The 60948-nt window shown below is 44.0% G+C and overlaps 5 protein-coding genes across 11 annotated transcripts; 4 read left to right on the top strand and 1 right to left on the bottom strand.

Annotated features, from left to right (window-relative positions):
- Window positions 1–3970: 3970 nt before the first annotated feature.
- Window positions 3971–16093, top strand: LOC106595779 (Fc receptor-like protein 5). 2 transcript variants are annotated; one of them, XM_082958658.1, is made up of 10 exons: window positions 3971–4157; window positions 4363–4389; window positions 4739–5020; window positions 5287–5598; window positions 6174–6446; window positions 7498–7794; window positions 8030–8140; window positions 8264–8309; window positions 8731–8799; window positions 9746–16093. In XM_082958658.1, the coding sequence occupies exons 1-10, from the start codon at window positions 4118–4120 to the stop codon at window positions 9831–9833; spliced, it is 1545 nt and encodes a 514-aa protein (XP_082814784.1). In that variant the 5' UTR covers window positions 3971–4117; the 3' UTR covers window positions 9834–16093. The 2 variants fall into 2 exon arrangements, with proteins under 2 accessions (XP_082814784.1, XP_082814785.1); XM_082958659.1 differs by having other exon boundaries at window positions 3972–4157; window positions 8731–8854.
- Window positions 16094–19608: 3515 nt separating this feature from the next.
- LOC106564359 (Fc receptor-like protein 5) lies at window positions 19609–31639 on the top strand. 6 transcript variants are annotated; one of them, XM_045690895.2, is made up of 12 exons: window positions 19609–19938; window positions 20134–20305; window positions 21077–21252; window positions 23477–23660; window positions 23896–24002; window positions 27876–28148; window positions 28530–28826; window positions 29375–29476; window positions 29918–29948; window positions 30069–30177; window positions 30416–30481; window positions 30644–31639. In XM_045690895.2, the coding sequence occupies exons 1-12, from the start codon at window positions 19830–19832 to the stop codon at window positions 30731–30733; spliced, it is 1716 nt and encodes a 571-aa protein (XP_045546851.2). In that variant the 5' UTR covers window positions 19609–19829; the 3' UTR covers window positions 30734–31639. The 6 variants fall into 6 exon arrangements, with proteins under 6 accessions (XP_045546851.2, XP_045546854.2, XP_045546849.2 ...); XM_045690898.2 differs by having other exon boundaries at window positions 19613–19938; window positions 20102–20305; window positions 28524–28826; XM_045690893.2 differs by having other exon boundaries at window positions 19613–19938; window positions 28524–28826.
- Window positions 31640–33126: 1487 nt separating this feature from the next.
- LOC106564351 (synaptogyrin-2) lies at window positions 33127–47857 on the top strand. Its single transcript, XM_014130411.3, has 5 exons — window positions 33127–33406; window positions 42183–42315; window positions 42876–42980; window positions 43262–43398; window positions 43571–47857. Exons 1-5 carry the CDS (start codon window positions 33287–33289, stop codon window positions 43820–43822), a joined length of 747 nt encoding a protein of 248 aa, XP_013985886.1. The 5' UTR covers window positions 33127–33286; the 3' UTR covers window positions 43823–47857.
- A 717-nt stretch (window positions 47858–48574) lies between these two features.
- LOC106564352 (thymidine kinase, cytosolic) lies at window positions 48575–52075 on the bottom strand. The gene is made up of 7 exons (XM_082958436.1): window positions 51901–52075; window positions 51671–51712; window positions 51174–51280; window positions 50530–50623; window positions 49989–50078; window positions 49629–49748; window positions 48575–49250 (listed from the first exon to the last, which is right to left on the bottom strand). Exons 1-7 carry the CDS (start codon window positions 51994–51996, stop codon window positions 49065–49067), a joined length of 735 nt encoding a protein of 244 aa, XP_082814562.1. The 5' UTR covers window positions 51997–52075; the 3' UTR covers window positions 48575–49064.
- A 1502-nt stretch (window positions 52076–53577) lies between these two features.
- On the top strand, window positions 53578–59122 carry LOC106564332 (kynurenine formamidase-like; the record flags this gene model as incomplete). The annotated part of the gene is made up of 6 exons (XM_082958437.1): window positions 53578–53671; window positions 53992–54107; window positions 54322–54602; window positions 58069–58204; window positions 58504–58611; window positions 58947–59122. Coding segments are annotated over 6 exons (765 nt in total), but the record flags the coding sequence as incomplete, so codon positions are not given.
- Between the last annotated feature and the right edge of the window lie 1826 nt (window positions 59123–60948).

The raw sequence follows: 60948 nt of genomic DNA on the forward strand, positions 1-60948 counted from the left end.
TAGTTGTAGTTGTAGTAGGTTAGTAGTCATAGTGTGTTGTCTAGTTAGACAGTATAGTTGTAGTAGGTTAGTAGTCATAGTGTGTTGTCTAGATAGACAGTATAGTTGTATTAGTTGTAGTCATAGTGTGTTGTCTAGATAGACAGTATAGTTGTAGTAGGTTAGTAGTCATAGTGTGTTGTCTAGATGGACAGTATAGTTGTAGTAGGTTAGTAGTCATAGTGTGTTGTCTAGATAGACAGTATAGTTGTAGTTGTAGTAGGTTAGTAGTCATAGTGTGTTGTCTAGATAGACAGTATAGTTGTAGTAGGTTAGTAGTCATAGTGTGTTGTCTAGATAGACAGTATAGTTGTATTAGTTGTAGTCATAGTGTGTTGTCTAGATAGACAGTATAGCTGTAGTAGGTTAGTAGTCATAGTGTGTTGTCTAGATGGACAGTATAGTTGTAGTAGGTTAGTAGTCATAGTGTGTTGTCTAGATAGACAGTATAGTTGTAGTTGTAGTAGGTTAGTAGTCATAGTGTGTTGTCTAGATAGACAGTATAGTTGTAGTTGTAGTAGGTTAGTAGTCATAGTGTGTTGTCTAGATGGACAGTATAGTTGTAGTAGGTTAGTAGTCACAGTGTGTTGTCTAGATAGACAGTATAGTTGTAGTAGGTTAGTAGTCATAGTGTGTTGTCTAGATAGACAGTATAGTTGTAGTTGTAGTAGGTTAGTAGTCACAGTGTGTTGTCTAGATGGACAGTATAGTTGTAGTAGGTTAGTAGTCATAGTGTGTTGTCTAGATGGACAGTATAGTTGTAGTAGGTTAGTAGTCATAGTGTGTTGTCTAGATGGACAGTATAGTTGTAGTAGGTTAGTAGTCATAGTGTGTTGTCTAGATAGACAGTATAGTTGTAGTAGGTTAGTAGTCATAGTGTGTTGTCTAGATGGACAGTATAGTTGTAGTAGGTTAGTAGTCATAGTGTGTTGTCAAGATGGACAGTATAGTTGTAGTAGGTTAGTAGTCATAGTGTGTTGTCTAGATGGACAGTATAGTTGTAGTAGGTTAGTAGTCATAGTGTGTTGTCTAGATAGAGAGTATAGTTGTAGTTGTAGTAGGTTAGTAGCCATAGTGTGTTGTCTAGATACACAGTATAGTTGTAGTAGGTTAGTAGTCATAGTGTGTTGTCTAGATAGACAGTATAGTTGTAGTTGTAGTAGGTTAGTAGTCATAGTGTGTTGTCTAGATGGACAGTATAGTTGTAGTAGGTTAGTAGTCATAGTGTGTTGTCTAGATGGACAGTATAGTTGTAGTAGGTTAGTAGTCATAGTGTGTTGTCTAGATAGACAGTATAGTTGTAGTAGGTTAGTAGTCATAGTGTGTTGTCTAGATAGACAGTATAGTTGTAGTTGTAGTAGGTTAGTAGTCATAGTGTGTTGTCTAGATAGACAGTATAGTTGTAGTTGTAGTAGGTTAGTAGTCATAGTGTGTTGTCTAGATAGACAGTATAGTTGTAGTAGGTTAGTAGTCATAGTGTGTTGTCTAGATAGACAGTATAGTTGTAGTTGTAGTAGGTTAGTAGTCATAGTGTGTTGTCTAGATAGACAGTATAGTTGTAGTAGGTTAGTAGTCATAGTGTGTTGTCTAGATGGACAGTATAGTTGTATTAGTTGTAGTCATAGTGTGTTGTCTAGATAGACATTATAGTTGTAGTAGGTTAGTAGTCATAGTGTGTATCTAGATGGACAGTATAGTTGTAGTAGGTTAGTAGTCATAGTGTGTTGTCTAGATGGACAGTATAGTTGTAGTTGTAGTAGGTTAGTAGTCACAGTGTGTTGTCTAGATGGACAGTATAGTTGTAGCAGGTTAGTAGTCATAGTGTGTTGTCTAGATGGACAGTATAGTTGTAGTAGGTTAGTAGTCATAGTGTGTTGTCTAGATAGACAGTATAGTTGTAGTTGTAGTAGGTTAGTAGTCATAGTGTGTTGTCTAGATAGACAGTATAGTTGTAGTAGGGTAGTAGTCATAGTGTGTTGTCTAGATGGACAGTATAGTTGTAGTAGGTTAGTAGTCATAGTGTGTTGTCTAGATGGACAGTATAGTTGTAGTAGGTTAGTAGTCATAGTGTGTTGTCTAGATGGACAGTATAGTTGTAGTAGGTTAGTAGTCATAGTGTGTTGTCTAGATGGACAGTATAGTTGTAGTAGGTTAGTAGTCATAGTGTGTTGTCTAGATAGACAGTATAGTTGTAGTTGTAGTAGGTTAGTAGTCATAGTGTGTTGTCTAGATAGACAGTATAGTTGTAGTAGGTTAGTAGTCATAGTGTGTTGTCTAGATGGACAGTATAGTTGTAGTAGGTTAGTAGTCATAGTGTGTTGTCTAGATGGACAGTATAGTTGTAGTAGGTTAGTAGTCATAGTGTGTTGTCTAGATGGACAGTATAGTTGTAGTAGGTTAGTAGTCATAGTGTGTTGTCTAGATGGACAGTATAGTTGTAGTAGGTTAGTAGTCATAGTGTGTTGTCTAGATGGACAGTATAGTTGTAGTAGGTTAGTAGTCATAGTGTGTTGTCTAGATAGACAGTATAGTTGTAGTTGTAGTAGGTTAGTAGTCATAGTGTGTTGTCTAGATGGACAGTATAGTTGTAGTAGGTTAGTAGTCATAGTGTGTTGTCTAGATAGACAGTATAGTTGTAGTTGTAGTAGGTTAGTAGTCAGTGTGTTGTCTAGATAGACAGTATAGTTGTAGTTGTAGTAGGTTAGTAGTCATAGTGTGTTGTCTAGATAGACAGTATAGTTGTAGTTGTAGTAGGTTAGTAGTCATAGTGTGTTGTCTAGATAGACAGTATAGTTGTAGTAGGTTAGTAGTCATAGTGTGTTGTCTAGATAGACAGTATAGTTGTAGTTGTAGTAGGTTAGTAGTCATAGTGTGTTGTCTAGATAGACAGTATAGTTGTAGTAGGTTAGTAGTCATAGTGTGTTGTCTAGATAGACAGTATAGTTGTAGTTGTAGTAGGTTAGTAGTCATAGTGTGTTGTCTAGATAGACAGTATAGTTGTAGTAGGTTAGTAGTCATAGTCTGTTGTCTAGATGGACAGTATAGTTGTAGTAGGTTACTAGTCATAGTGTGTTGTCTAGATGGACAGTATAGTTGTAGTTGTAGTAGGTTAGTAGTCATAGTGTGTTGTCTAGATGGACAGTATAGTTGTAGTAGGTTAGTAGTCATAGTGTGTTGTCTAGATAGACAGTATAGTTGTAGTTGTAGTAGGTTAGTAGTCACAGTGTGTTGTCTAGATGGACAGTATAGTTGTAGTAGGTTAGTAGTCATAGTGTGTTGTCTAGATGGACAGTATAGTTGTAGTAGATTAGTAGTCATAGTGTGTTGTCTAGATGGACAGTATAGTTGTAGTTATAGTAGGTTAGTAGTCATAGTGTGTTGTCTAGATAGACAGTATAGTTGTATTAGTTGTAGTCATAGTGTGTTGTCTAGATGGACAGTATAGTTGTAGTAGGTTAGTAGTCATAGTGTGTTGTCTAGATAGACAGTATAGTTGTAGTAGGTTAGTAGTCATAGTGTGTTGTCTAGATGGACAGTATAGTTGTAGTAGGTTAGTAGTCACAGTGTGTTGTCTAGATAGACAGTATAGTTGTAGTAGGTTAGTAGTCATAGTGTGTTGTCTAGATGGACAGTATAGTTGTAGTAGGTTAGTAGTCATAGTGTGTTGTCTAGATGGACAGTATAGTTGTAGTAGGTTAGTAGTCATAGTGTGTTGTCTAGATAGACAGTATAGTTGTAGTTGTAGTAGGTTAGTAGTCATAGTGTGTTGTCTAGATGGACAGTATAGTTGTAGTAGGTTAGTAGTCATAGTGTGTTGTCTAGATGGACAGTATAGTTGTAGTAGGTTAGTAGTCATAGTGTGTTGTCTAGATAGACAGTATAGTTGTAGTTGTAGTAGGTTAGTAGTCATAGTGTGTTGTCTAGACAGTGTAGTTGAAACTTTTTGATGAGAGACGCACATACTCACGTTATCTCTCTCTAGCATGTGGTGGACCGTGCAACACCCTGAAACACACACACACACACACACATGACACGTATACAGACTACATGCTTCGGATGAAGACCGAACTTGGGTATGAAGAAAAAACAAGAATTATGTTTATTGCCTGTTTTAGGTGAGTCAGTGAAACAATTTTGTATTCATTTTTTAAAGAAAGTTATACCCTGGCCCTAGATCTGCTTGTGGCTCTTACCGACTCCATTGCTGTTACTGTCAAGCCAAACATGGCAATGCCATAAGGAGACTAGGACCCAGGCTAACATAGTACAGTTGACAAGTGTCCAGTACTAAAGTATTTCTGTTGGTTTGTTCTCTTCCAGTTGTGGACTGTCTAGTGTCCATAATGGGTATGTATTCAAATTGTTCCATTTTTCTGTTTTCCAATTACATTCAATTAAAAGTTGTATCTCACATATGACTCTTTTCACAGTCTATTATATTCCTCCATATGATTCAATGAGTTTCACATCCATACTAAACTCTCCAACTGCTTGACAGCACCGTTCTAAAGAACCTAAACAAATCTAAAACCATGTTTCTGAGCTCTGTGGCCCACTTCCTAGCTCCGGGCTGAAGTTTCCTCTAGGTACAGATCTAGGATCTGCTTCCCCAACCCTAACCTTAGCCATTAAGGAAATGCAAAACTGACCCGAGATCAGCATCTTGAGGCTACTTCAACCTACTCCCTCTCTGCAGGTGGTTCACCTCTCCCTAGCCCTATTCTGATTGGTCCAGACAAGGCCTACCTAAACTCCAAGGTAGTGTTCCAATGTAGGTCACCTGGGTCTCCTCCACCAAACACATACGAGCTCCTGAAGGACGGTAACCACCTGGTTGCCACGAGCAACGGCCTCCAAGACGACCAATCGGCTACGTTCTTCCTGAAGATCTCTGTGACGTCAGAAGGATCGTACCACTGCAGGGTGACAGCAGGTGGAAACATGGGCCTCAGTGGAACAGTCCGCCTGCAAGTAGTTAGTGAGTAGAAGGGTGTGTGTGTGTGTGTGTGTGTGTGTGTGTGTGTGTGTGTGTGTGTGTGTGTGTGTGTGTGTGTGTGTGTGTGTGTGTGTGTAAAGAGGGGGATGGACTGTGTGTGTGTTAACTAGACTTGTGTGTGCTTACAAGTAAGTGGTAGAGCTGTTTCAGTGGAATCGATAATTTCACAGCTAAATGCTTTCACCCATCCCCATCCTCCTGTCCTCCATCCCCTCTCCTCTATCCCCCTCTCCTCCACCCCACCTCAGTCCCTGTCTCAGGCACTATGGTGACCTCTGACCCCGATCCTCCCATTCTCTACGAGGGGTTGCGGCTCACTCTCACCTGTGATGTCACCAAGGGCTCCCACCTATCCTACACCTGGTTCTACAACAGACAGGAAGTGCCATCATCTCCAACCTCACCTTTGACCCCGCTTCTGCTCTGGCCGGTGGGGAACACGCTGGTGGTGGAGAGGGTCACAACAAAGCATGCTGGGAATTATTCGTGCATTGCCGGGACCAGGATGCAGACCAACAGCAGGTTCTCCAGCAGCAGAGAGGTCACGGTCAGGGTCAAAGGTACAACTGCAGAGTTTAAAAGTCGAAAGTTAATGTCACAACCACAACCATACTGGACCTGGGGAATGGCGATCACAGAGACTATTTACACAGAGAACATATAAAATGTTAACCGTGTCAAACGTTTTGCTCTCTTTTATCTCTCTCTCTTCCTTTCCCTTTCTCGCCCTCCTTTCTCTCCCCCCTTTTTCTGTCCCCCTCTGTCTCTTTCCTCCTTTCTCTCTGCCCTCCTATCTCTCTCTCTCTCTCTCTCTCTCTCTCTCTCGATCTCTCTCTTTATCTCTCTCTCTTCCTTTCCCTTTCTCACCCTCCTTTCTCTCCCCCCTATTTATGTCCCCCTCTGTCTCTCTCTTCCTTTCTCTCTGCCCTACTATCTCTCTCTCTCTCTCTCTCAATCTATCTCTCTCTATCTCTCTCTCTCTTCCTTTCTCACCCTCCTTTCTCTCCCCCCTATTTCTGCCCCCCTCTGTCTCTCTCTTCCTTTCTCTCTGCCCTACTATCTCTCTCTCTCTCTCTCTCGCTCTCTCTCTCTCTCTCTCTCTCGATCTCTCTCTTTATCTCTCTCTCTCCCTCAGCCTACCTCTCCGTACCCCAAATATCCTTCACCATCTCCAAAGAGGGTTCGAGTTACCACGGCAATGTGACCTGCAGGTCGTCAAGGGGAACCCCTCCCGTGACCTTCTACCTCTTCCTTGACGACAAGGAGGTGGGTTCCGACGTGGCAACGGAGTCGCTGGTTGCCTGGTTCCCCATTGCCATGGTTCCCGGGCGTGACATGGGCGCGGTGCGGTGTACAGTGGAGAGTGATGCACAGAGACTGACCAGCAGACCCCTGACTCTGGTAGTGGGTACGGGCTAAACCTATGTGTGTGTGTGTGTGTGTGTGTGTGTGTGTATTGTAGTATTCCATGTGTTTCCTGCATGTGTTTATGTCATGATAGCTGTATGAGTATTGACTGTGTTTATGTCATGGTAGCTGATTGAATGTTGACTGTTTTTATGTCATGATAGCTGTATGAGTATTGACTGTGTTTATGTCATGGTAGCTGTATGAATGTTGACTGTTTTTATGTCATGATAGCTGTATGAGTGTCGACTGTGGCCATCGCTCCCTCGCTCTCCCCCTTCCCATCCCTTCCTCCTTCTCATTCCTTCCTTCCGCCCTCCCTCCCCCTCTCCCCCTTCCCATCCCTTCCTCCTTCCTATCCCTCCCTCCCTCCTTCTCCTTCCCATCCCTCCCTTCCCTTCCCATCACTTCCTCCTTCTCCTCCCTCCCTCCCTCCCTCCCTCCCTCCCTCCCTCCCTCCCTCCCTCCCTCCCTCCCTCCCTCCCTCCTCCCTCCCTCCCTCCCTCCCTCCCTCCCTCCCTTCCTCCCTCCCTCCCTCCCTCCCTCCCTCCCTCCCTCCCTCCCTTCCTCCCTCCCTCCCTCCCTCCTTCTCCTCCCTCCCTCCCTCCCTCCCTCTCTCTCTCCCTCCCTCCCTCCCTCCCTTCCTCCCTTCCTCCCTCCCTTCCTTCCTCCCTCCCTCCCTCCCTCCCTCCCTCCCTCCCTCCCTCCCTCCCCTCCCTCCCTCCCTCCCTCCCTCCCTCCCTCCCTTCCTCCCTCCCTCCCTCCCTCCCTCCCTCCCTCCCTCCCTCCCTTCCTCCCTCCCTCCCTCCCTCCCTCCCTCCCTCCCTCCCTCCCTCCCTCCCTCCCTCCCTCCCTCCCTCCCTCCCTCCCTTCCTTCCTCCCTCCCTCCCTCCCTCCCTCCCTCCCTCCCTCCCTCCCTCCCTCCCTCCCTCCCTCCCTCCCTTCCTTCCTTCCTCCCTCCCTCCCTCCCTCCCCCCTCCCTCCCCCCTCCCTCCCTCCCTCCCTCCCTCCCTCCCTCCCTCCCTCCTCCCTCCCTCCCTCCCTCCCTCCAGTCCCAGTAGGAGGCTCACCAAAGGTGGATGTGGAGTACCTTTACAGGGTTGATTCCAAGATGGTCGCCGCTCGTCTTCAATGCCTCCTGAGCCTCGGGACATTCCCTTTCTTCTCCTGGTCCCTCAACGGCTCCCTCCTCCTTCACGCCTCTCACGCCCTGGCGGATGGAGGGCGCACCCTATTCCTCACCGAGATCACTCTAGAGGACTCTGGGTATTATCGGTGCAGGGCAAGGGACAGTTATGACGTAACGTCCGCCTGGGTGGAAAGCCAACCTGTCCTTGTGCAGGTCACAGGTGAGTTAGGATGTGTCCCAAATGAGGAAGAATTAGTCACCCATAGGCCATAGTCAAAAGTAGTGCACCAAATGGGGAATAGGGTTCCATTTGGGAAGCACCCTAAATGACAACAATTTATTTAACTGTATTAACTTTATGCATGTTGGCGAGTTGACAGGTGAGTTAGGTTGAAACTTTACAGGTGAATTGGTTGTGGTGACCTCTCTCTCCCCTCTCATCTCTGTCCATACAGAAGTTGCCACGACAACCATAGAGGTCATGGCCATAGTGTTCTGCTGTTTCCTCATGCTGACCCTGGCAGGGGGTGTGGCCTGTGTGATGAGGATGCTCAACCGCCAACGAGGTGTGTGTGTGTGTTCAGAATATGGTCACTGTTCTTAAATGTGTCACTCTCAGTCTTTCGTTCTCTCTCTCTCTCTCTCTCTCTCTCTCTCTCTCTTTCTCTCTTCCTCCCCCTCTCTCTCAGACATTGTTGCAAGCAGCGAGCAGAGAGCGAGAGCGAGAGCGGCAAAGTGAGTCCTGTATTTCTTTAAGTCAATTGTAGGCCTACAGTGTTTTGAAACTATCCAGTTTAATTCAACCCAACTATGATCCCTTCCAAAACCTCCTTGTACTGTCTCAGATTAGTGTCATTGCCCTTACAAACATCTCCCTCTCTCTCTCTTTCTCTCTCTTTATCTGTCTGTCTGTCTCCGTCTTTCTGTCTTTCTCTCTCTCTCTCTCTCTCTCTTTTTCTGTTTGTCTCTGTCTTTCTGTCTGTCTGTCTGTCTGTCTGTCTGTCTGTCTGTCTGTCTGTCTGTCTGTCTGTCTGTCTGTCTGTCTGTCTGTCTGTCTGTCTGTCTGTCTGTCTGTCTGTCTGTCTGTCTGTCTGTCTGTCTGTCTGTCTGTCTCTCTCTCTCTCGCTCTCTGTCTCTTTAATGTCTCTCCCTTCAGTGAAAGACGATTCAGCGAACATTTCTGCATCATTCCAGATCCACTTCCTCTGTCTGACATCACTACCAGGTCAGGGGTCAAGCAAGTGGACACTTCCTGTGTTGACAGTGATGTTGAGAATCAGGTAGAGTTGATGACGCATTTAAAACAACTGAGAGCTCGGAACTCAGAACTCGGGAATCTCCAACTTCCGACTTCATTGCATTCAAAACAACTGGGAACTCGGAAGAAAACGAGCTCCGACTGGGAAAAGTCCATTTTATTTATTTATTTATTTTTATTTCACCTTTATTTCACCAGATAGGCAAGTTGAGAACAAGTTCTCATTTACAATTGCGACCTGGCCAAGATAAAGCAAAGCAGTTCAACACATACAACAACACAGAGTTACACATGGAGTAAAACAAACATACAGTCAATAATACAGTAGAAAAATAAGTCTATATACAATGTGAGCAAATGAGGTGAGATAAGGGAGGTAAAGGCAAAAAAGGCCATGGTGGCAAAGTAAATACAATATAGCAAGTAAAACACTGGAATGGTAGATTTGTAGTGGAAGAAAGTGCAAAGTAGAAATAGAAATAATGGGGTGCAAAGGAGCAAAATAAATAAATCAATAAATAAAGTAGGGGAAGAGGTAGTTGTTTGGGCTAAATTATAGATGGGCTATGTACAGGTGCAGTGATCATTTTGAAAGGTCATCCAACACGAAATTCCATCTTGGGAACTCTGGCCTCTTTCTTGAGCTCCAACTTTCTGACCTGAAGATCACTGATGTCATGATTTGACCTTGTATTTTTCAGGGTTCCCAGTTGTTTTGAACGCAGCAATAGTACAGCCAATATACCACTGATATTAGCTGCATGATTTTGAATCTAGACTCCAGAATAATCCAATGTACAAAAAGGAGATTTTAATGTTGCACCTACAAATGTCCATAGAGTATATCACTTTTTTATGATATATATTTTGGGAAAATACAACCTTTTATCATAACTGTTCTTTCTCTTTTCAGACCCTTGAGATCACAATATAACCGACGTGATGAAATAAAACCCAACTTTAGACCGACGGGTTCCTCACAAAATAATCCTTCAATGTAATTTTATCCAACAAACTATTATAACCTTTTTTTTCAAACACTTCAGCCCATTTTTCAGATTGAAGTGTTATATTTTCAAAACTCTTACAACAAAACTCAGAACACTTGTAATGTCCCCTGTCTTATGTTCAGAACCTTTGTTTTAACATTCATTTGTGCTGAACACATCTTTCACCCGAGTCATACCATGACAACACTTTGTTTAGTTACCAATCAATCAGATAACGACAGGCTCACCAGTTAGTCATTTTAACTACCGTTTAATCCAATAGCAAAAAATACAAGATACATACAAACTGTCCTTTTTGAAGTGCTGAATAGATAGAAGAGTATATGGTAAATATCATTTTCCGTACAGTATTGGGCCATAACTTGACATGCACAATTGTTTTTGAAAACCCTATTTTGTTGTATCCAATTGTGAGCATGTTGAGACGTATGTCAGTCTTACAGTTTCATCATCCTTACGATAATGAACTGACGAAATTCAAGCAAGGGTTGCCTTCCAGAAATACACCAGAGATTGTAACATTCTCTGTTTCACGGAAACATGGCTCTCTTGGGATATGTTGTCGGAATTGGTTCAGCCACCGGGCTTCTTCATGCATCGCGCCGACAGAAAAACTCCTCTCTGGGAAGAGGAAGGGCGGGGGTGTATGCTTCATGATTAACAACTCATGATGTAATCATAACAACATACAGCAACTCAAGTCCTTCTGCTCACCTGACCTACAATTCCTTACAATCAAATGCCGGCCATATTACCTCCCAAGAGAATTCTCGTCAGTTATCATCACAGCTGTGTACATTCCCCCTCAAGCAGACACTACGACGGCCCTCAAGGAACTTCACTGGACTGGAAACTGGAAACCATATATCCTGATGCTGCATTTATTTTAGCTGGGGATTTTAACAAAGCAAATTTGACAACAAGCTACCTAAATTCTTCCAGCATATTGATTGCAGTACTCGCGGGGGTAATACACTCGACCACTGCTACTCTAACTTCCGCGATGCACACAAAGCCCTACCCCGCCATCCCTTCGGCAAATCCGACCACGACGCCATCTTGCAACTACCGTCTTATAGGTAGAAACTCAAACAGGATGTACCAGTGACTAGAACCATTCAACGCTGGTCTGACCAATCGGAATCCATGCTTCAAGATTGTTTGATCACGCGGACTAGGATATGTTCCGGTCAGCCTCAGAGAACAACATCGATCTATACGCTGACTTTGTGAGTGAGTTTATAAGGAAGTGCATTGGAGATGTTGTACCCACTGTGACTATTAAAATCTACCCTAACCAGAAACCGTGGATGGATGGCGGCATTCGTGCAAAACTGAAAGCGTGAACCACCGCCTTTAACCTCTCTGGGCTAGGTGGGACGTTAGCGTTCCACTCTATTCAACAGCCAGTGGAATCGCGTGGCGCAAAATGCAAATACCTCAAAAATGCTATAACTTCAATTTCTCAAACATATGACTATTTTACACCATTTGAAAGATAAGACTCTCGTTAATCCAACCACGTTGTCCGATTTCAAAAAGGCTTTACAGCGAAAGCAAAACATTAGATTATGTCAGGAGAGTACCCAGCCAAAAATAATCCCACAGCCATTTTCAAAGCAAGCATATATGTCACAAAAACCCAAACCACAGCTAAATGCAGCACTAACCTTTGATGATCTTCATCAGATGACACTTCTAGGACATTATGTTATACAATACATGCATGTTTTGTTCAATCAAGTTCATATTTATATCAAAAACCAGCTTTTTACATTAGCATGTGATGTTCAGAACTAGCATACCCACCGAAAACCTCTGGTGAATTTACAAAATTACTCATGATAAACGTTGACAAAATACATAACAATTCTTTTAAGAATTATAGATACAGAACTCCTTTATGCAAACGCTATGTCAGATTTTAAAATAGCTTTTCGGCGAAAGCACATTTTGCAATATTCTGAGTACATAACTCAGCCATCACGGCTAGCTAATTTGACACCCACCAAGTTTGGGGCAACCTAAACTCAGAATTACTACTAGAAAAATTGGATTACCTTTGCTGTTCTTCGTCAGAATGCACTCCCAGGACTTCTACTTCAACAACAAATGTTGTTTTGGTTCCAAATAATCCATAGTTATATCCAAATACCGCCGTTTTGTTTGGGTAACGCGCGAGCGCATTTTGTGACAAAAAATGTCAAAATATTCCATTACCGTACTTGTTTAAAATTAATTTTTAATGCTATTTTTCTCGTAAAATAACGATAATATTCCAACCGGACAACGTTGTATTCATTCAAAGCGGAAAAGAAAAAAATGATGAGGTCTCGTGAACGTGCATCTCCAGTCTCACTGTCCCCAGGCAGTCCACTTACAAACTCTGCTGCTGTACTTTGCCCAGAGACAGGAGACGCGTCATTCCGCTTTCTGAAGGCTTTAGAGAGCCAATGGAAGCCTTAGAAAGTGTCACGTAACAGCACAGATGCTGTAATTTCGATAGAGATGCAACAGAAGGACTACAAATTGTCAGACAGGCCACTTCCTGCATGGAATCTTCTCAGGTTTTTGCCTGCCATATGAGTTCTGTTATACTCACAGACACCATTCAAACAGTTTTAGAAACTTTAGAGTGTTTTCTATCCAAATCTACTAATTATATGCATATTCTAGTTTCTGGGCAAGAGTAGTAACCAGATTAAATCGGGTACGTTTTTTATCTGGCCGTGAAAATACTGCCCCCTATCCCAGACAGGTTAACCATAGAAAGAGGTCTGTGAATATGGCTGAATATAAACAGTGTAGTTATTCCCTCCGCAAGGCAATCAAACAAGCGAAATGCCAGTACAGGGACAAAGTTGAGTTGCAATTCAACGGCTCAGACATAAGACGTATGTGGCAGGGTCTACAGGAAATCATGGACTACAAAAAGAAAACCAGCCACGTCACGGACACCGACGTCACACTTCCAGACAAACTAAACACCTTCTTTGCCCGCTTTGAGGATATACAGTGCCACCGTTGAGGCCCGCTATCAAGGACAGTGCCCCCCCTTTCCTTTTAAGTGGCCGACGTGAGTAAAACATTTAAACGTGTTAACCCTCGCAAGGCTGCTGGCCCAGACGGCATCCTTAGCCACGTCCTCAGAGCATGCGCAGACCAGCTGGCTGGTGTGTTTACGGACATATTCAATTGCTCCCTGTCCCAGTCTGCTGTCCCCACATGCTTCAAGATGGCCACCATTGTTCCTGTACCCAAGAAGGCAAAGATAACTGAACAAAATGACTACTGCCACATAGCACTCAATTCTGTCATCATGACGTGCTGAGAGACTAGTCAAGGATCATATCACCTCCACCTTACCGGCCACCCTAGACCCAATTCAGTTTCCATACCGCCCCAACAGGTCCACAGACAATGCAATTGCCATCACACTGCACACTGCCCTATCCCATCTGAACAAGGGGAATACCTATGAAAGAATGCTGTTCACTTACTACAGCTCAGCATTCAACACCATAGTACCCTCCAAGCTCATCATCAAGCTGGAGGCCCTGGGTCTCAACCCCTGTGCAATTGGGTCCTGGACTTTCTGACGGGCCGCCCCCAGGTAGTGAAGGTAGGAAACAACATCTCCACTTCGCTGACCGTCAACACTGGGGCCCCACAAGGGTGTTTGCTCAGCCCTCTCCTGTACTCCCTGTTCACCCATGACTGCGTGGCTATGCACGCATCCAACTCAATCATCAAGTTTGCAGATGACACAACCGTCGTGGGCTTGATTACCAACAACAATGAGACGGCCTACAGGGAGGGGGTGAGGGCACTCGGAGTGTAGTGTCAGGAAAACAACTTCTCACTCAACATCAACAAAACAAACGAGATGATCATGGGCTTCAGGAAACAGCAGAGGGAGCATCCCCCAATCCACATCGAAAGGACAGCAGTGGAGAAGGTGGAAAGTTTTAAGTTCCTCGGTGTACACATCACAGACAAACTGAAATGGTCCACCCACACAGACAGTGTGGTGAAAAAGGTGCAACAGCGCCTCTTCAACCTCAGGAGGCTGAAGAAATTTGACTTGTCATCCAACACCCTGACAAACTTTTACAGATGCACAATCGAGAGCATCCTGTCGGGCTGTATCACATCCTGGTACAGCAACTGCGCCGCCCTCAACCGCAAGGCTCTCCAGAGGGTGTACAACTCATCACCGGGGCAAACTACCTGCCCTCCATGACACCTACAGCATTCGATGTCACAGGAAAGCCAAAAAGATCATCAAGGACATCAACCACCTGAGCCACTGCCTGTTCACACTGCTACCATCCAGAAGGTGAGGTCAGCACAGGTGCATCAAAGCTGGGACCGAGAGACTGAAAAACAGCTTCTATCTCAAGGCCATCAGACTGCTAAACAGCAATCACTAACTCAGAGAGGCTGCTGCCTACATTGAGACCCAATCACTGGCCACTTTAACAATGGTTCACTAGTCACTTTAAACAATGCCACTTTAAATAATGCCAGTTTAATAATGTTTACATATCTTACATTACTCATATAATATGTGTCATGACGTTGGCCTGTGGGTAAGGTTTATGACCCCCCCCCCATAAATACCTTTTACCACTTCCCCTCTCTGAATCTACTGAAGGACTTGAATAGCCTGTGTTAAATATAGAGAGTATGGGAACATCAAACAAATGGGGAAAGGTACCACATATTTTGTTAATAAAACCAGTTGGAAATATGCTTGGGAACGTAATGAGTATGTATGTCAGTTCGGTTGTCATCTGAGACATTATGACTGATGACAGGACGACATAAACTGTATCTGAGAAAGTATTCGCTCTCTAGTTATCAGAGTCACATGGAATTGTTATGCAATTGAAATGTTTGATATTGAAAATGTTTGTTAGGAGATGAAATGTAATTTTAGCTTCTGAATGAGAGATTTGGGTTTTCATAAGGAAAGTGCCCTGCTCGATCAGTGGCCCAACCCTGTGAAGAGACAGGGGTTATAAACGATGAAACACCTCCCTCCCCCTCTCCACTATATAATCCTTTGACGAAAAGATAACCACGTTGTTCCAGTACGTGAGGTCTGCAGCCTCTACGTTAGAAGGACACACATGTCAAGGACAGAACTAAGCCAACCTCGGCGTGAGCTATGGTATGAACTGGTATGAACTTTGAGCTTATTCACTACAGAAGTGCTACTTCCTAGCCGTTGAGTTAGCAGCGGCCGCTGCTTACGTGGGCTAGGAAAGGACGGACGACGGATCCAGTCTAACAGACGGACGAAGATACCACCACTTATCCAATTTACCACCAGAGACATTCTTAAGAGTTTACAGGAAGATCTGTTGGCCAACCCGGCCAGCATCTACGACCAATCTACCGAAGCGCAGCTCAGAGTAAATATTTATTGCATTTTCCTTTTACAAATGGGCGGTAATTTAGAATGCATAAGATATATTTACGATAGCATAGCTGCTGTTTCTCTGTTCCTAAATCTTCCCGCTCTTTCATTCAAGCCCAACCCCCTTTCCTTTGTGTAACCAGCTTTCATACAGGTTCCGTTCACCAGGGACATTTTCTGTATGACATCATTGTATTCTGTGTATTTGTAATTCTGTGTGATTAGTTAGGTATTTAGTAAATAAATAATTAAACCCAATTTTGTATTGCTGATTCAACTTGTTAGCCAGGGTTCGTGAAGATAAACAAGAATTTACAACTTTCATTATGAGACTGAAAATAAAACAAGGGTTAATATTGACTGCTATCGATGTAAAATATTACAAAGTATTTTAAGAGTTTATTCGGAAGATAACGGCTCTATAAACGTTCTTCCGTGGTGCCCCGACTTTCTAGTTAATTACATTTACATGATTAGCTTAATCAGGTAATATTAATTACAGAGAAATCATTTTATAAGTTAGCATGTCATATCACTTAATCCGGCATAGCCAAAGACACGACATATGTATACACTGTATTTTATACAATCTATTGCACCTTGCCTATGCCGCTCGGCCATCGCTCATCCATATATTTATATGTACATATTCTCATTCACCCCTTTAGAGTTGTGTGTATTTGGTAGTTGTTGGGGAATTGTTAGATTACTTGTTAGATATTACTGCATTGTCGGAACTAGAAGCACAAGCATTTCACTACACTCGCATTAACATCTGCTAACCATGTATATGTGACCAATAAAAGTTGATTTGATTTATACAGTACATATGTCAGTCTTACGGTTTCATTATCCTTATACAGTACATGTGTCAGTCTTACAGTTTCATTATCCTTATACTGTCATGCCCCGGCCATAGAGAGCCCTCGGGGTTCTCTATGGTGTTTTAGGTCAGGGCGTGATTAGGGGGGTTTCTAGGTATTATATTTCTATGTTGGTGTGTGTGTATGGTTCCCAATTAGAGGCAGCTGATAATAGTTACCTCTAATTGGGGATCATACTTAATGTGTCCTTTTTCCCACCTGCAATGTGGGATATTGTTTTGTTTTGTATGAGTGCCTATGTGCGCTACGTATTTCACGATCATTATATCTTTGTTATTTTGGAAGCTTCACTATCATTAAAATGTGGAACTCTACTCACGCTGCGCCTTGGTCCAATTATTCATACGACGGCCGTGACAGAATATCCAACCAAGCATGGACCAAGCAACGTGCCCAGGAGGTGAAGGAGAGTTGGTCATCGGAAGAGATACTAGGTGGATGCGAGACCCTTCCTTGGCGGGAGTTACAGAGGAGTAAAGAAGGACAGCGATGACGCCGGGGTCCGCGGCCACAAACAACCCAAGGGCAACCCCATGATTTTTTTTGGGGGGGGCACAAGGGGCGGTCAGCCGAGCCGAGGAGAGAGCCAGAGACCGTCTGGGAGTCGATGGAGCAGTTTGAGGAGGGAAATCGGAGAGAGATGTTGGTTAGGAGTATACTGCAGCACAGGTGCGCTGAAGAGCGTGTCATCAGTCCGGTGCAACCTGTGCCGGCTCCACGCACCAGGCCTCCAGTGCGCCTTCCTAGCCCGGTATGTCCTGTGACGGCTCTCCGCACTCATCCACCAGTGCGTGTGTACAGTCCGGTGTCTCCAGCGACGGTCTACAGCCCGGAACCTCCAGCGATGGTCTACAGCCTAGAGCTTCCAGCGACGGGTCACAGTCCAGAGCTTCCAGCGATGCTTCACAGTCCAGAGCTTCCAGCGACGGTTCAGTCCAGAGCCTCCATTGACGGTCCACGGTCCGGAGACTCCAGTGACGGTCTACAGCCCAGAACCTCCAGTGACGGTTCACAGTCCAGAGCTTCCAGCGACGGTTCACAGTCCAGAGCCTCCAGTGACGGTCCACAGTCCGGAGACTCCAGTGACGGTCCACGGCCCGGAGCTTCCTGCGCCGGTGCCATGGCCGGAGCCTTCCACTGCGCCAGTGCTCAGTCCAGGCACGGCGTCCAGTCCTGCTCCATGGCCGGATCCTTCCTCTGCGCAGGTGCTCAGTCCAGGCACGGCGTCCAGTCCCGCTCCATAGCCGGAGCCTTCCTCTGCGCCGGTGCTCAGTCCAGGCACGGCGTCCAGTCCCGCTCCATGGCCGGAGCCTTCCTCTGCTCCGGTGCCCAGTCCAGGCACGGCGTCCAGTCCTGCTCCATGGCCGGAGCGTTCCTCTGCGCAGGTGCTCAGTCCAGGCACGGTATTCAGCCCGGCTCTATGGCCGGATCTGCGGTCTGAGTGGGTTCTACGTCCCACACCGGAGCCGTCACCGACGCTAGTTGCCCACCCTAACCCTCCCCATCTAGTTTCAGGTTTTGCGGTCGAAGTACGCACCTTTGGGGGGGGGTACTGTCACACCCTGGCCATAGAGAGCCCTCTGTGTTTTAGGTCAGGGCGTGATTAGGGGGGTTTCTAGGTATTATATTTCTATGTTGGTGTGTGTATATGGTTCCCAATTAGAGGCAGCTGATAATCGTTGCCTCTAATTGGGGATCATACTTAGTGTGTCCTTTTTCCCACCTGCAATGTGGGATATTGTTTTGTTTTGTATGAGTGCCTATGTGCGCTACGTATTTCACGATCGTTATATCTTTGTTATTTTGGAAGCTTCACTATCATTAAAATGTGGAACTCTACTCACGCTGTGCCTTGGTCCAATTATTCATACGACGGTCGTGACATATACAGTACATATGTCAGTCTTACAGTTTCATTATCCTTATACAGTACATGTGTAGAACAAATGATCAAATATATGGGGTATTGTGTAGGTGTCACGCCCTGACCTGAGAGAGACGGTTTATTTCTCTATTTTGTTAGGGCAGGGTGTGGGGTGGGCATTCTATGTTTTGTATTTCTTTGTGTTGGGCCAAGTATGGTTCCTAATCAGAGGCAGCTGTCTATCGTTGTCTCTGATTAGGAATCATACTTAGGCAGCCTTTTCCCACCTGTGTTTTGTGGGTAGTTATTTTCTGTTTTGTATTTCGTTACCTGACGGAACTGTTTGGCTTTTCGGTTTGTTTCTTTGTTCTAGTGTTTCGTTGTTTAATAAATATAATGAACACTTACCACGCTGCGCTTTGGTCCCCTCTCTACGACAGCCGTAACAGTAGGTATTGTAATGCAGTAGGCTACAGTTGAAATGTCCTGGTGTAGCCTGGTGTAGCTATTTCTGCTCCATGCAACACTGTTCAGGAACACTTTTTCTGTGTGACTTGTCAACTGATACAGTATCGCCTGTCTCTCTGCTTGAAATTCATCAGTTTACAGTGTATCAATGAAATTTGGATAAAGAGTAGAATATATTGTTATATACAACTCAGGTATAAATATATTGTTACATACAACCCAGGTATAAATATATTGTAATATACAAATCAGGTATAAATATATTGTTATATACAAATCAGATATAAATATATTGTTATACAACTCAGGTATAAATATATTGTTATACAATTTAGGTATAAATATATTGTAATATACAGTTATTACAGTTATGAAACTATATAGGTAAGCACTACTCCATTTTGGTTCAGCAGTTATCTGTTTTGAGCCGTTTGATTAAGTGATAGACAAATGTATTGTTATCAAATTACAAGAAAATCATATCAAAAGTAAAGTGAATATTGCATTTTCAAAGGCAGATACTTGAATACTTGAATATGTGTGCCAATTGAAAGAGTGATTTGGGGCAGTGAACAAATTACTTTGTGAATCTGTTTGTAGTACTCAGTCAATTGAAAATGTGCTTAGAGTTTTGACCACGTGACATTTTGATTATCTGTTTAGAGTTTTGTACTTAGAGTTGTGAAAATGTACCACATACTTGTGAAAATTGCACCAAAGTGAAAAAAATGAAGACTGTAAATTGTCTTTTCAAATGTTTTAAGAGTTTTTATGGAAGAATTGTTATCAATACTGAAACGCTAAAAAATGTAATGCTACATCTCGTGTGTGTTAATAAAGTTGTGACATTTGAATCATGTTGTGTTTTCGTGGAACTGCAGTTAGAGAGAGGGGATATAAGGGAGGGGGACGGTGTCAAGTACTATCAGTTCTGTGCACATGTGTGTGTGTGTCTGGAGTGGTTCGGTGGTGTGTGTGTGTGTGTGTGTGTGTGTGTGTGTGTGTGTGTGTGTGTGTGTGTGTGTGTGTGTGTGTGTGTGTGTGTGTGTGTGTGTGTGTGTGTGTGTGTGTGTGTGTGTGTGTGTGTGTGTGTGTGTGTGTGTGTGTGTGTGTGTGTGTGTGTGTGTGTGTGTGTGTGTAGTGGGGAGTGTAGGTTACTAGGTCCTAACCTTTTTTCTGTTATTTTTATCGGTCCACACATCCTGCTCTCTCTCTCTCTATCTCTCTGTCTCCACCATTCATTCACACTCACCACCCTCCATAACCAATTTATCTGCAGTACATACACACACACACAACAAATATAAACACATTCAAACCTTTACACGCACACGGATAAAAATTCCATGTCTGCTTCTTCAGTCAAAAACAAACTTCCAGTCAAATGGGGTTTTCTGGATAAGGAGGAAGGAGAGAAGATGACTACTCTCAGAACAACAGTAGTAGTTTTACTGGGTGAGTTGTGCTGTACTTGTTATCATGGCTTTCAGATTATTATTTTATAGAACACCAACAGTCTGTCTTCTTTTTCTTCTTCTCTGAAGGTTTGTACACCTTCTGCCAGAAGACAAGTATGTTTTGTACCATTGTCTAAGTTGTGTGTGTGTGTGTTTCTGAGTGTGTCTGACTGTGTTGGATACCCCGTCCCAGGAGCCTCAGTCCTAGCAGCCTCAGTCCAAGGAGCCTCAGTCCCAGGAGCCTCAGTCCTAGGCAGACCGTTGCTGTATGGCCCCTCAACAGCCCTACAGAAGACTGTAGAAGAATTCCAGTGTGAAGTGGAATCCTCCAGTAAAGAAGTGTCCATCCTCTACCAGCTATTCAGGTGGGTGTTGCTGTATTGTAGGGAATTCAGGGGGTAGCCCTGACCGAGACTCAAACGACTGTCAACCCAAAACCTTAGTTGTTACGCCAAAAGATCCTTTTCCCGAACCTCTTGACCAGCTTGCTAAGTGTTTGGTTAAGATCGCTGCAATATCTACCTCAAGACCCTAAGTACTGGAGATCTGACAGGAGCTGTTGTCAATATGAATATATCAGTAGGCAAGTAGGCTAATCAATCAAATGCAGTGCCTAGGGGGTGGGGTTCTAGGGGTCAATTTGAAAATCACATGAGACAAGACCTTAAAGATGCACTATGCAGAAATCGCTCCGCCATTTCCTGGTTGTTAAAATTTGAATAGTTCGCCTAATTTCAGTTTATGTGACAAAACAAGCATGTATAGTGTTGAGAACTCTTGTACCATCTAAACCGCTGTGAAATATCTTTTCCATAACCAATATAGTATTTTCAGCTGTTTGAAGCTGGTGTACAAAATTGAAAGTAAAAGATGCAAAAACAAAACTTAAGAACAGGAAGCATAGAAATAGCATACATAGAACAGATCTACCGCTTCTGAGACTGGCTTTTAATGAGGATTACAGATCTATAACTCACATTTCTATGTGAATTTGGTTGGGTCGCCCCCAAAAAGTTACATATTGCAGCTTTAAGGTTCTACAGAGCCCTGTCAATATAATGCCATGTAAACAACACAATAAAATATACATTTTACCACTGTTATGTATCCAATCCATTACTGTAATCTGTCCTCAGGGAAGGTGACCGGTCCAAGACCTTAGGCTTCTACAGCGCTCTGTCTGGTGAGATGGCCAATTTCCCTCTGTTCATCACTGCTTCCTATGAGGGCTACATGGTGTGTGTAGCCAGCGTCCAGAACAACACAGTAATACAACCCACCGTCAGTGAAAGACACCACCTCAGAGTAGTCGGTGAGTCGTAGGCCCTGTATTAATACTTTTGTTTTGTTCTGGAAGAATTAGCGTCGGAGGGAATGGCTGCCATTTTACAGGCACCTAACCAGTTGTGTGTTTTTCACATTGTTTGTAACTTATTTTGTACATAATGTTTGATGCTACTGTCTCTTATGACCGAAAATAGCTCCTGGATATAAGAACAGTGATTACTCACCTCAAACTGGACAAAGATCATTTTCTTTAATGAGTCTGAAGTGAAAGATATAATGTTTCTCCCAGACAAGGCTCAAATCCCCTTCATTCACATGAAGAAAATAAGGAAATACAGGGGGCGGAGATCAGGGTGCCTTGTGAGAATTCGTCGGTGAGTGGGTAACCCGCCTCTACAATCCATTCTATTAGACAACGTGCAATCACTGGAGAATAAACTGGAAAAGCTTAGTTTGAGACTATCCTACCAATGGGACATTAAAAACTGTAATATCTTATGTTTCACCAAGAATGACGACACGGATAATATACAGTTAGCTTGGTTTTCCGTGCATCGGCAGGACAGAACAGCTACGTCCGGTAAGACGAGGGGTGGGGGTGTGTGTCTATTTGTCAGTAACAGCTGGGGCGCGATGTCTAATATTAAGGTAATCTCAAGGTATTGCTTAAGGTATTGCTGAAGTAGAGTACCTTATGATAAGCTGTAGACCACACCATCTACCAAGAGAGTTTTCAGCTATATTTTTCATAGCCGTCTATTTACCACCACAAACTGACTCTGGCACTAAGACCACACTCAACGAGCTGTATAAGTCCATAAGCAAAGAACAAAATGCTCATCCAGAAGTGGCGCTCCTAGTGGCTGGGGACTTTAACAGACAAACTTAAATCCGTTTTACATCATTTCTACCAGCATGTCACATGTGCAACCAGAGGAAAAAAACTAGACCACAGACTGTCCGTAATAGGTTGAGATAGGCTGGACGGAGGGCTTGTAGGCCTGTTGTAAGGCAGGTCCTCACCAGACATCACCAGCAACAACGTCGCCTATGGGCACAAACCCACCATTGCTGGACCAGACAGGACTGGCAAAAAGTGCTCTTCACTGACGAGTCGCAGTTTTGTCTCACCAAGGGTGATGGTCGGATTCGTCGAAGGAATGAGCGTTACAGCGAGGCCTGTACTCTGGAGCGGGAGCGATTTGGAGGTGGAGGGTCCGTCATGGTCTGGGGCGGTGTGTCACAGCATCATCGGACTGAGCTTGTTTTCATTGCAGGCAATCTCAACGCTATGCGTTACAGGGAAGACATCCTCCTCCCTCATGTGGTACCCTTCCTGCAGGCTCATCCTGACATGACCCTCCAGCATGACAATGCCACCAGCCATACTGCTCGTTCTGTGCATGATTTCCTGCAAGACAGGAATGTCAGTGTTCTGCCATGGCCAGCGAAGAGCCCGGTTCTCAATCCCATTGAGCACCTATTGGATCGGAGGGTGGGGGCTAGGGCCATTCCCCCCAGAAATGTCCGGGAACTAGCAGGTGCCTTGGTGGAAGAGTGGGGAACATCTCACAGCAAGACCTGGCAAATCTGGTGCAGTCCATGAGGAGGAGATGCACTGCAGTACTTAACGCAGCTGGTGGCCACACGAGATACTGACTGTTACTTTTGATTTTGACCCCCCCTTCGTTCAGGGACATATTATTCCATTTCTGTTAGTCACATGTCTGTGTAACTTGTTCAGTTTATGTCTCAGTTGTTGAATCTTATGTCTCATACAAATATTTACACATGTTAAGTTTGCTGAAAATAAGCGCAGCTGACAGTGAGAGGACATTTATTTTTTTGCTGCATTTACAGTCTTCATAGAACTACAATTTCCTCATAGAACTACAATTTCCTCATACAACTAGAATGTACTCATAGAACTAGAATGTACTCATAGAACTAGAATGTACTCATAGAATTAGAATGTACTCATAGAACTAGAATGTACTCATAGAACTTGAATGTACTCATAGAACTAAAATGTACTCATAGAACTTGAATGTCCTCAGATAATTCAAATGTCTTCATAGAACTACGATGTCCTCATAGAATTTGAATGTCTTTATACAATTACAAGGTCTTAATAGAACTAAAATGTTTTCACAGATCTAAAATGCCCTCCTAGAATTAGAACACAACATTATCAGATTCTATGGTGCTAAGAATGGTTCTACTGTATGGTTCCATGTGTTCTCCCACAGACCCAGTCAACGGTGCAGAGGTTGTAGTCCAATCAGGGTCTGTGGAGTTCTACGAAGGGAAGCCACTGTCCCTACGTTGTAACATCACCAAAGGGAACCACGTCTCCTACCAGTGGCTGGTGGATGGGAAGCCCCTCCCCCTGTCTCCTTTACACAATCAGACACAGGAACTCTTCATCGACAGGTACTGTATTGTGGATGGTCTGTTATTACTGGGCTGTCTGGTCTGTCTGTCTTGTGTTTGTCTTTCAGAGGTTCACTTTTGCACACCTGAAGATGAACTGATATATTTATTGACAAATACACCATTCCAGTCACATAGATCTTCGTCAATGTTTTATTATTTAGCTTCTTGAAAATATGTGAAAACTCACTGGAAATATTGTTGACAACATCTGTATTTGTATGCACTACTACAGTATGGTGCCCCAGGACAGTGGGGAGTACACCTGTGTTGCTACCAACCAACTCAACTTTACCAAGATCTACTCCTCCAGGAGCACTGCCAAGGTCATCAAGGTCAAAGGTCAGAGGTCAGGGGTCATTTGTATCACATAATTATGGAGTAGGGTGAAGTTGCCCCTAGATGCTGATCTTGAGTCAGTTTTGCATTTTCCACACTAATGCTTAAGGTTAGGCTTGGGGGAGGGGAAGCTGATCCTAAATCTGTACCTAGGGGATACTCATAGAGATAGATAGAGGGCTCTAGTGCCCCCAAAAACTTTTTAGCATGGGCAGCAACATAGAGGGATTTCACCATTTTGGATTAGTCAACTGGGTGGGACTTCCTATGGGTTAACGAAGGATCACATAATTCCATCCGGGTCATCAGGAGGGATCAGCCAATGAATTATGCTCATGAACAAACATTCCATAACTGCAGCTGACAGTATATCACCAACCTTGGCTTTATACCTGTTCAAACAACACACTCCAGGTGGCAGGATGTACCCTTTCAGCTTGTTTACCAAGTCATAGGAGTAGTATAAGAAGAAAATTGACTACTTTAAAATGGAGATGCCCTCAATGGTGCTGCCCGTGCTTTCACAGATGTCATAATGGGACAGATACAAAGAAGAGTCCTCAATTATTCTTTATGGCAGTGGTTCTCAACCTTTTTGGTTACTGTACCACCAACTGAATTTTGCTCTGCCCGTAGTACCACTCATGTGCATTTTACCAGCAGGCCTGCGGTCTCATCAGTCTTGCCAAGTACCCCCAGAGGTCCTAGTACCCCTGGTTGGGAACCACTGTTCTATGGGGGAACTTCACCCCGGAGCTAGAATCAGGGTGGCATGCGCGGGCCAACTGGCAAGTGTCCTCACTGACATTTTCAACCTCTCCCAGACCTAGTCTGTATTACCTACATGTTTCAAGCAGACCACCATAGTCCCTGTGCCCAAGAAAGCGAAGGTAACCTTCCTAAATGACTACCGCCCCGTAGCACTCATGTTGGTAGCCATGAAGTGCTTTGAAAGGCTGGTAATGGCTCACATCAACACCATCATCCTGGAAAACCTAGACCCACTCCAATTTGCATACCGCCCCAACAGATCCACAGATGACACAATCTCCATCGCACCCAACACTGTGCTTTCCCACCTCGACAACGTTGAGACAGCCTATAGGGAGGAGGTCAGAGACCTGGCCGTGTGGTGCCAGGACAACAACCTCTCCATCAACATGAGCAAGACAAAGGAGATGATTGTGGACTACAGGAAGAGAAGGACCGAGCACACCCTCATTCACATCGACGGGGCTGTAGTGGAGCGGGTTGAGAGTTTCAAGTTCCTTTCTGTCCACATCACTATGCATAGTCACTTTACCCCTGCCTATATGGTCAAATGACCTCGACTAACCTTTACCCCTGCAACCCCTGCACATTGACTCTATACCGGTACCACCTGTAAATGGCCTTGTTATTGTTATTTTATTGTGTTACTTTTGTTTTTATTTTTTACTTTAGTTTATTTAGTAAATATTTTATTAACTCTATTTTCTCCCAACTGCATTGTTGGTTAAGGACTTGTCAGTAAGCATTTCACTGTAAGGTCTACCCCTGTTGTATTCAGCGCATGTGACAAATATCATTTTATTTGATTTTATTTGATGGGGTTAAACAACCCCCCTCCTGTAATTCTCACAGAAACCACTTGATGTCACCAACATTTTTTAACACTTTCCCTGGATATCGCTAGTCTTTCCCTGGATATCGCTAGTCTTTCCCTGGATATCGCTAGTCTTTCCCTGGATATCACTCGTCTTTCCCTAGATATCATTAGTCTTTCCCTAGATGTCACTAGTCTTTCCCTGGATATCACTAGTCTTTCCCTGGATATCACTCGTCTTTCCCTAGATATCATTAGTCTTTCCCTAGATGTCACTAGTCTTTCCCTGGATATCACTAGTCTTTCCCTGGATATCGCTAGTCTTTCCCTGGATATCACTAGTCTTTCCCTGGATTCCACTAGTCTTTCCCTGGATATCACTAGTCTTTCCCTGGATATCGCTAGTCTTTCCCTGGATATCGCTAGTCTTTCCCTGGATATCGCTAGTCTTTCCCTGGATATCGTTAGTCTTTCCCTGGATATCACTAGTCTTTCCCTGGATATCGCTAGTCTTTCCCTGGATATCGCTAGTCTTTCCCTGGATATCGCTAGTCTTTCCCTGGATATTGCTAGTCTTTCCCTGGATATCATTAGTCTTTCCCTGGATATCGCTAGTCTTTCCCTGGATATCACTAGTCTTTCCCTGGATATCGCTAGTCTTTTCCTGGATATCATTAGTCTTTCCCTGGATATCGCTAGTCTTTCCCTGGATATCACTAGTCTTCCCTGGATATCGCTAGTCTTTCCCTGGATATCATTAGTCTTTCCCTGGATATCGCTAGTCTTTCACTGGATATCGCTAGTCTTTTCCTGGATATCATTAGTCTTTCCCTGGATATCGCTAGTCTTTCCCTGGATATCACTAGTCTTTCCCTGGATATCGCTAGTCTTTCCCTGGATATCGCTAGTCTTTTCCTGGATATCATTAGTCTTTCCCTGGATATCACCAGTCTTTCCCTGGATATCGCTAGTCTTTCCCTGGATATCACTAGTCTTTCCCTGGATATCGCTAGTCTTTCCCTGGATATCATTAGTCTTTCCCTGGATATCGCTAGTCTTTCCCTGGATATCACTAGTCTTTCCCTGGATATTGCTAGTCTTTCCCTGGATATCGCTAGTCTTTCCCTGGATATCACTAGTCTTTCCCTGGATATCACTAGTCTTTCCCTGGATATCGCTAGTCTTTCCCTGGATATCACTAGTCTTTCCCTGGATATCGCTAGTCTTTCCCTGGATATCATTAGTCTTGCTCAAATAAAAATGTCATCTGTCTAACCACAACTGTTTAAGTCAATCCACTAAAACAATTTTGAGGTAATATTTTCCTCATTTAGAAAAAATTATTTATTAAATCTAATGAATTAGATCTATAAACATTCTATATACACACTGAGCATACAAAACACTAGGAACACCTGTTCTTTCCATTAAATAAGTTGTACATTTTCCTGTGTGGCTCAGCTAGTAGAGCTTGGCGCTTGCAACGCCAGGGTTGTGGATTTGATTTCCAGGGGTGACCAGTACAAAAAAGTAACCACTCACTACTGTAAGTTGCTCTGGATAAGAGCCTCTGTTAAACCACAAAACATGTAAACATAGACTGACCAGGTGAATCCAGGTGAAAGCTATGATCCCTTATCAATGTCACCTGTTAAATCCACTTACATCAGTGTAGATGAAGGGGAGGAGACAGGTTAAACACCCCCTTTCTAAAGTTTCTGTTTTTATTGAAGAACACAGACGCAAAAAAAATCTGCCCTCTTATTTCCCTTCAGAATGTGTTTGCCTAAGTATAGCGACAGGTAGCCTAGTGGTTAGAGTGTTGGGCCAGTAACCGGAAGGTCGCTGGTTTCAATCTCTGAGCCGACTAGGTCAAAAATCTGTCTGTGTCCTTGAGCAAGGCACTTAACCCTAACTGCTCCTGTTAGTTGCTCTGGATAAGAATGTCTGGTAAAATGATAGCCAGTATGCACATATCTAAGTCTTACCACACGGTGCTTTTTTCTTTTAGAAAAGAGACGTTTGCATGAAGGGGGTTGTTTTCCTCCAAGTTGCCCTATCTCTCCTGTCTAGGGCAGGAGTTTTCCCTGGTCAGGTCCTGCAGTCAGGGAAACCCCACCCTGCGTATTTCTCAAAGCTCCTGACAGCTAAAATGGATTCTGTCATGTCTGTCACATATTTGTATTTTTTAAATTATTTTTGGTGAAGTCAGTGTCAGTATTTAATCAAACCCTGTATTCAGATGATATCTTGTTCAAAACTGTCTCCATCCATCCTCTCCTCTCTTTCAGAGCTTGTGTCTGAACCGGACCTCCTCTTCCTGGTACTGAAGGAAAGAGACGGGACCTACTTTGCCCTCGTCACGTGTCAATCACTCAAGGGGACTCCGCCCATCACCTTCTCCCTCTACAGCAGGTCAGAGTTCATCAGCACGGAGACGGTTGACGAGCGATTCGCCAGGTTCTCTATTCCAGTGGTTCTAGATCTCCACATGGGCTTTCTACAGTGTCAGGCGGAGAACGGAGACCGGGTGGTGTACGGTCAGTGGACGGCCATGCACGTTGGTAAGTCTGTCTGTCTGTCTGTCTGTCTGTCTGTCTGTCTGTCTGTCTGTCTGTCTGTCTGTCTGTCTGTCTGTCTGTCTGTCTGTCTGTCTGTCTGTCTGTCTGTCTGTCTGTCTGTCCTGGTCTGGTCTGGTCTGGTCTGGTCTGTCCGACAGTCTGTTTCAAGAAAAGGATTTGACCTATAGTTCTGTTCTCAGCACTCAAGACCCACTAGACTTATCAATTCTCATACATTGAAACTCATCATTTCATGTTTGCATCCCAAATGGCATCCTTTTTCCCTACAGAGTGAAAATGTTTTTGCTCTGGTCAAAAGTAGTGCACTATGTGGGGAATAGGGTGCCATTTGTTTCGCTGAGTATATCTACCCCCCAGTTTCAGTAGGTGGAGCTGTGACGATGCACTACGACACCGACGTGGGAGAAAACTTCTCCATTGTGGGCCTGAGGTTCTACTGTTCCGTGGAGAGGGGAACCTTTCCCCAGTACCGCTGGTTCCTCAATGGAACTGTTCTAGAAGGCCGTGGAGACTTCTACTGGGTGGAGAACCAGCCGGAGCAATCCATTTTGTTGTTATCCGTGGGGAGGAGCAGTGCCGGAACGTACCATTGTGATGTGTCCAACAGCTTTGATGGCACTACGGTGATCAGCAGTGAGGAGAGGTACATCGATAAAGAAGGTTTGGCCTGAGATGAGTCTTTTCTTTTTTCTTAAATATATTTTTATTGGATAGAGAGAGATAGCTGAAAGAGCAGTGGGCCGGATTAAAACCCATGCTGGCAGCGGTACATTGAGGCCAGATTCAAACCCATGCTGGCAGCGGTACATTGAGGCCAGATTCAAACCCATGCTGGCAGCGGTACATTGTACAAATGCTCCAGACACAGAAGCTTAGACCACTGGACCATCCCAGGCATGAGAGTCTTTGCTTGACTGGAATTGAGTGAGTGTGAGTGTGTGTGTGTGTGTGTGTGTGTGTGTGTGTGTGTGTGTGTGTGTGTGTGTGTGTGTGTGTGTGTGTGTGTGTGTGTGTGTGTGTGTGTGTGTGTGTGTGTGTGTGTGTGTGTGTGTGTGTGTGTGTGTGTGTGTGTGTGTGTGTGTGTGTGTGAATCTTACAGACACATGGCTCTACATAAGGTCAAGGGGTTGTATGTAGTTCAATCAAAGCCTGTATTCAGATGTTTGAAGTTGTTTTTGTTTGTTTACCTCTTCTTCTTCCTCTGCCAGTGTTGAACCACCTCCCTACCATGGTGGTGGCTGTTGTGTTCGGCTGTTTCCTCTTCCTGGTTACCTTGGTGACCACCTGTTGTTTCATTGGTCTGCTGTACCGTGAGTGTACACTCTTTTCTTTTTCTCCTCTATCTCGTCTCTCTCACTCCTCTCTCTCTTTTCAGTTTGTCTCTCTGTCTCTGTCACTCCTCTCTCTCTTTTCAGTTTGTCTCTCTGTTTCTCACATTTCTCTCTCTTTTCAGTTTGTCTCTCTCTCACGCTCCTCTCTCTCTTTTCAGTTTCTCTCTGTCTCTCTTTTCAGTTTGTGTCTCTGTCTCTCACACTCTTCTCTCTTTTCAGTTTCTCTCTGTCTCTCTTTTCAGTTTGTGTCTCTGTCTCTCACACTCTTCTCTCTTTTCAGTTTGTCTGTCTCTCTCGCTCCTCTCTCTTTCTCCACTTCTCTCTCTCTCTCTCTCTCTGTACCACTCCTTAATTAAAATTACTTTTACGTGTCACAAATGAATATCTTAACTCTAACCCTGTTGCCTGTTTTTCCCACAGGGAAAAGACAGTGTCTTGTTGAAAAGTCTACGTAAGTGAATTTACTTCCCCTAACAATCTCAGCCCTGAGATCCCACCTGTTTCACCAGGCTGTATTTCCAACCACTTCAGTGGCCAGATATTTATCCCCGTATTCCTCCATCTCCTACAGGCTGGATCTCAAGTTGGGTCTGGAGATGCACAACATAATGGTGTCTGATGAGGATGAAGGGTTCCTGGGTCGCCCGTGCATTATGGTGGCCGAGGATGATAATGAAGTTGTGTGTGTGTGTGTGTGTGTGTGTGTGCGCGCGCGTGTGTGTGTGCGTGTGTGTGTGTGTGTGTGTGTGTGTGTGTGTGTGTGTGTGTGTGTGTGTGTGTGTGTGTGTGTGTGTGTGGGTGTGTGTGTGTGTGTGCGCGTGTGTGTGTGTGGAAAGATAATAAGTACATACTTCACATTCAAGTTCATTTCGAACATCCCCACAGAGCGTAACATATTCCCATTTTCTCCCAATGAAGGATGAAGAGGAATACATGGAGGATGAGGGAGTGGTAAGAGCAGCCAGAATCATTGACTCAGATCAGGTAAAGTAGCCTAGATCAATCAATCAATCAATCAATCAATGAATCAACTAACCGATCAATCAACCAATCAATCCATTCATCCATCCACCCACCATGAATCAGTTAACCAATTATCAATCAATAAATGACCCAATCAATCAGACTGATGTCACTGATCCACAGGAGGAAGTAGAATCGACAGACGAGTGGCTGCAGCTACAACAGGAACTGAAGAAGACCTTGGAGGATGAAATTCCAGAAAAGAGCTTTTAAATTCTACAACCATCTAAAAAGAAGCGCTGTCTACACATTCCATCACAAAGCCCTCACCTACAGAGAGATTAACCTATAGAAGAGTCCCCTCAGCACGCTGGTCCTGGGGCTCTGTTCACAAACAGACCCCACAGAGCCCCAGGACAGCAACACAATTAGACTCAACCAAGTTATGAGGAAGCAAAAAGATAATTACTTGACATACTGGAAATAATCACCCCAAAAAACAGAGCAAATTAGAATGCTATCTGGCCCTAAACAGAGAGTACACAGTGGCAGAATACCTGACCACTGTGACTGACCCAAAATGATGTACAGACTCAGTGAGCATAGCCTTGCTATTGAGAAAGGCCGCTGTAGGCAGACCTGGCTCTCAAGAGAAGACAGGCTATGTGAACACTGCCCTCAAAATTAGGTGGAAACTGAGCTGCACTTATTAACCTCCTGTCAAATGTATGACCATATTAGAGTCACATATTTCCCTCAGATTACACAGACCCACAAAGAATTTGAAAACAATTTAAACATTGATGAACTCCCATATCTTCTAGGTGAAATACCAGTGTGCCATCACAGCAGCAAGATGTGTGGCCTGTTGCCATTAGAAAAGGGCAACCAGTGAAGAACAAACACAATTGTAAATACTACCAATACTTATGTTTATTTATCTTCCCCTACTATTTGTACTACAACTATTTGCACGTCGTTAAAACATTGTACATAGATGATAATATAACACTTGAAATGCATTTTTCAATCCTTTGTCACTGCAATGTTTACTGTTCACTTCTAATAGTTTTTTGTTAATAATGTTTTGTCTTCTCGCTTTTGTTTGTTGTTTATATCAGTTGCTTTGGCAATGTAAACACATGTATTCCATGCAAATAAAACCCATTTGAATAGAGAGAGAGAGAGAGAGAGGCTACGTAGAGGTCGTCAGAGAACAAGAGAACCCTGTAGGATTAAGTGAGATTAAACAGCTCCTCCAATACACCTGCACTAAACACACGCACACACACACTATTGTACTAAAAGTTTACTTGTTCAATTAATAGGAATATTTATATAAATATATAACATAAAAAATGTTAGCTGTTATCCTGTTTATCTCACTCTTAACAACTTATTAGTTAGTAGTTACTGTGTTTCTGACTGCTATTCGTTCTTTTTGCAACATGAAATCGCTATCAGTTAGCATGTGGAACATTCAGGGCCTAAACTCATCAACCTTCAGACTGAAGAGTTTAACACTGGAGTTCAACACACATCTTAAAGATGTTGACGTCATCATTCTGCAGGAGACATGGTGTAAGGCTGACATTGTCACTCACTGTCCCAACGGCTACAGAGAGGTAATTGTGCCATGGGTCCTGGGGCTGAGTTCACAAACTTGTTCTACTAACACACTAAAGCCTCAGGACCAGAACATCCAATCAATCAGAATAAACCAAATTACAACACAGTCAAAACAAAACTACCTTGCATATTGGGAAACACAAGCACAAGCACAGAGCAAAATGCAGTGCTATCTGGCCCTAAATCAACAGTACATCGTGGCTAACTATTTGACCATGGTTACTGATCAAAACCAAAGTACAGGCTCCTCAGTGAGCACAGCCTTGCCATTGAGAAGGGTAGACACTTGAAAACCTGGCTCCCTGTAGAGGAAAGGCTGTGCAACCACTGCACAACAGCAGAACCTAAGACGGAGCTGCATTTCCTGACAAAATGTAAAAAATATTAAACAATTAGAGAGTGTCATTTCCCCAAATTTGAAACCCTTATTCAAGGTTTCCAAGACCTCTCTGATGAGAGTAGGCTACCCGTCCTGTTGGGGGAGGACGCAGAGAGCTGTGGGTTGGCAGCGCACTACATTGCTGCCTGCCAGAAGTTGAGGGACAGTGTCTGACAGACCAATCAACCTGCACATGTCCTCTACTGTATGCTTATTGTTATTGTTGAATGTGTGGTTATTTTGACCCTTGGTTATTGTTGTTACCGTTGTCCCATTGACAATTTTGATTCTTATTATTTTCATATTGTAAATATCCAAAGTAAGCTTTGCAAATTGAATTGAATTGAAAATTGAGAGAGAGAGAGAGAGAGAGAGAGAGAGAGAGAGAGAGAGATATGGGTATTGGGGGGATACGCTGAGAGAGATAGACAACTGAATACAATTTACTATTAGGGAGATGTCCATTGCTACAAGACAGACAAATTAAATATATTTTTGTCGAATAAAAGTGGATAGCCAATTATGACTTCTTCTGTCTGATACGTTTTCACAAAGAGAACCATATGACCATGTTTATGACCAAGTGAGCCACATCGTATCAATATAGTTAACTTTTGTGTGAAATTACATTTTCACGACGGTCCCTTGGGAGATAGCACACTACGTGCGTATGTGTAGGCGTCCTTCTACTTTCAGGAAACTCGTCGCGAAAAAACAAGAAGGCGGTTGGTAGTCTAGCTATCTGTGTTACAAGGAAGATTCGTGTCTAAATCAACGGTTGCTTGTCTTGTGACTTGTGCTGAACTTGAGCAACAGAAATGGAGGAGACCGGGGGAGTTGGTGGCGCTAGTGCGTACGGAGCTTCGCTCGCAGGCGGTAGCTTCGACTTTCAGAAGTTTGCTAAACAACCGTACACTATCGTGCGCTTCTTGAGTTGGGTGAGTTTGACAAAGCAAGCAACACAGAGAGTAATAACTTGAGTTACTTATTGACTAAAATGTTTCAAGGAAGTTGAGCACAGAGGCTTAACGTTAACACATTGTCTAACGTTACCTGCCACTTTGTCTTTGTATAATTTCAAACGCAACTGAGCGAACTATGCCGTTTGTGTTAAATGTTGATCTGATCATCCCGAATATATATTTTCACCACAGATAGCCCTTTAATTGCATATTAGCCAATGTGTTATTGTCGACTCGTATTCCTCTTGATAGATGTATAATGTTACAGTTGATGTCACGACACTGCAAAGTACAGCTGCGGACGTGCAACTGTTGACAACAACAATCAGGATACTATTGAAGTGGGTGGGGGCGGGAGTTATTTCCAATTCATTGCATTTTTATCATGATAAATTGATTCGGCCTAGCTATGTGCCTAGGCTACACTTCTAACTAGGCTTACATGGAGCTTCATTGTGTAATGTCATACGTATGGACTGACAGTGTATTGAAGATGTTATCAACACACAGACTGAGGGGAACTAACCCCCATGTGATGCCTGTGGCAGCAGCTGCTGCTGTTATTGTTTAGAAACACAACGCAGAAGTGTACATATAAGACTTAAAGGATTCACACAGCTTGAACTAGGCTAGTTGAAGTGAAACTTAGTGAACACTGTGTGTTTCCATTGTCTGATACAGGTGAGGTTAAAAGGACGTAATGGGACAACAGCCTAAAGTGGTCTGAACACATGGACACTTCTGCCTTCTGAGATACCAGGGCCTGTTTGTCCAATAATGACAATCACGCACACAAATTAAACTCTGAGGAAAAATCGTTTTCCCTCGACATTAGGCCTATTCTTTGACATAGCAAAAGACGTGTCATATAGACGTGAGTGGTAGCAGCACCCACTGCCAGCCCATTTTGGTTGGTCATCAACAGGCATGTTGTAATGTCATGTTGCTCCACCAGAAGGCAGTGAGAGGGACTTTCCAAAGAGGGAGAGAGAGGCCCAGTTAGTCAGTCTGTGGTCTGATATGCCTAATGGTAGAGATTGTAATTTTAGGGATATTCCTGGTTTGATTGGTCCATTAGGTTTGAGGAACTCCAAAAAATGTTGTGTGGGTGTGTGTTAATGTCGATGCGCGCATATGCATCTACTTTTCAGATGCCCCTAGGCCCTGTTCAGTAATATCTAACCAAGACCAGATGCCCCTAGGCCCTGTTCAGTAATATCTAACCAAGACCAGATGCCCCTAGGCCCTGTTCAATAATATCTAACCAAGACCAGATGCCCCTAGGCCCTGTTCAATAATATCTAACCAAGACCAGATGCCCCTAGGCCCTGTTCAGTAATATCTAACCAAGACCAGATGCCCCTAGGCCCTGTTCAGTAATATCTAACCAAGACCAGATGCCCCTAGGCCCTGTTCAATAATATCTGACCAAGACCAGATGCCCCTAGGCCCTGTTCAATAATATCTAACCAAGACCAGATGCCCCTAGGCCCTGTTCAGTAATATCTAACCAAGACCAGATGCCCCTAGGCCCTGTTCAATAATATCTAACCAAGACCAGATGCCCCTAGGCCCTGTTCAGTAATATCTAACCAAGACCAGATGCCCCTAGGCCCTGTTCAGTAATATCTAACCAAGACCAGATGCCCCTAGGCCCTGTTCAGTAATATCTAACCAAGACCAGATGCCCCTAGGCCCTGTTCAGTAATATCTGACCAAGACCAGATGCCCCTAGGCCCTGTTCAGTAATATCTAACCAAGACCAGATGCCCCTAGGACCTGTTCAGTAATATCTAACCAAGACCAGATGCCCCTAGGCCCTGTTCAATAATATCTGACCAAGACCAGATGCCCCTAGGCCCTGTTCAGTAATATCTAACCAAGACCAGATGCCCCTAGGCCCTGTTCAGTAATATCTAACCAAGACCAGATGCCCCTAGGCCCTGTTCAATAATATCTGACCAAGACCAGATGCCCCTAGGCCCTGTTCAATAATATCTCCCCAACCCCACCCCAGACTCCCCAGATGCCCCTAGGCCCTGTTCAGTAATATCTAACCAAGACCAGATGCCCCTAGGCCCTGTTCAGTAATATCTAACCAAGACCAGATGCCCCTAGGCCCTGTTCAATAATATCTGACCAAGACCAGATGCCCCTAGGCCCTGTTCAATAATATCTGACCAAGACCAGATGCCCCTAGGCCCTGTTCAATAATATCTAACCAAGACCAGATGCCCCTAGGCCCTGTTCAGTAATATCTAACCAAGACCAGATGCCCCTAGGCCCTGTTCAGTAATATCTAACCAAGACCAGATGCCCCTAGGCCCTGTTCAATAATATCTGACCAAGACCAGATGCCCCTAGGCCCTGTTCAGTAATATCTAACCAAGACCAGATGCCCCTAGGCCCTGTTCAGTAATATCTAACCAAGACCAGATGCCCCTAGGCCCTGTTCAATAATATCTGACCAAGACCAGATGCCCCTAGGCCCTGTTCAATAATATCTAACCAAGACCAGATGCCCCTAGGCCCTGTTCAGTAATATCTAACCAAGACCAGATGCCCCTAGGCCCTGTTCAATAATATCTAACCAAGACCAGATGCCCCTAGGCCCTGTTCAATAATATCTAACCAAGACCAGATGCCCCTAGGCCCTGTTCAATAATATCTGACCAAGACCAGATGCCCCTAGGCCCTGTTCAATAATATCTGACCAAGACCAGATGCCCCTAGGCCCTGTTCAGTAATATCTAACCAAGACCAGATGCCCCTAGGCCCTGTTCAGTAATATCTAACCAAGACCAGATGCCCCTAGGCCCTGTTCAATAATATCTAACCAAGACCAGATGCCCCTAGGCCCTGTTCAGTAATATCTAACCAAGACCAGATGCCCCTAGGCCCTGTTCAATAATATCTAACCAAGACCAGATGCCCCTAGGCCCTGTTCAGTAATATCTAACCAAGACCAGATGCCCCTAGGCCCTGTTCAGTAATATCTAACCAAGACCAGATGCCCCTAGGCCCTGTTCAGTAATATCTAACCAAGACCAGATGCCCCTAGGCCCTGTTCAGTAATATCTAACCAAGACCAGATGCCCCTAGGCCCTGTTCAGTAATATCTAACCAAGACCAGATGCCCCTAGGCCCTGTTCAGTAATATCTAACCAAGACCAGATGCCCCTAGGCCCTGTTCAGTAATATCTAACCAAGACCAGATGCCCCTAGGCCCTGTTCAGTAATATCTAACCAAGACCAGATGCCCCTAGGCCCTGTTCAGTAATATCTAACCAAGACCAGATGCCCCTAGGCCCTGTTCAGTAATATCTGACCAAGACCAGATGCCCCTAGGCCCTGTTCAGTAATATCTAACCAAGACCAGATGCCCCTAGGCCCTGTTCAGTAATATCTAACCAAGACCAGATGCCCCTAGGCCCTGTTCAGTAATATCTAACCAAGACCAGATGCCCCTAGGCCCTGTTCAGTAATATCTAACCAAGACCAGATGCCCCTAGGCCCTGTTCAATAATATCTAACCAAGACCAGATGCCCCTAGGCCCTGTTCAATAATATCTAACCAAGACCAGATGCCCCTAGGCCCTGTTCAATAATATCTAACCAAGACCAGATGCCCCTAGGCCCTGTTCAGTAATATCTGACCAAGACCAGATGCCCCTAGGCCCTGTTCAGTAATATCTGACCAAGACCAGATGCCCCTAGGCCCTGTTCAGTAATATCTAACCAAGACCAGATGCCCCTAGGCCCTGTTCAGTAATATCTAACCAAGACCAGATGCCCCTAGGCCCTGTTCAGTAATATCTAACCAAGACCAGATGCCCCTAGGCCCTGTTCAGTAATATCTAACCAAGACCAGATGCCCCTAGGCCCTGTTCAGTAATATCTAACCAAGACCAGATGCCCCTAGGCCCTGTTCAGTAATATCTAACCAAGACCAGATGCCCCTAGGCCCTGTTCAGTAATATCTGACCAAGACCAGATGCCCCTAGGCCCTGTTCAGTAATATCTGACCAAGACCAGATGCCCCTAGGCCCTGTTCAGTAATATCTAACCAAGACCAGATGCCCCTAGGCCCTGTTCAGTAATATCTGACCAAGACCAGATGCCCCTAGGCCCTGTTCAGTAATATCTAACCTCAGGTCTTGTAGCTACATACCACCAAGATGTCTGTTGCTCAGACAGTCTCCTCCATACAGAGACGTACATTAACAGATAACACTAGAGCCACACGGTGGAAATTGTCAGTCTAGTTGGTTTATAAGCCTGTAAGCCTGAGCAGTGTAGCGTACCAACATGTAAACAGTGTAACACAGTAGGGTCTGTGACTCAAATGGCATCCGATTGCCTATATAGTGCACTACTTTTGATCAGGGCCCATGGACCTCTGATCAAAAGAAGTGCCCTATGTAGTGAATAGGTAGCCATTTGGGACACTACCTAGGTCTGGACAGAATGTGCTGTCTGTCGACACAACCAGTTCTCCCTAACGGTGGGGGCAGATGGGAGGTAAGGTGATACCCCATCTAGCCCCCCCCCTCCATCCAGTGCTCTCTCTGGCAGTGTCTTCCAAGGACCCTCTCATATCCAGTGGAACACACACTCGTCATCGCATAGACACTTGCTCGCACACACGCTCACTCACTCACACAAACACACACACCATTGTTGTATGACATGGCGTAAGGAAATAACATGTGGGTTATCGTCTGTTGGTGCTCTCTCACAGTTTCCTTTGTTTCTGTCTCTCTTCCATCACTCTTCCTTTCCCTCAGTCAGCATTCTCTCTCTCTTCCCTCAGTCAGCATTCTCTCTCTCTGCTGTTGTTGAATTCTCTCTCTCTTCCCTCAGTCAGCATTCTCTCTCTCTGCTGTTGTTGAATTCTCTCTCTCTTCCCTCAGTCAGCAGACTCTCTCTCTGCTGTTGTTGAATTCTCTCTCTCTTCCCTCAGTCAGCAGACTCTCTCTCTGCTGTTGTTGAATTCTCTCTCTCTTCCCTCAGTCAGCAGACTTTCTCTCTGCTGTTGTTGAATTCTCTCTCTTTCCTCAGTCAGCAGACTCTCTCTCTGCTGTTGTTGAATTCTCTCTCTCTTCCCTCAGTCAGCAGACTCTCTCTACTGTTGTTGAATTCTCTCTCTCTTCCCTCAGTCAGCAGACTCTCTCTACTGTTGTTGAATTCTCTCTCTTCCCTCAGTCAGCAGACTCTCTCTACTGTTGTTGAATTCTCTCTCTTCCCTCAGTCAGCAGACTTTCTCTCTGCTGTTGTTGAATTCTCTCTCTCTTCCCTCAGTCAGCAGACTCTCTCTCTACTGTTGTTGAATTCTCTCTCTCTTCCCTCAGTCAGCAGACTCTCTGCTGTTGTTGAATTCTCTCTCTCTTCCCTCAGTCAGCAGACTCTCTCTCTGCTGTTGTTGAATTCTCTCTCTCTTCCCTCAGTCAGCAGACTCTCTCTACTGTTGTTGAATTCTCTCTCTCTTCCCTCAGTCAGCAGACTCTCTCTCTGCTGTTGTTGAATTCTCTCTCTCTTCCCTCAGTCAGCAGACTCTCTCTCTGCTGTTGTTGAATTCTCTCTCTCTTCCCTCAGTCAGCAGACTCTCTGCTGTTGTTGAATTCTCTCTCTCTTCCCTCAGTCAGCAGACTCTCTCTCTACTGTTGTTGAATTCTCTCTCTCTTCCCTCAGTCAGCAGACTCTCTGCTGTTGTTGAATTCTCTCTCTCTTCCCTCAGTCAGCAGACTTTCTCTCTACTGTTGTTGAACCCCCCCCTCGTCGCTCTCTCTCTCTCCCTCAGTCAGCATTCTCTCTCTCTGCTGTTGTTGAATTCTCTCTCTCTTCCCTCAGTCAGCAGACTCTCTCTCTGCTGTTGTTGAATTCTCTCTCTCTTCCCTCAGTCAGCAGACTCTCTCTCTGCTGTTGTTGAATTCTCTCTCTCTTCCCTCAGTCAGCAGACTTTCTCTCTGCTGTTGTTGAATTCTCTCTCTTTCCTCAGTCAGCAGACTCTCTCTCTGCTGTTGTTGAATTCTCTCTCTCTTCCCTCAGTCAGCAGACTCTCTCTACTGTTGTTGAATTCTCTCTCTCTTCCCTCAGTCAGCAGACTCTCTCTACTGTTGTTGAATTCTCTCTCTTCCCTCAGTCAGCAGACTCTCTCTACTGTTGTTGAATTCTCTCTCTTCCCTCAGTCAGCAGACTTTCTCTCTGCTGTTGTTGAATTCTCTCTCTCTTCCCTCAGTCAGCAGACTCTCTCTCTACTGTTGTTGAATTCTCTCTCTCTTCCCTCAGTCAGCAGACTCTCTGCTGTTGTTGAATTCTCTCTCTCTTCCCTCAGTCAGCAGACTCTCTCTCTGCTGTTGTTGAATTCTCTCTCTCTTCCCTCAGTCAGCAGACTCTCTCTACTGTTGTTGAATTCTCTCTCTCTTCCCTCAGTCAGCAGACTCTCTCTCTGCTGTTGTTGAATTCTCTCTCTCTTCCCTCAGTCAGCAGACTCTCTCTCTGCTGTTGTTGAATTCTCTCTCTCTTCCCTCAGTCAGCAGACTCTCTGCTGTTGTTGAATTCTCTCTCTCTTCCCTCAGTCAGCAGACTCTCTCTCTACTGTTGTTGAATTCTCTCTCTCTTCCCTCAGTCAGCAGACTCTCTCTCTGCTGTTGTTGAATTCTCTCTCTCTTCCCTCAGTCAGCAGACTCTCTCTCTACTGTTGTTGAATTCTCTCTCTCTTCCCTCAGTCAGCAGACTTTCTCTCTACTGTTGTTGAATTCTCTCTCTCTTCCCTCAGTCAGCAGACTCTCTCTCTACTGTTGTTGAATTCTCTCTCTCTTCCCTCAGTCAGCAGACTCTCTCTCTACTGTTGTTGAATTCTCTCTCTCTTCCCTCAGTCAGCAGACTCTCTCTCTGCTGTTGTTGAATTCTCTCTCTCTTCCCTCAGTCAGCAGACTCTCTGCTGTTGTTGAATTCTCTCTCTCTTCCCTCAGTCAGCAGACTCTCTCTGCTGTTGTTGAATTCTCTCTCTCTTCCCTCAGTCAGCAGACTCTCTCTCTGCTGTTGTTGAATTCTCTCTCTCTTCCCTCAGTCAGCAGACTCTCTCTACTGTTGTTGAATTCTCTCTCTCTTCCCTCAGTCAGCAGACTCTCTCTCTACTGTTGTTGAATTCTCTCTCTCTTCCCTCAGTCAGCAGACTCTCTCTACTGTTGTTGAATTCTCTCTCTCTTCCCTCAGTCAGCAGACTTTCTCTCTGCTGTTGTTGAATTCTCTCTCTCTTCCCTCAGTCAGCAGACTTTCTCTCTGCTGTTGTTGAATTCTCTCTCTCTTCCCTCAGTCAGCAGACTTTCTCTCTGCTGTTGTTGAATTCTCTCTCTCTTCCCTCAGTCAGCAGACTCTCTCTCTGCTGTTGTTGAATTCTCTCTCTCTTCCCTCAGTCAGCAGACTCTCTCTCTGCTGTTGTTGAATTCTCTCTCTCTTCCCTCAGTCAGCAGACTCTCTCTCTACTGTTGTTGAATTCTCTCTCTCTTCCCTCAGTCAGCAGACTCTCTCTCTGCTGTTGTTGAATTCTCTCTCTCTTCCCTCAGTCAGCAGACTCTCTCTCTGCTGTTGTTGAATTATTTCTGTCTCTCTCGGTTTCTCTGTCTCCCTGGCTTTGATATCTCTTTCTCTCACTTTTCAGTTCTCTCTTTTTGGAACTCCCCAGTAACTATCTGTACCGTTCTCTCCCGTTGTCTTTCTTTCTCTGGAAAGAGACACTATTTTTCTCCTTTCTCTCTTTCTTTTCCATCCCATTCTCAAAGGAAACACACATTTCTCTCTGTCTCACTAATATTTGAAGAGGAAATTGGTGGCATCTCTGGTCACAAGTATGTCAGTGCTGCTGGGTCACATGACGGTGGTGGACCAGTAACAAGACAGAGACTGGAACTGAACTGACAACAGAGGCCTGGGTCCGGTTCATTAAGCACCAAATGGAGAGAGAGAGAACTAGACTAAAAAAGAGAGGGACTCCCTGGACTCGTCCAATAAGAAGTGTTCATTTTAGTTTACAGTTTTGAAAGGTTTTCTGTTGTCCTAAAGAACACGACCCTGGTGTTGGCATCAGGCCCTAGTTTTTCTGTTCTCACAGTCATTGGAATGGAAAAATAGAGAGCCTAAGTGGATAGTGTCGCCTGTTACAATGAGAGGTCTTCTGAAAGATATTCTATGTTTCTACTGGCCCCGTCATTGATAGATGACTAGATGGAGAAATAAGGCCCCCGTCGTTGAGGGATGGAGAAACAAGGCCCCCGTCGTTGAGGGATGGAGAAACAAGGCCCCCGTCGTTGAGGGATGGAGAAACAAGGCCCCCGTCGTTGAGGGATGGAGAAACAAGGCCCCCGTCGTTGAGGGATGGAGAAACAAGGCCCCCGTCGTTGAGGGATGGAGAAACAAGGCCCCCGTCGTTGAGGGATGGAGAAACAAGGCCCCCGTCGTTGAGGGATGGAGAAACAAGGCCCCCGTCGTTGAGGGATGGAGAAACAAGGCCCCGTCGTTGAGGGATGGAGAAACAAGGCCCCCGTCGTTGAGGGATGGAGAAACAAGGCCCCCGTCGTTGAGGGATGGAGAAACAAGGCCCCCGTCGTTGAGGGATGGAGAAACAAGGCCCCCGTCGTTGAGGGATGGAGAAACAAGGCCCCGTCGTTGATAGACGACTAGATGGATAAATGAACATGCAGGTCACAGTCAAAACAGTCAAATTGAAACTTTCCTCTCTTCCCCTTCTTAGATTTTTTCCATCGTGGTCTTCTCCTGCATCACGGCGGAGGGATTTGTCAACAAGCCACACAAACCCGAGGCGCATTGCGTCTTCAACCAGAATGACTCGGCGTGTCACTACGCTGTGGGCATCGGTGTCATAGGTAAGTAGTCTAGTGGTGCTGGGTTACAGGTTCTAATCCCAGGGCTGATGTAAAAATGGTGTTGAGTGAAGTCTCCCCAAGATGCTGATCTTGGGACAGTTAAGCATTTCCCCCTCCATCCCTCACTAAGTAATAGATAGGATTGGGGAGGGGAAGCAGATCCTAGATCTGTACCTAGGGGAAACAACCCTTGAGTGGGAAAAATCTGGTCGGGGCCGGGCAGCAAACGGGATCAGAGATGGCATCTCCCGCCGTTGTGCCCTGGGTTCAGATAACAGAAAAATAATTTTGTGTCTCTGTGACAATCGACAATAGAAAGTATCTCTCTATGCAGAGCTATGGTGTAGTGGTAACACTCCCGGCACGTCTCATAATACGACTCCCCGCAGGAGACTGGGGTTGATTCCTTGTCTCATAATACGACTCCCCGCAGGAGACTGGGGTTCAAACCCTGAGTCCTTCTTACTGTTTCTCCCACTTGCCTGACTCCCCACCTCATTTCCTTAGTCTCAATAAATTGTTAAAATATATATTTATAAAGTATCTCTTTATTTCTCTAGCCTTCCTGGCCTGTTTTTTCTTCCTCTTATTGGACGCCTACATGCCGCTGATGAGCAACGCAAAAGAGAGGAAGTACGCTGTCATGGCCGACCTGGGATTCTCAGGTGAGGAGGGGGTAAGGGGAGGTGTGTGTAAACCTAGGGTTGTGGTGTGAGGAGAGAGCTTCCAGTCACCTGGGTCTTGTTCATCATAGCACCACATGGAAGAAAACGGACTGAAACGGGGAGGGACTGCCTGGAACGTACAATAAGAAACGCTTATATATTTTTTCCCCATTGATTAAAGGTTTCATAACATTCTCAGTTGTGTTTCCTAATGAATGTGACCCTGTAGGTAGTTGTAGTGTAAATAAGTATATTCCTTGTTTCTTGTCTGTTTGTATCAGGTGTGTGGACGTTCCTGTGGTTCGTGTGTTTCTGCCTCCTGGCTAGCCAATGGAGTCATACGCTTGATGTCAGAGGAATCCCCCAGGACGCCGCCCGCGCCACTATCGCCTTCTCTTTCTTCTCTATTGCCACCTGGGTGAGGAGGACTGTCACTACAGCTGCCTTACTACCTCTCCTTTACTACAGCTACACTATGGCCTGGTCATAGCTTCACCACACTGACTGACTTATTCATTGATCCATTGACTGACTGAATGATTAATTCATTAATTGATTCATGAATTGACTCCTCTTTGTGTCTACAACAGGGAATCCTAACCTACTTCGCTTTGGGGAGATATCGCCGTGGCGTTGCTGATGTCACCCAGAGCATCTACACCGAGCCTCCGCCGGAGCAGCACACCCCTTACCCTCCGACCTACGCCCCCTCGGCCTACACCCCCACCACCTACTCCCCGTACCCTTCCAGTGCGCCAGACGACTTCCAACAAACCCCCTTCACCCCCAGCACCATCACCTCCACTCAACCCCAGGGGGACTACCAACCCCCCAACTACTGAGGGGCTCCGCGGTGAAGTTTCCCCTAGGTACAGATCTAGGATCAGCTTCACTTCCCCCATTCCTAACCTTAACCATTAGTGGGGGAAATGCAAAACTGACCCAAGATCAGCATCTAGGCCAAGGGGCAATTTCACCATACTATTACTGGGATAGAAGTATGGAGAAAGGAGGTGGAAGCTCCTTATCACCAGACCTGGGTTCAAATACTATTTGAAATATTTGTTTTGCTTTTGTCTGTCTGCAGTGCAAGGTGGGTGGAGTTTGCACTCTGTCAACTTTTATATTGGTTTAATTTGCAACAGGGAAACTGGATGAAAGCACAGACCGATAAAGTATTTGAAATGGTTTTAAATAGTGTTTGAACACAGGTCTGCTTACTACTAATTCAGTGGATGATGTGGTTAAAGGGAGACTTCTACCCTGAGACAGGGGCGCAGCTGAGGGGGAGGGGCAAAAGTCAGAGCTTGGTCACATGACACTGGAGCTCACATGATTTGGGATATGCGAAAAACGGCCAATGAGAGCTCTCGTGGGAGGGGCAAGTGCTTGCTTTAGCTAATCAGTGTGCTTGTCTTCCCCCCCCCCCCCCTCTCTGTTCAGAACTCTAGTCCCCTGCTTCTGTGTTCCAGAAGGAAGGAGAATGTGTATCTGTCAGAGGAGGATGGTGGGATGAGCTATAGGAGGACCTCCTTATTGTAATGGCTGGAATGGAATAAATGGAACGCTATCAAACATGGAAACCACATGCTTGACTCGGTTCAGTTAATTTCATTCCAGCCATTAGTGAGCCAGTCCTCCTATAGCTTTCTCCCACCAGCCGCCTCTGGTGTCTGTACATACTAGATATTCATAGTCGAAGCGTCAATTCTTTGAATGGCTGTAGTGTCTTTTTTTTAAACATTTTATCTTTTTGTTTTCAATTTGCACAATTATATTGATGATGACATGCAAGCATAATGTTTTATTCAATGTCAAAAAAGTATGTTTATTTAATTGACCAGTGTATCATGAGACTACTGAATTCTACAGGATAAGCCAACTATAAGCCAAATGCCCAAGAAAGCCTTATTATTAATGTCCTATGTAAACTGCTGGGTTTCTGTCCCACTTCAGGAGCCGTAGACAGACGTTGTCTGTGTCCCAAATGGCACCCAATTCCCTTTATAGTGGACTACTTTTGACCAGGACCCATAAGGCTCTGGTTAAAAGTAGTGCACTATATATAGGGTGTCATTTAGGATGCAGTATACAAGTCCTTTTTCATAACTCTTTAACCCTGTCTATCTGATAACAGTCAAGATAAAGCCATAAAAAGCCTAAAGAAAAAAACACGTTAAACCGCCCGTTGAAAACACAAGGCTTGTTTGCTCAACTGATCTGTATGTTCCTATCTAGTCATTATGTATTGATTGAGTTGTCAGTCATCTTTCATATGTCTACTGTCCAGAAAAACTATAGCAACTGGATGGGTGGAAACCAGGCTGTAACCAGGAGATAAATTAGTCCCAATTCTCCATCCTTCTCCCAAAGCATGCACTGTACTGGCCTACTTTTTTCCCCTATGGCTTTGACAATGGTGGAAACTCCCTCCAGCCAATCCTTACACCAGTGCTATGCTTTTAGAACCATGTGCACTGGAAAAGGGTGGAGAATGGGAACATAAGTCTTCCACTGCCGCTAGATAAAGCCATCTATGGTTTGTATTACTTAGGAAACCCACTATCAGTCTTTCTGAGTCTGAGACCACTCCCTGCTTTGTACTACTAAAGGTAAAAGTATAGTAATTCATGAATAAATTACTCTTACTGCCAAGACTGACTTCAGGAACCTCAGTGCAGCAGCTGGGTCATGTTCATTAGGCACCAAATGGAAGAAAAAACGGCTATATATGAACATTAACAAGCACACAATTACTGAACTTCAGAAGCTATTTTGAATACATTTTCTTGGTCCTAGAGTCATTAAATGTTCAGAGTACATTGAGGGGAGTTACTGCTTTCAAAACAAGTAAAACAGTTGGAAGGTTTTCATCAATTTGTTTTTCCATTGCAAAAAGTTTTGCTGTGGTGTGCACCAATGAACACAACCAAGGGCTGCGGCTGTATAGCTCCGGTCCACCAAGGTCCAAGTGTGCTTTGGCACTTCGTAGATTACTACTTCAAACCATCTGACTGACTTTAAATGTAAATCATACAGGACTAACTTAAGCACTTGATAACAATACAATACTTGGGATTTCATCAATTGCTTCTTTAAAGTGGCAATCTGCAGATACATTTTTGGATGTATTAATGATATGTACCAATTGATTCTTCAAGAATAGAACTTAGAAATGCCTCATGAGGTTAGTTCAACTGTTGTACCCCATCAGAACCCAAAATTCTAAGCTTGTTTTACTCCAATGTATGTAAACAAACCCTATTTAGCCTCAACATGGTGAACTATCATTTTGATTTCATGGACGGTCAGTCCTCGTATCCATAACTCTATGAGTTTGAGCCCCGTCCCTCAGCTTTCTACCGAAACGGGATTTGTTATCGTTTCAACTGCTGATTGACGCATTAAAGGAGAAGACTGAAAACAGCAGACGTAGAATCCATTGAAGAATGGCTTCTATGTAAATGTTATGCACTTCTCCTTAACAAGAACCCTGGTATACTTTGTTGACGGTGCCTTAGACTCACTGTATGTAATGTTGACACCATGGTGACCTTGAGTCCACCATAGACAAGCATAGATGTACATATTCACATATAGATAGATGTGTGTAGGTAAATGTAGACACACACATAAGTTGTTTATATACATCATTGGAGTCCACTTGGTCAAAGGGAAGACCTCACTGGCTTGTGTCCAAAATGTCACCCTATTCCCTATATAGTGCACTACACTATATGGACCCTACATAGGGATTATAGTGCCATTTGGGGCACAGAAGTGTATTTATTAAATATGAGTGATATTACTTTGCTAGGCTAGTAGTGGAAACATTTTGGGAGGGTGGAACCGCTCCCTCGGTATTTATATGTGTACAGGACAGTGGAGGCTGCTGAGGGGAGGACGGCTCATAATGGCTGGAATGGAGTGAATGGAATCAGACACGTGGTTGTCTCATGGTTGATTCCATCCCAGACAATATTATGAGCCGTCCTCCCCTCAACAGCCTCCACTGATAGTGTCACCAACCATTTCAACTTTTCCGCTAGTGCCTGTGTAGTGTCCTTCCTACAGAAGGCTCAAACGCGATGGTGTATACACTCTATTTGCCCAATCAACCTCTCAAACTGTCCATATATTTACATTATAAAACCTTGAAGAAATTAATTTAAAGTCATGATGGCACGCACTAGAGCAAAAACTGAAGGGCATATTCAGGATTATCAAACTGTTGCCTTGTGTTCATAAATGTTAGCAGATGTGTATGGGAGATGAGTGATGTTGCAATTTGTTTGCAATCCTGAACATACCCCCTAGATGTCCAGCTTGGCCTAGTAAGGCGGCGTCTACACAGGCAGTCCAATTCTGATCTTTTGACCAGTGAGATCAGATCTTTTGCAAATAATTGGGCTGCCTGTGTAAATGCAGCCTTACTGTTCAAATTAAACCTCACCTGTTAGCAACCTTTGTATCTATGATTGATTGATAGCCAAGAGTTCTGTATGTGATTTGCTGTTTAGTATTGGGACTGAGTTAATCGATTGCTTTTGTTTTCTGTAGTTGTAGGGGTGATGTGTATATTTTACTTTTTGTCCATTGTTTTACATCATTGGTTATGTGATTTTGATTTACCATTTGATCTCCACCACCACAGATCTAAATGAAATAGTGTAGATTTGAGTTTCTCACTTATTTTACATTCATGAAGTTTATTTGCAAATTCTGTGTTACACTTCCTTATAGCTTTAATGCACCAGAAACCTGTTAGTTCAGTTGTGTTCTATTGAATCCATTGTATAATAATTAGGAAGTGCCTTTCAACAGCAGCCATGTTTGTGATGTCACGAGGTTCTAATTAAATTTCTGTTCTGTCTAAATGACGTGTGTGTGTCTGCGTGGGGCAGAATAAAATCTGCCTTGAAAATCCAATATTTGGTCATAATTTGACTGGTTTAAAAAAAATACATGTTTACAAGTCCAGATTGAAGTGACTGTCTAATGTAACCATGCTACAGTACTGGTAAAATGTGCATTTGGGATTTCTGTGTTACCATAAAAATAATCTTAATTGGCAGCCAGTTGTACAGTACAACAACATGCCAACTGCCAAGACCTAAACAGGTTATTGCAATCCAACGCCATTTCTTTCACTCAGTTACTAGGGTGATTGGCAACTATAATCTTAAGTGTTGGGTGCATGTTTCATGAGCTCAAGAAACAGAATTGTTCCTATACGCACAAAAAGCTTCTCTCAAATGTTGTGCACGAATGTGCTTACATCTCTGTTAGTGAGCATTTCTCCATTGCCAAGATAATCCATCCACCTGACAGGTGTGGCATATCAAGAAGCTGATTACACAGGTGCACCTTGTGTCAGGGATAAATAAAGGCCACTAAAAGGTGCAGTTGTCATGCCAGACGTCTCATGTTGAGGGAGCGTGCAATTGGCATGATGTAGTGGCACAACCGAGCCCCTCCCCGGTATGTTTTTTTGGGGTGATTGGCAAAAAAATATAATACCTGGAACACCGAGTTATGGGTTCGACTTAACATTTTGTAAAATCTGGAAAATGACTGAACACAAACCATAAATGAACATTTCAAAAATATATTTGTATTATTATAGGAGGCAAATCAGACCAGCACTACAAAAAGTAACAGTTGAATATTAAGTTGTGTACACTGGACTCATTGCATGGCAGTATGTATGTTTTAGCAGGTGTATCCAAGTCTTACAAAATATATGTACTAATTTGGTCAATGTTTTAGAAATATTTACATTGAAGTATATGAAGCCCTATAAAATGACAGTTACTACACAGATACAATACCGTTCAGTGGGTTGATGGAGATTCATTTACTGTCCCCGCTCATCCCAAGTGCAAAACTTAAAGGGATAGTTCATTACTCCAATTAGAAAATGAAGTCGACAACTATCCCTTTTAACTCATCTCCAGTCAAATTACCAAACCTAAAATTGAAAGGGATTGTTCACCATCTCATTCAAAGTTCCAATTCAAGTCAACTCTCCCTTTAAAGTCATGTGAGTGAACTATCCCTTTAAGAATAGTCTACTGGTAATGATCAGAGTTGCAGGGTGGCGAAGAGTTTCCGTGGCGATGTAGTGTTGTCAAGCAGTTTCTCTGTCATCACATGCGGTGGTGTCTCGTCCCTGTGGGGGGCGCTATTATCCTTCATCACATCCATCAAGCCACCGTAACACTTCCTGCACCGTGCATGGTACATATCGGCTCCACCAATCACCTCCACCTGGGGGCGGGGCACAGACAAGAAACAGGAAGTGAGGTCATGTCCAAATATAGGCACAGTCCTAAAATCAACCTCCTAACCCTTACTCCTTAGGGCAGATGCGAAAGGATCGGATGGGTAATAAAACGGTGAAATGGGACACAGTGATAATTGTGATTCCTGCAGGTTGACTAATAAAACAGGGATGATAGAGATCAAGAGGGGATTTCAGAAAGGGAGAGAAGCAATAGTGATTGGTTGTGACGACAAAGAGGATATGAAAAACCACCAGTCTCATTTCACTCCAGAAGTTCAAGGGAATACAACCTTTAAGTCTGAAAGGCATGTGATGTTTCTACTGTATCAGCTCTAATATAAATCATATCCCCTCTCCCACACCTCTTTCTCTGCCCCCAGTCTCTTGGTGTATGCTGCCTCCTTGTAACACTGCATACAGACAGCGTTCAGCTTCACAACGCTCTCAGCCAGGGGAACCAGGTTCAGGATGTTTCCAAAGGGCTGCAGACAGACAGGGCAGAGAGTTCGGTCAGATATGACATTTCTCTGGCTAGTGTACTGGCTGTACAGACAGACACACCATTCATACACAGTTATTATTTCAAACTAAACTGACTGAAACTCTACATGTCAAATATTCTATTACCTGAGACAACTGTTACCGATGACGACACGATTACGACGCTAGACAACCAGGAGGCAGGCAGCAAACGTTGGATATGACTCATCATCCATGCCTACCTTTCTCTGGAAGGTTCCGTCCAGGGCCGCTACAATTATAGTCTTCCCCATGTTGGCCATCTCCTCACAGAACTCCACTGTGTCTGGGAACTGACAAACACACAACAATAAGAAGAACATGGCATGGATTCATAAGCATACGGGTATAACAGTTAGGACATGGTTGGTTCTCATTGGTAATGTAGCCTAGGTCAGTGATCTCCTCAGAGATGTTTCACCACTCTGTTGTAGCCCTGAACTAGCACACCTGATTCAACTAATCAAGGGCTTGATGATTAGTTGACCAGTTGAATCAGGTGTGCTCGCTCTGGAATAGTTTAAATACGTGGAGCGTCTGGGGGAGACGTTTGAAAAAAGGTGGGCCTAGGTCATAATAACACTAAGGAATATGGTGCTGATGATGCCATGTGCTTAACAGATGAATATCAATGGCAGGTTATTCAGCTGTAGAGGACATACAGGTAATGATCTAGTGAGGAACAAAGAGGATCACTCTGTTGGACACAGTGAGAGGGTAACAGACTAAATGTACTATACTTACAAACTGTCCTTCGTCGATTCCGATGACGCAAGCCTGCAGAACTAGAGAACGCACGTCGCTCAGGCAGTTGGCTGGTACGGCTTCCATTGTGTTTCTGGTGTTTGTGTAGAAATAAATAAATATACACACACATCTATAAAACGAGACCATCCTACTAAATACATTAGTGATGCTGCAATTCTGTACATTTTGCCATGGGGCGGAGAGGAAAATGAACTGCTATACAGCTAATTTCATGCAATTCTACACATTTTGCAACAGGGTGGAGAGAAATGTTGAAAGTTTTTAATATATCTGAGTGAGACTGACTAACAAAATCAATCGCCCCCGGCTGGTAATTTGACCATGATAACAAGTTTAAATAGCTGGCCGCTAAACCAATTTAGCAATCTAAAGAATGTTAGCCGACATGGGCTATTTGATTGTCTGTCAGTGAGACACACAAGAGAAACTGCTAATGCACTGCCACATTTCAAAATGGCACCTTGTGTATTCTTCTATTCAAACTCACAAAACCGGGGAAACAACTTGTCCTGGGTGGCAACAATGAGAATCAGGTCAAACAGGGTATTCATTAGTTCATGGGGGTGCGGTTCAACGTAACGTTATCTATACAAATCAGGAGGTAATGTATTTGACATTACTTGTCATGCGTGGCCACGCCCTTCTCGGAGTAGCGTGTATCTTTGGCATATTTGACCACCAAACAGTTGTACTGAGCGATCTGGAAACGACGCACTCGCCCCTCGTGCTGTTAATAAGAAAATAGATTTCAGTCAGTTATAGCATTTTTTTAAATCACAAACTAGTAATACTGCTATGAAGCGCTCTCTAAAACAATGACGTGGAGTAGATGGTTACAGTTTTTATAGGATAAATGCAAAGTCAAAGATGCTATTAAATTACTGATATGTTCTCATTTGGAATACTATGTAAAGTACACACTACAGTAGCTTGTTACGAGCTAGTGCTTGAGATGCTGATTACAGTACACCGTGTACTAATGCAGTTACATTTGGCGGGCTGTAATTCTAACCAGCTGTTATTGTTGTGCCATAAAGTTACGTTGGTTCACTGACTGTTAGTACAACATCATAGACCTTGTCGTTAACAAATAAACAGCTGTTTATGTAGAATTAGCCAACTGAAACCTTTTGCCTGAGAACATTGGGCCAAAGATTACCTGCAAACAAATGAGAGACAATGAGTTTGATGTGTACGATCGACATAGAAATATAAACGTAGTCAGTGCATTGCATATGATTGAGTTATTTGTTTTGTTATAAGATGATTATAAAAAGGTTTCGGGTAACGTTGGGCATCTTCGAAAGAGAGGTTGTCTGTTTTTAATCAAAGAAATGGTGAACGTACCTGGATCTGTCCTATTGATTTTCGTGGAGAATTTGGCAGGATTCTTGGAACATTCAAACACTCCATTAAGTTAACCTTCTGTTTCACAATATCCATAATAACTATGAGAAATAACTCTGCTGAGAAGTTACCGAATATCCCGCACCGACGGTTTCTTTATAAGCTTGATCAAGCGCACAGAACTACGTCACTGAAAGAACCAATCAGCTCGCAGAATAATCACGTGACAAACGCGAAGTTCCTTCTTCAGGCGGGAGACTTTGTTAATGAGACTCATTTTAAAGTTGGACTTTCATTTAGTTTGGACACAAATCATTTGTGATTGTACTGAGCTCTTTGTTAATTAGACTCATTTTAAAGTTGGACTTTCATTTAGCTTGGACACAACTCATTTGTGATTGTACTGAGCTCCGCAGTATTTAACGTTTATCTAGACAATTCATCATAATACTCTGAAGGCACTACTGTAGTAGGCCTAGGCTAGCAATGGAGTGCGTTCTGTTTTACTGTGTTGCATGTATTGTCCGTTTAGTTAGTGAAACCGTTTTTACTCCGCCCAACACAGGATGTAATGTCCTCCAGCACAAGGTACAGTACACCGTGTACTAATGCACTGTTACATTTGGCGGGCTGCAATTCTAACGAAGCTGTTATTGTTGTGTCATCAAGTTACGTTGGTTCACTGACTGTTAGTACAAAATCTTAACCCTTGTCGTTAACAAATGAACAGCTGTTTGTAGAATTAGCCAACTGAAACCTTTTGCCTGAGAACATTGGGACACCCCGCAGACACCCGTCCCGCAGACCCGTTGACCCACTGTCCTCGATGGTCGTTTTTTCCCCTGCTTATCTTTTGTCCAATTCCAAAGGTTCTCTGTGTTGTGCCTATCTGCTGTTGTTACATTCAAGAGCAACAATGTCACGTTGGAAGGATATGAATAAGGATGTAAGTGATGTTAAGATGATGTCTGTTCATACAGTAGACATTGTACTGTAAATATGTAACCGGTGCAGCTGTAGCTCTGCGTTGTGTGTGATTGATAGAGACTAAAGACGTGGACCTCGGATATCAGGTTGTTTAAGGTATTACACTTCTCTCTTGCATCCAAAAGAAAATACACAACATTTGTAGAGCACAAATATGTGCGTCTCATGTAAGTACGCGTTCTCCTATTCCCCAGGATGCAGGCATGCATAATAACAAATCAACATGCTATATTAACATATGAACCTGGTGTAATTTAAAAAAAAATATTAATTTAAAAAAATGTAACCTTTATATAACAAAGAATTTTAACAACTTAGAAATATATAATAATGTCTGCAAGTAGCCTAGTTCGTCTTTTTCATAACCTACTCTCTTCATTTCTAAACTTTGCCTATCCATTTGCCATTATTACTATAAAATAAAGCACCGTTTCTCATATCTAAATATCGATTATAAATACTTTAGTTCACTGCTCACATCACCTGTTGAAACAACAACAAAAGTATAAACAGAAACCTGTCTGTTGACTTCTGCTGTGAATGGAAAGTTCTGAATGACTACCGACTGAGGGCGCTGTTGGACTGCGCCCTCGCTGTCTGCCTGATCTTTATGAGCTAACGTTCCCACTCCAACCGGCTCGTACTTATGGCCGCCCCGATTCACAACACACTTGTGTGTGGTTGCTTTGACAGGAGCTAGAGAGGCAGTTCTCGCCCAGCCAGTGGTCGCACAGAATGTCGGCAGACGACGTTATCAAATCCCACGTGACGGCGCTCAAAGAAGGTCTGTCGATGATTGATTAACTAGCCGATAAAGTTGATTATTGACAAGAGTGTGGGTTCAGGAAAGAGCAATAGGGATCTTTAGGCTAGCCATGCCATATGGGTGGTGCCCGCAGTCCGAATAATGAAATGAACGATTGGAAAGTAACCAACTGTATGTCGTTGGTTTGATTTCTATTGTTGTTGTGCCCCGTATGTTTAACAAGTATTTCTGTATCCGTAGGTTACACTACAGTTTAGTCAAAATATATTTTTGCAAAGTCAACAAAGGGGTGTGTCTCTGTATATTTCTCCGTGTGCATGTTTTTGGTGCGTGTGCAGGTACGGAGCGTGCCCGTGGCCTGGCCCAGACCCTCCTCAACGTTCCCTATGGAGAAGGAGAGGGGGAGAAACTCGACGTCTATGTTCCCATCACCACTTCTCTAGGTGTGTGTGTGGTATAGCCTGTTTGTCAACAACACACCCTCCCTGATATTGTCTTCAACTAGAAGATGACGATAGAATAACAGGATAATCAAGTGACACACATATAAACGCAACATGCAACAATTTCAAAGATTTTGCTGAGTTACAGTTACTATAAGGAAATCCGTCAATTGAAATAAATTCATTAGGCCCTAATCTATGGATTTCACATGACTGGGCAGGGGCGCAGCCATGGGTGGGCCTGGAAATCAGAATGAGTCCCCCCCCCATCACCACAGACAGCCCTCAGGCATCACCACAGACAGCCCTCAGGCATCACCACAGACAGCCCTCAGGCATCTCCACAGACACCCCTCAGGCATCTCCACAGACACCCCTCAGGCATCTCCACAGACACCCCTCAGGCATCTCCACAGACACCCCTCAGGTGCGTTCCTGGTCAGTGGTATATATGACCTCCTGCCCATCCTGTCCACCTATGTCAACGAGCCTCTGAAAATGACAGAGTACGTACCACACACCCCCACACCCATCCACCCCTGAAGATGCACCACTGAATGCTCTACCTCAGGTATTCCCAAACTGGGGTACGCGGAATGCTGTCGGGGGTACACCAAATAAAAATTTGATTCACATTAAAAAAAATATCTATATATATATATATATCATTTAATTAATTTTTTCTCACATTTTCAAACAGTACATTAATATTTTCCAATGGGGCTATACATTTGGGTGAGGTTTTTTTTCTTGCCTGAGTAGCCTCGTTTCACTGCCAAAAATAAAATGAAACCATCTAGTGTTCAGCGAAATAACAACACAATGTCAAATACAGGTAACCTAGTCAAATAATTAACATCCAATCACATTAACCGTTAATCTCTCGCGGGAAACCTTCACTCTTGCGCAGACATTTAGAAACGAAACATGACAATTTGAAAAATAAGCCACAGGAGTTTTTGAGCGAGAATAAAGATGACTTTCGAGTAGTAAGACATGTATAAAAGCAACAGATACCATTAATATGAAGGGGCTTAGAAGCGTCTTATATGGTGAGCTACCGAGTGGCTAGGACAGGCAAGCCCCATACTATTGTGGAGGACTTAATTCTTCCTGCGCCGCGGATATGGCTGGGACAATGCTGGGGGAAAAGGCCAAAACAACTATACAGACAATGGCTTCATCAAACACTGTTTCACGATGCATCAGTGACATGGCAGGAGATGTTTTGCGTAAATTATATGCGTTACAGCTGGATGAGGCAACAGGGCCTGGCACAGCTTCTGGTATATGTCCGTTATGTTTATGGGGGGTCAATTAAGGAAGACATCCTCTTCTGCAAACCACTGGAAACCAGGACAACATGAGGATATTTTTCAAGTACTGGACAGGTTTGTGACATCAAATGGACTTTGGTGGTCAAGATGTGTTGGTATCTGTACTGAAGGCGCTAAAGCCATGACAGGGAGACATGGTGGAGTGGTAACGCGCGTGCAAGCAGTTGCTCCCGACGCCACTTGGGTACATTGCAGTATCCACCGAGAGGCTCTTGCTGCCAAGGGAATGCCTGACAGCTTGAAAGACGTTTAGGACAATACAGTGAAAATGGTTAACTTTGTTAAAGCAAGGCCCATGAACTCTTGTGTATTTTCTGCATTATGCAATGATATGGGCAGCGACCATGTAACACTTTTCCAACATACAGAAGTATGCTGGTTATCAAGGGGCAAAGTATTGACACATTTTATTTTTTTAATTGAGAGACGAGCTTAATGTTTTCTTTACTGACGATAATTTTCACTTGTCTGACCGCTTTCATGATGACGAGTTTCTCACATGACTGGTTTATCTGGGTGATTTTTTTTCTCGCCTGAATGATCTGAATCTAGGATTACAGTGACGCTCTGCAACTATATTCAATGTGCAGGACAAAATTGAGGCTATGATTAAGAAGTTGGAGCTCTTCTCTGTCTGCATTAACAAGGACAACACACAGGTCTTTCCATCATTGTTTGATTTTTTTGTGTGCAAATGAACCCAAGCTTATGCAAAATGTCAAACGTGATATAGTACAAACATTTTTTTTTTTAAATGCATGAAATGAAATGTATGCATTCACTACTGTAAATCGCTCTGGATAAGAGCGTCTGCTAAATGACTAAAATGTAAAAAATGTAAAATATAGCAAGTGAGCTGGGTGCACAATTACGCAGGTACTTTCCCGAAATGGACGACACAAACAACTGGATTCGTTATCCCTTTCATGCCCTGCCTCCAGTCCACTTACCGATATCTGAACAAGAGAGCCTCATTGAAATTGCAACAAGCGGTTCTGTGAAAATTGAATTTTATCAGAAGCCACTGCCAGATTTCTTGCCTTGGCAAATGACGCTGTTAAGACACTGATGCCCTATGCAACCACGTACCTATGTGAGAGTGGATTCTCGGCCCTCACTAGCATGAAAAACTAAATAAAGGCACAGACTGTGTGGAAAATGATTTAAGACTGAGACTCTCCAATACAACCCAACATTGCAGAGTTATTGGCATCCTTTCAAGCACATCCTTCTCATTAACCTGTGGTGAGTTATTCACAATTTTTGATGAACAAATAGGTTTTATATGTAAAATGGTTAAATAAAGAGCAACATTATTGATTATTATTATTTGTGCCCTGGTCCTATAATAGCTCTTTGTCACTTCCCACGAGCCGGGTTGTGACAAACTCAGACTCACTCTTATGTTTAATAAATGTATCGTATATTGTGTGTGTGGCAAGCTTACGATGATGGCAAAAAACAACATTTGAGAGTGCGCTGACCCTGGTGCTAGAGGGGATACAGCTGGAGGTTGAATGTTTGAAGGGGTACGGGACTATAAAAAGTTTGGGAACCACTGCTCTACCTTATCTACTAATGGTCATCTAAGGTCAGTGAGTAATGGTGTTTATCAATGGCCAAATTATTTGTGTGTGTTTGGCATTGTGTATGTGAGAGAGTGAAGAAGAATAAATGAATCCTATATTTAGAGAGAGATGTAGTCTGTGTGTTTGCTCTGTGGGTGTCCAGTAGCAGTCAGTGCCAGTCAGAGCCATCACCAGAAGCTCCCCTCTTTCTCTCTGTCTCACTATCTCTGTCTCTTCACAGAGAGGTGGCTCTGAGGAACAGTCCTAGTCAGCTGGTTCACTATCTCTGTCTCTTCACAGAGAGGTGGCTCTGAGGAACAGTCCTAGTCAGCTGGTTCACTATCTCTGTCTCTTCACAGAGAGGTGGCTCTGAGGAACAGTCCTAGTCAGCTGGTTCACTATCTCTGTCTCTTCACAGAGAGGTGGCTCTGAGGAACAGTCCTAGTCAGCTGGTTCACTATCTCTGTCTCCTCACAGAGAGGTGGCTCTGAGGAACAGTCCTAGTCAGCTGGTTCACTATCTCTGTCTCTTCACAGAGAGGTGGCTCTGAGGAACAGTCCTAGTCAGCTGGTTCACTATCTCTGTCTCTTCACAGAGAGGTGGCTCTGAGGAACAGTCCTAGTCAGCTGGTTCACTATCTCTGTCTCTTCACAGAGAGGTGGCTCTGAGGAACAGTCCTAGTCAGCTGGTTCACTATCTCTGTCTCTTCACAGAGAGGTGGCTCTGAGGAACAGTCCTAGTCAGCTGGTTCACTATCTCTGTCTCCTCACAGAGAGGTGGCTCTGAGGAACAGTCCTAGTCAGCTGGTTCACTATCTCTGTCTCTTCACAGAGAGGTGGCTCTGAGGAACAGTCCTAGTCAGCTGGTTCACTATCTCTGTCTCTTCACAGAGAGGTGGCTCTGAGGAACAGTCCTAGTCAGCTGGTTCACTATCTCTGTCTCTTCACAGAGAGGTGGCTCTGAGGAACAGTCCTAGTCAGCTGGTTCACTATCTCTGTCTCTTCACAGAGAGGTGGCTCTGAGGAACAGTCCTAGTCAGCTGGTTCACTATCTCTGTCTCCTCACAGAGAGGTGGCTCTGAGGAACAGTCCTAGTCAGCTGGTTCCGCAGCTCAAACTCTCTTCCTCCAACTGTGACATCGTGGTTGCCGTGGCGCAGAACGACTCGCCAGAGTTCCGGAAGCAGTCGGAGGACTACTACAAAGTCAGTACAGACTGAACACATAGAAGTAGAACACGGAATCAGAGCTGATGAATAGAATGTGTCCGAGTTCCATGGATGGAAAAACAGACATTGTCTGGGACACATTATCTAGATTGTTCTTGTAGCAAGATTTCAGAAAGTGACAAAACAATTCACCTTTAACACAGCTGCACCTTCTTATTTTTGGAAGAGTTTTAGGGCCTAGAAAATTACTAACTTTCTGTCCCCTTTTTTTTCTCCCTCTTTGCGCTCCCTCTCTTCCCTTCCTCTCTCCCTCCTCACCTCCTTCCCTCTTGCAGGCTCTGGAGTCAACAGAAGGACTGAAGGTAACATTGGAGGACGTTCCAAACACAGATCACTTCAACATCATCGAGCAGCTAGTCGACAGAGACTACCACCTCACTCAGGTAGGTACCCCCATCCCTACCTCTTTCTCCCTCTTCCTCCTTATCTATCCCTTCCTTTTTCTTCTCCTTCTCTCGCTCGCCCCTCCCTATCTCCTCCCTCCCTCCCTCCCTCCCTATCTCTTTCCAAGTCACAGTCAACCTTTGAAGAATTTTTTTCTTATTGGCTAGACAGTGTTATTTCCTCCAGACCTTAGTGTGGTGTGCTTTTTGTGAGTCACTCTCCTTGAGCTAATGGTCATTACTCATCATGAGTATCAGCTTGTCTGTCTCAAAGGTTAAGATGAACTTGACCTTTGTGACCTTTGTCTTTATGCGTCTACCTCCTCCTTGTACAGCTGCTGTTAAAGATGATGGGGAAGAGCTAAAGAGATACAGGGACACCGGCCAATCAATGAAGAGATACAGGGACACCGGCCAATCATTGAAGAGATACAGGGACACCGGACAATCATTGAAGAGATACAGGGACACCAGACAATCATTCATTTACATATCAACCACAAACACCTCTGTTCTGAACCACATCTAGAGGCGCCACGCACCAGTTATTATGGACTGATGGCTATTGACTAAACAAGGTGGTTAGGTAACAGGTATTAAGTACAAAAAAAAAAAAAAGATGCATGAAATGAAATGAAATGTATGCATTCACTACTGTAAGTCGCTCTGGATAAGAGCGTCTGCTAAATGACTAAAATGTAATGTATTATGTTTTGTGTTACAGAACCTCCGGGGTGAAGATTCCCTTAGTTACAATTCTTGGATCAGTTTTGATTCCACTTAACTTTAACTATTAGTGGGAAAAAATGCAAAACTGACCCAAGATCAGCATATAGGGGCAACTTCACCCTGCTCCGTTACAAAAGCTATCGCCTAGAGTTCTTCCTGGTTCAAGTCATGACCAGGAAATACTCCAGGCCCTGCTTTATGTCTTATAGAAAAGTGGGCAATCATTTTGGCTCAAAGGCCGCATCGGGATTTTCTAAATTCCACAGATTTTTTTCCCGGAATGATTTGTTTGTCAAAAGCAATTTGTGGGCCAGAAAAAGGGAAGTTATTTAACTTTTAGGTCCAATATAATCTCTACATATTTTCTAATTTTAAACGTTCAAGAGCCATGTTCCCTCTAAGCTGCGACTTCCTCCAGGACTGCTGCGCAGAAGATCTTTTGAGAGTGTATTTGTGTTAGAGGCACATGGTTTTGATAGGAGTGTTAGTCTCTTGTGGTCGGCTACCTCAGTAAGTCTTCACAGACTGGCTGGTAACCTCATGATGATACATCCTACTCTCCTTACCTACACAGCTAACCTGTTGACATCTTTTATTTAACCTTTATTTAACTATGCAAGTCAGTTAAGAGCAAATTCTAATTTACAATGATGGCCTCCTTGTAAAGCCCCCCCGGCCAAACCCTCCCCTAACCCGGATGACGCTAGGCCAATTGTGCGCCGCCCTATGGGACTCCCAATCACGGCCGGTTGTGATACAGCCCGGGTTGGAACCCGGGTCTGCGATGCAGTGCCTTAGACCGCTGCGTCACTCGGTAGGCCATGCCGTGATGAGACGGTAGAGATTGAACTTCACTGAGTTCGCCCCATTAGTTTGCACTATATAGATAATCGTTTTTTCTGTGATGGAATCAACATATCAGCCCTTTTCAACGCAACAAATTTAACTTTGCAAGATTGAGTCTATGATTGTATTGTAGGCAGAGCCAGAGCGCAACCGAGTAGAATTCTATTGGTGGGGGTAGCCCACTAGCGGTATTTCAATCACCCACGAGTGAATGCGCTTTTCAGATTAGTTCAGATCAGAGCGTAGAGCCGCGCTGTGTACATTTTTTGATATTCTTTGCTAGTTAGCGACTTATTAGCCTAGTTATAGATAAGTATAGGTCAGCAATGTTGAGTTACTGTTTCCTACAAGAGCACAAAACCTGTAGGCTACATTTCAAGCTGTCTTCGAAAAGTCAGTCAGGTAAAAAGCTTATGTCTTAATTAAAGGGGCAGTGTTGTATTTTGAGACAGGTTTGAATATTCAAATAAGCCAATAGGCAGAGGGGTAGCCTACATTATCTAATTCTCTGTATGGTAATCATAATGAATTGTATTTTGTAAGTGGTTTCTTGCATCATACAACACAATACAATTTACAGTCACCTATTTGGCCCATGGTGTTACAGACCAAGTAAAAAAATCATTCATGAATTAACGTCAAGCCCTTCATAAGGAAAATAGTATTATAAAAGTGTCATGCAATTTAGGCCTGCATTGAACACCACATATAGGCTACTGTAGGCTATATCATAGAAATCAAAAGCTATTTCCATGTGAACAT

The sequence above is a fragment of the Salmo salar genome, chromosome 12, assembly GCF_965601325.2.
Source record: "Salmo salar chromosome 12, fSalSal1, whole genome shotgun sequence".
NCBI classification, from domain to species: Eukaryota; Metazoa; Chordata; class Actinopteri; order Salmoniformes; family Salmonidae; genus Salmo; species Salmo salar.

Excerpts from the sequence above, each read along its gene's own strand:
- LOC106595779 (XM_082958658.1), top strand. The coding sequence starts at position 4,118 with ATGAAGAAAAAACAAGAATTATGTTTATTGCCTGTTTTAG. Across the intron at positions 4,158-4,362 it reads ATGTTTATTGCCTGTTTTAG|TTGTGGACTGTCTAGTGTCC; the intron begins GTGAGTCAGTGA and ends GTTCTCTTCCAG. Across the intron at positions 7,795-8,029 it reads TGTCCTTGTGCAGGTCACAG|AAGTTGCCACGACAACCATA; the intron begins GTGAGTTAGGAT and ends CTGTCCATACAG.
- LOC106564359 (XM_045690893.2), top strand. The coding sequence starts at position 19,830 with ATGTCTGCTTCTTCAGTCAAAAACAAACTTCCAGTCAAATGGGGTTTT. Across the intron at positions 29,477-29,917 it reads TTTCATTGGTCTGCTGTACC|GGAAAAGACAGTGTCTTGTT; the intron begins GTGAGTGTACAC and ends TTTTTCCCACAG. Across the intron at positions 30,482-30,643 it reads GAATCATTGACTCAGATCAG|GAGGAAGTAGAATCGACAGA; the intron begins GTAAAGTAGCCT and ends ACTGATCCACAG.
- LOC106564351 (XM_014130411.3), top strand. The coding sequence starts at position 33,287 with ATGGAGGAGACCGGGGGAGTTGGTGGCGCTAGTGCGTACGGAGCTTCG. Across the intron at positions 42,316-42,875 it reads TGTGGGCATCGGTGTCATAG|CCTTCCTGGCCTGTTTTTTC; the intron begins GTAAGTAGTCTA and ends TTATTTCTCTAG. Across the intron at positions 43,399-43,570 it reads TCTTCTCTATTGCCACCTGG|GGAATCCTAACCTACTTCGC; the intron begins GTGAGGAGGACT and ends TGTCTACAACAG.
- LOC106564352 (XM_082958436.1), bottom strand. The coding sequence starts at position 51,996 with ATGGATATTGTGAAACAGAAGGTTAACTTAATGGAGTGTTTGAATGTT. Across the intron at positions 50,624-51,173 it reads GGCGTGGCCACGCATGACAA|AAACACAATGGAAGCCGTAC; the intron begins GTAATGTCAAAT and ends CACAAACACCAG. Across the intron at positions 50,079-50,529 it reads GAATCGACGAAGGACAGTTT|TTCCCAGACACAGTGGAGTT; the intron begins GTAAGTATAGTA and ends TGTGTTTGTCAG.